We start from the raw sequence: 72,089 nt of genomic DNA, 5'->3' as shown, positions 1-72,089 counted from the left end.
GTTCCCATCACTATTACCCCCTTCATCCCCTGCGCTACTACCCCCCATCTCCTGCTGTTCCCATCACTATTACCCCCCTCATCCCCTGCGCTACTGCCCCCCATCTCCTGCTGTTCCCATCACTTACCCCCTTCATCCCCTGCGCTACTGCCCCCATCTCCCGCTGTTCCCATCACTACTGTCCCCATCATACCCCCCCTACAGCCCCCCATCTCCTGCTGTTCCCATTAGTACTGCCCCCACATGCTATGTGTTACTTCATACTGTGCCTGCCTCCTACATCCATCTCTCTCTCTCTCTCTCTCTCTCTCTCAATTCACCATTGTTGTGTAGCACAATGTGTATAAAGGTACTGCATGAACATGGTGAATGCTCTGCATTATATGGTGGTCTCTAAGGGGGTCATTCCGAGTTGATTACACGTAGCAACTTTGTGCTGCTTGTGCGATCAACTAGACGCCGCCTATGGGGGAGTGTATTTTAGCATAGCAGGGCTGCGATCGCTTGTGCAGACCTGCTATGCTAAAAAAGTTTTGTGCAGAAGTAGACTAGCCCTGCAGTTACTTACCCTGTGTGATGGATCCTGCGATGAAGGTCCTGGAACTGACGTCAGACATCCGCCCACCAAATGCCTTGATATACCTGCGTTCGGATCTCCACGCCCGGAAAACGGTGAGTAGACGCCCCGAAACGCCTCCCCACTATCAAACTTCTTCCGATCGCGCTAGCGATCACTTTCATCTTTCTTCTGGTTGCTGCCCAGCGACGGTCGTCACCAGGCAACGACGCGCGTGCGCAATGTGGCCACCGCACATGCGCAGTTCCGACCCGTTCGCACCGCATCGATGAACCGCTGCGTGCAAACGGGTCGGAATGACCCCCTAAGATGTTGTCTGTATTATACGTATTATACTAAACATTTAATCACACAAAGGTTGAAAATGAAGAATATTTTCAGAGAGTGCAATTTCAATGTACAAGGGGTAGAGCTTTCAAAGGCATAATTGTTCTTTGCCATAAACATTAAAGGTAATAAAAAAAATTGTTAGCTATCTCTAATAATAATATAATAATAATAATAATAATAAACACAAAAGTCTGTATAAAAGTTAATACTTGCATGGTGAAGTCTATTTAACTAGTATTGTAATGGCATTTGCACTGCCCAATTACTTGATATATAATCGCTATCTCAGGATGGCAATGACAATTTAAATTTGTTTTTGTTTTAATATATTTTTATATCTAAAGATTTTTTTGAGGTTTTTTTTATAATCTTAAAGATTTTTTTTACATTTTATTTGTATTTTTTAATAAAAAAATAAAACTGAGAGCCCAAACCAGCTCATGCATGAACATCTGCAATGCAGTAAGTTAAGGTGCACTGCATACACGCTGTGCGATAAAATAGACGATATTGCTACTTTTTACCTTTCTGAGCAATATAATTTGTGATATTGCACAGTGTGTATGCTGCATGCGCCGGTTGATGCGTGCTCCTGGGGGTTGTTAATGACCCTCGCTGTCGGCCGTGCATGCAGCTCAATTTGGACTTATCGTCCAAAGCTGCAAGCATGGCCCGGGCGCCACGGCATGATGTAACTGTGCAATATCGCACAGTGTGTATGCCCATGTCGGGTGGCCTGGGCGTGGAGGGAACATAATGTGCGATGTTGCTCATTGAGCGCATCGCACAGTTTGTACGGGGCTTTAAACCTTACCGCCCTGGTCCAGTATTGCCATTCCAGCTCTTTAATTTTCTAAAAAGACGGCAGCTAAGAAGGCAGTTAATTTATTAATTTAATACAGTGCTATAAATGTGGGATGAACACTTACATAAATATGGCAATAACAGTGAACAATTTTGGATTTTTTTTCTTTTTTTATTAATTTAAACTACTCTAGCACTCAATAAAAGTCAAACAATACAGATCGCCACTTTCACACAAAAAAAACACAACTTTTTTCTTGTTATAGCTCCACTATAAGGTAGTTGAAGGTGTGCACCATTTATGCCCTCCATAGCGATAGCCACACCCACAGCACAGGCAACACCCTCTGTAGACCACAGACCCACCGTACTGGTCACACCCCTACATCAGTCATTCTGCTGCAGCAATTGTCCCAGCCCCCACAGCGGCACACAATAGGCCCTTCATAAATCTCAGCTCCAGGCCCATGTGGACCTTAATCTGGCACTGCCTGTGAGTCTATATAATAGTTTTTGTAACATTGTTTGTTGTTGCTGTTCTGCCATACATATGCTACTCACTGGTATCCTTACAGCCTACATAATCCATATTTGCCCTGTGTAAGTATGTGACCTACAGTTTTTTTTTTCTACTTACTAGGCAGCTGTGGAGAATGTGGTGATCTTGATGGAGGGCTATCCAAAAGTTGGAGTGGTGGCCTTGATGACACATTGGAAATGTGCTAGTGAAACGTGTGGCCTGGTGTGCACATCCTGGCTGTGTTTCTTGTGGTGCATGTGTCTTGGCCTGGTCAAAACATCTGGACGCCGCTTTCTGGGAAGAGAGCGTTGTGTGGATGGTCCTAAACAAAAACAACCAATTAATATCATGCAAGACATTTGCTTACTTTAAAAAAACAAACAAGAAATAATTACCTGCTTCCCCATCATCCTCATCTTCTTGCTGAGTGGGGGCAGGCTGCACTATTGTGGCCTTTTTGGCCACTGGAAAATAATATGGGGCATGTGTTCAAAATCTCAAAGTTGCCATGGTATTATTTATGCATAATTTGTGTTCTTGTTTCAATACATACTGTACACACATTATTAAATTGAGGAAGAAAAAAACATTCCTTTGTTTAAGGGGTATTTTTTTGGACTTTATGAAAAACCAAAATGAAGAAAAATGCACACATAATTGAACAATGTGCTTAGTTTGTTGGACAAACCTCATAATAACAACCACAAAATTAAGCAACTACTCATTTGCTGAAACAACAATACACAACACTACAAATTACAATAATGAAGACAAATAATGGAGTGGCACACATTTTGATGGTTTCATGTAAGAAATAAGTATGAAAAACCAATTAAATTAATCACTACAGTATTTACTAGTGATGAACGGGTTCGGTTTCTCGGAAACCGAACCCCCCGAACTTCACCCATTTTACACGGGTCCGAGGCAGGTTCTAACCTTCCCGCCTTACTCGGCTAACCCGAGCGCGCCCGAACGTCATCATCCCGCTGTCGGATTCTCGCGAGATTCGGATTCTATATAAGCAGCCGCGCGTCGCCGCCATTTTCACTCGTGCATTGGAGATGATAGGGAGAGGACGTGGCTGGCGTCCTCTCCGTTTATTGTTGAACTTGATTGCTTTATTGCTTAATTGTGGGGAGGACTGGGGAGCAGCTGTTAGGAGGAGTACAGTGCAGAGTTTTGCTGATAAGTGACCACCAGTTTTATCCGTTCTCTGCCTGAAAAAAACGCTCCATACCATATCTGTGCTCAGTGTGCTGCATAATATATCTGTGCTCAGACTGCTTAATTGTGGGGACTGGGGAGCAGCTGTATTATATAGCAGGAGTACAGTGCAGAGTTTTGCTGACAGTGACCACCAGTATACGTTGTCTGCCTGAAAAACACTCCATATCTGTGCTCAGTGTGCTGCTTTATTGTGGGGACTGGGGACCACCAGTATAATTAATATTATATAGGAGGAGTACAGTGCAGAGTTTTGCTGACCAGTGACCACCAGTATACTATATATAGCAGTACGATACGGAAGGCCACTGCTGTGCCTACCTCTGTGTCGTCATTAAGTATACTATCCATCTACATTCTATACCTGTGGTGCATTTTAGTTTTGCAGTTTGCTGACACAGTGACCACCAGTATACTATATATAGCAGTACGGTACGGAAGGCCACTGCTGTACCTACCTCTGTGTCGTCATTCATTAAGTATACTATCCATCTACATTCTATACCTGTGGTGCATTTTAGTTTTGCAGTTTGCTGACACAGTGACCACCAGTATACTATATATAGCAGTACGGAAGGCCACTGCTGTACCTACCTCTGTGTCGTCATTCATTAAGTATACTATCCATCTACATTCTATACCTGTGGTGCATTTTAGTTTTGCAGTTTGCTGACACAGTGACCACCAGTATACTATATACAGCAGTACGGTACGGAAGGCCACTGCTGTACCTACGTCTGTGTCGTCATTCATTAAGTATACTATCCATCTACATTCTATACCTGTGGTGCATTTTAGTTTTGCAGTTTGCTGACACAGTGACCACCAGTATACTATATATAGCAGTACGGAAGGCCACTGCTGTACCTACCTCTGTGTCGTCATTAAGTATACTATCCATCTACTTTCTATACCTGTTTTGCGCCTCTTTTTTTCTTTGCATCATGTGCTGTTTGGGGACAATTTTTTTGAAGTGCCATCCTGTCTTGACACTGCAGTGCCACTCCTAGATGGGCCAGGTGTTTGTGTCGGCCACTTGTGTCGCTTAGCTTAGTCACACAGCGACCTTGGTGCGCCTCTTTTTTTCTTTGCATCATGTGCTATTTGGGGACAATTTTTTTGAAGTGCCATCCTGTCTTGACACTGCAGTGCCACTCCTAGATGGGCCAGGTGTTTGTGTCGGCCACTTGTGTCACTTAGCTTAGTCACACAGCGACCTTGGTGCGCCTCTTTTTTTCTTTGCATCATGTGCTGTTTGGGGACAATTTTTTTGAAGTGCCATCCTGTCTTGACACTGCAGTGCCACTCCTAGATGGGCCAGGTGTTTGTGTCGGCCACTTGTGTCGCTTAGCTTAGTCACACAGCGACCTTGGTGCGCCTCTTTTTTTCTTTGCATCATGTGCTGTTTGGGGACAATTTTTTTGAAGTGCCATCCTGCCTGACACTGCAGTGCCACTCCTAGATGGGCCAGGTGTTTGTGTCGGCCACTTGTGTCGCTTAGCTTAGCCATCCAGCGACCTCGGTGCAAATTGTAGGACTAAAAATAATATTGTGAGGTGTGAGGTGTTCAGAATAGACTGGAAATGAGTGGAAATTATGGTAATTGAGGTTAATAATACTATGGGATCAAAATGACCCCCAAATTCTATGATTTAAGCAGTTTTTTAGGTTTTTCTGAAAAAAAACACCCGAATCCAAAACACACCCGAATCCGCCAAAAAAATTTCGGTGAGGTTTTGCCAAAACGCGTTCGAACCCAAAACACGGCCGCGGAACCGAATCCAAAACCAAAACACAAAACCCGAAAAATGTCCGGTGCACATCACTACTATTTACCCAAGCAATATGATCCTACATCATATGCAGGATTTAATTAGTACTAAACAATACCATAATAAAATGGGCGCTACAAAAAAACAAACAGGAAAAGAGGTGGTGTGGTTGTTGAACTACAAACAAAGTGAAAAGACATTTGACATAAACAACAAGAAGTACATAGGTGAATATACTAACTTCTCAAAAACACCAAACAAAGCAAAATTTATTTCCAACACATCCATTGATCCAAAAATTAATTTAAAAACCAACAAGAGTAAGGCACTCAGGCTCATGACCCAGACAAATAAGTCTACAGTATTCCAATATATGCATTACACCACAATACATTACTGCACGAATGTGTAGACTTATTAAGGACTATTTTTTAAATCTTTAAAAAAAAAACTATTGTTTTACCAAAAAACCCACAACAATGAGACACATATACATAACGTGATTTGCAGCATTTGAAAAAAAAAATGGGGACATAAATACACACAAAAACACACATTAAACATTTTTAAACATTTAAAAAAAAAACCCCACTCATCATCCTGCCTGGGGCGATCTGAATCCTGGACGTAAGTAGCCCTCACAACTTCTGGAGGTATTAGGCTCCTCATGGGTTTCTCGTACTCCAGATATGTGGCCACGAATGGATGGCCACCACCTGCCTGTTGAGCAGACTATGCCTCCTTCGCCATTATAGCCTTGACACGCCGCTTGATGTAATAAAAGCACTTGCAGTACGTGTCCACTGTCCGCTTGACAATGCCCTTACCATTCATAGCTGCCACCACTTTGGTCCACAAGATGGTTTTCCTGCGGGATGTCACCTTCAATGACTCAGGCCCAAACAGCTGATGATGATATTTTATCAGCTCACGCACCAAAGCCACATTCTCAGCAAAATTAAACTTCACATTGCAGCCAGTCTTATTAGTCGTGTGAGCAGCATTACTGTCACTGTCACTAGAGGCTGTAGCAGCAACCTTACCCCCCTCCTCTACCTCACTAACCTCCTCCCTCTACCTCCCTAACTCCCTCTCACCCACCTCAGACTCTGACATGATTTACACAAACACTGAACACAGAAAAATAAAAGAACAAACATTACACTCCTCCACTACCTCTACACAGCACACACCAAAACACACACAAACAAACAAACAAACAAACAGTGACAAGAGACTTAAATTAAATCGGACAAGGACCAAAACTTAGACAAACTAATAAATTACTACACAACATGAATGACAAGGCTACTTTCAAACTGTCAGGTTTGGTTTTGTTTGTGTCCCCGGAGGGGGCGCTAGTGGGTCAGTGGAGGTAGGAGGGAAGAAGTGAGGAGGCTGGATTAAGTTTCTGCGCATGGGCGCAATGATGTTTTATTAACTGAAAGTTCACAAAGGCAGCAGAAATAAACAATAAGGAATGCAATGTAAAATGGTGCAGCGTGAAAGCTGAGAGTCTATGGCAATAGTAATATGACAACTGATGAATAATAACTGATGAATGATAACTGATGAAATGATAATCTGGTATGGGAACCAGAGTAGTTTTAAACGTGGAGCCAGCAGAGATGGTTGTATACAGCAAACCTGGTAGCAGAGGCAGGAGACTAGCAAAAGTTCACAGTGCAGGTGATGAGGCACAGGCAGCAAGCAAGCTGCATCACAGGTGAGGTGATGGAATGCACCTGGAGTGAGAGTCTCTACTGCTGAGGCTGAAGCACACTGTGTTGGAGATTAGTGTGAAGCCTGTAAACAAATGCTGGTGTTGCTGAAGCTTGTAGTTCCACGGAGCTGTAAGAAGATAACCAGGAACACAGAGTCACAGGTAGGTAACCAGGAACACGGAGGTACAGGTAGGTAACCAGGAACACGGAGGTACAGGTACCAGATCCAGACACATGGGTCGCAGGAGTGACACAAAGTTCAGGACAACCTCAAGCTCATCCTGCAGCTCCTGATATACCCCTTCATGTGCAGGCATTGGCTGGAGTAGCTTGAGGGGGTGCGGCCAAGCTCCGGATTGGCCGCCGTACTCAGACTGGGAAGGACTGTCATGGCGGCGCCCATGCCGCGGCCCGGCGGGAACGTGGCGTGCTTACACGCCCGCTGACAACATGAGCGCTCCCAGGCCCAGGATGACATCTGGCGACAGGGAGACGGGTGACAGCAGAACGTAGGGACCCCGGACGGAGTCCGCACCGACGGACAGATGTGACAGTGGTGAGTCGATTCCTGACAGTACCCCCTCCTTTATGGGTGGGCACCGAACACCCACGTGGTTTGGAAGGGTGAGTTCTGTGGAAGACACGGACCAACCTTGGAGCATGGACGTCAGCAGAATTTACCCAGCTCCTCTCCTCAGGACCGTACCGGCAACGAGAATCCAAAATCCTCTCAATTTCAAACTCTATGCCCCGCTGAGTTCGTATTCTGGGACCAACTGGAAGAGCTCTTTGGAAGCGATTTAGGACTAGAGGTCTGAGGAGAGAGATATGAAAAGCATTAGGAATTCGTAACAAGGAAGGCAATTTGAGCTTGTAAACCACAGGATTGATGACTCTTTCGATGGTGAAGGGACCGATGAAGCGTGGAGCAAACTTCATCGACGGAACCCTGAGCCGGAGGTTCCGAGTGGAAAGCCAAACCCTGTCACCAGGTTTCAGGCTAGGAACTGCACGTCTCTTACGGTCAGCAAAAAACTTGTATCGGTTGGAAGCTTTCTTGAGAGAAGCATGAATCTTCCTCCAGGTAGACGAGAACTGACCCAATACAGCAGTGGCGGCAGGAACATCGAGGTTAGGGAGATCTTGAAAATCAGGAACACAGGGATGTTGTCCATACACAGCGAAGAATGGGGTTGTCTCAGTAGCGGTGTGATAGCGGAAGTTGTGGGCAAATTCGGCCCATGGGAGCAGGTCAAACCAGTCATCTTGAGAAGATGAAACGTAAAGTCTTAAAAAGGTTTCCAATTCCTGGTTTACCCTCTCTGTCTGCCCATTCGTCTGAGGGTGGTAAGCTGATGAAAACTTCAGTTTAACTTGCATGGCAGAACAGAGGGCTCTCCAAAACCTCGCTACAAACTGAACACCTCGTTCGGATATTATTTCTGTGGGTAGTCCATGTAGACGGAAAATCTCCCGTAGGAAGATTTGGGCGAGTTTTGGGGCGGAAGGGAGACCCTGGAGAGGAACGAAATGGGCCATTTTGGCAAATCTGTCCACCACAACCCAGATGGTATTATACCCTTGAGAAGAGGGAAGGTCGGAGATGAAATCCATGGACAGGTGTGACCAGGGACGGCTGGGAACAGATAATGGTTGTAACTGACCTGCTGGAGACTGACGAGAAGTCTTGAGCTGCGCACATTTAGGACAGGATGCCACAAAGTCTTTGATGTCAACTTTCATCTTTGGCCACCAGTATGTCTCAGAGAGGAATTTGAAGGTCTTCAGGACACCAGGATGTCCAGTGAACTTGGACTGATGAGCCCAAGACAGCAACTTGGGACGGAGTTCTGGGGAAACAAAAGTCTTACCAGGAGGCGGAGCAGGAAAAACTTGAGACGAAGCGAATACCACTGGACTCAGGATGGAATGCGGAACTGAGTCAGACGTCTCCTCTTCGGACTCCATAGATCGGGACAAAGCGTCTGCTTTGATATTCTGAGAACCTGGGCGGAAATGAAGCTTAAAGTTAAAACGAGAAAAGAACATAGCCCACCGGGACTGGCGAGGATTAAGACACTGGGCTGCCTTTAAATAAAGCAGATTTTTATGATCCGTATAGATGTTGAACGGAAATTTGGCCCCTTCCAAGAGATACCTCCATTCCTCAAGGGCCAGCTTGATCGCCAGTAGTTCTTGATCTCCAATGGAATAGTTAGCTTCTGCAGGGAGGAATTTACGAGAATAAAATCCACAAGGGTGAATCTTCCCATCAGTTCCCTTCTGGGAGAGAACAGCTCCAACTCCTACTGTGAAGGCATCCACCTCCAACTCGAATGGCTTGTCTACATCTGGTTGAGACAAAACTGGAGCAGACATAAAGGCCAGCTTGATTTTCTGAAATGCCGCTAGAGCTTCTTCTGACCAGTTGGAATGATCTGCCCCTTTCCAAATTAAGCTGGTAATAGGAGCGATGAGAGTTGAAAATCCTCGGATAAACTTCCTATAATAATTGGCGAATCCCAGGAATCGCTGAATAGACTTGAGAGTATTCGGAATGGACCAATTGGCAATGGCTTCCAACTTTGTCGGGTCCATCTGGAGATCCGATCTGGAAATTATATACCCCAGGAAGGGTATGGAAGAAACTTCGAAGGTACACTTGGACAATTTGCCGTAGAGACGGTTCTCATGAAGACGTCGGAGGACCTCACGGACTTGTAGACGATGAGAAGAGAGATCTTGAGAGAAGATGAGGATATCGTCCAAGTAAACTACTAGATACTTGTACAGAGCATCACGGAAGATTTCATTGACGAAGTGCTGGAACACTGCTGGAGCATTGCTTAACCCGAATGGCATTACCAGGTACTCGTAGTGACCATCTCAAGTATTAAAAGCTGTCTTCCATTCATCACCACTACGGATCCTGATGAGATTATAGGCACCGCGGAGATCTAACTTAGTGAAGATGCGGGCTCCCTTGACGCGATCAAACAATTCAGTGATGAGAGGTAATGGATAGCTATTTTTGATGGTAATGTCATTAAGACCCCGGTAGTCAATGCATGGACGTAATCCTCCATCCTTTTTTTTAACAAAAAAAAACCCCGCACCTGCAGGTGAAGATGAGGGGTGGATGAATCCCTTATGTAAGTTCTCCTTGATGTATTCGCTCATCGCCTCAGTTTCAGGAACAGATAATGGATACATACGCCCTCTAGGCGTTTTTTTGCCGGGAATAAGGTCAATGGGGCAATCCCACTCTCTATGGGGCGGTAGAACATCAGCAGCCTTTTCACTGAAGACGTCAGAGAAATCTTGGTAGGCCACAGGAAGACTGGACTGGGTCTTGACTTCAGAAGACCTTATAGGACAGACTTGAGCTAAGCAGGACTGACGGCAATGTGAACCCCAGGAAGTAAGTTGTAATGTAGACCAATCAATCCGCGGATTATGTAATTGGAGCCAGGGCATACCCAACACGATCTCTTGGGTTGCCTGAGGAATAACTAGAAGTTTAATTAGTTCTGAATGCAGGAAGGAACCCAACTCCTAGTACCACTGGCCTAGTCTGGTGAGAGATATGGCCCTTGGAAATTCGACTTCCATCCACTGCAGTAATGTAAACTGGATATGAGAGTTCGCAGACAGGCAAACTAAACTTATCTACTGCAGCTTGGGTGATGAAGTTTCCCGCGGCTCCACAGTCTACTAACGCAGTTGCAGATTGGAGTCCAGCCGTAGTCTCTAGAGTCACAGGGAGAATAAGGTCTTGGGATGAAGGAGCTTGTCTGGAAGATCCCAACTTGACTCCTCCTTTGCAAGTCAGGATCTGGCGTTTCCCGAACGCACTGTACAAGAATTGATTTGGTGACCTGTAGCTGCACAATAAAGACACAGTCTCTCACGGAGTCTTCTTGACCGCTCCTCAGGGGTTAAGCGGGACCTATTAATTTGCATAGGTTCATCAGAAGGTGGAGGCTGAGATTGTACTGAAGGTACCATTCTTGGCTTGCGAAGTTCACTACGAACACGCTCACTGTTACGTTCGCGAATGCGAGAGTCCAACTTGATGCATAGAGAGATTAAATCAGATAATTACTCAGGAATGTCACGGGTTGCCAGTTCATCCTTAATCCGATCCGAAAGTCCATGCCAGAAGGCTGCTACCAGGGCTTGGTTATTCCACTGGATCTCTGCGGCTAACGTCTGAAACTGGATAACATATTGACCCATACTCCGGGTACCTTGATGAAGCTGAATGAGATCTGCAGAGGCTGATGTTGCACGACCTGGTTCGTCAAAGATGCGTCTGAAGGTAGACACGAATTCTGCGTAGTCGTTCATCAGAGGGTCAGCACGTTCCCACAGCGGAGACACCCAACTCAAGGCAGAACCAGAGAGCAACGAGATGATGTAGGCAACCTTGGACCTTGGCGTAGGAAAATTATGTGACAATAATTCAAACTGGATTTCACATTGGTTAAGGAACCCGCGACATAGCTTCGGACTGCCATCATATTTGCTGGGCACGGGCAGGTGCAAGCGTGACACTGGAGCTGATACAGCCGACATAGGAGAACTCACAGCACTTGCAGGTGCTGGGGAAACTGGAACAGAAGAAACAAGTAAACCCGGCAGGGTTTGTTGCAGTGTATCAATCCGGGAGGACATTCCTTGCAGGAACTGGAACATCTGCTGCTGCACAGCCTCTTGTCCATCCAAGCGGGAGACCAGATCTTGTAAGGCCCCTGACCCCACACTCTGACCACCGTCCGAGTCCATCGGTCCTGAACTTACTGTCAGGTTTGGTTTTATTTGTGTCCCCGGAGGGGGCGCTAGTGGGTCAGTGGAGGTAGGAGGGAAGAAGTGAGGAGGCTGGATTAAGTTTCTGCGCATGGGCGCAATGATGTTTTATTAACTGAAAGTTCACAAAGGCAGCAGAAATAAACAATAAGGAATGCAATGTAAAATGGTGCAGCGTGAAAGCTGAGAGTCTATGGCAATAGTAATATGACAACTGATGAATAATAACTGATGAATGATAACTGATGAAATGATAATCTGGTATGGGAACCAGAGTAGTTTTAAACGTGGAGCCAGCAGAGATGGTTGTATACAGCAAACCTGGTAGCAGAGGCAGGAGACTAGCAAAAGTTCACAGTGCAGGTGATGAGGCACAGGCAGCAAGCAAGCTGCATCACAGGTGAGGTGATGGAATGCACCTGGAGTGAGAGTCTCTACTGCTGAGGCTGAAGCACACTGTGTTGGAGATTAGTGTGAAGCCTGTAAACAAATGCAGGTGTTGCTGAAGCTTGTAGTTCCACGGAGCTGTAAGAAGATAACCAGGAACACGGAGTCACAGGTAGGTAACCAGGAACACGGAGGTACAGGTAGGTAACCAGGAACACGGAGGTACAGGTACCAGATCCAGACACATGGGTCGCAGGAGTGACACAAAGTTCAGGACAACCTCAAGCTCATCCTGCAGCTCCTGATATACCCCTTCATGTGCAGGCATTGGCTGGAGTAGCTTGAGGGGGTGCGGCCAAGCTCCGGATTGGCCGCCGTACTCAGACTGGGAAGGACTGTCATGGCGGCGCCCATGCCGCGGCCCAGCGGGAACGCAGCGTGCTTACACGCCCGCTGACAACATGAGCGCTCCCAGGCCCAGGATGACATCTGGCGACAGGGAGACGGGTGACAGCAGAACGTAGGGACCCCGGACGGAGTCCGCACCGACGGACAGATGTGACAGTGGTGAGTCGATTCCTGACACAAACATAATACAGCACTCAGAAATTGCCAAAAACCACAAATCCACCAACCTACTCACCAACTCCACAGAACACAACCTCTCACCTCTCCACTAACTAAATCCATGAGGTTCGAACGGTTTGGGCCGTATTTATATAGTTACGCTAAGACACTCCTACCTCTGAAACTCAACCAATCATCACCGAGTGACAAAAATGAAAGTACAAGTGGAAATGCGGCCACGATCAAAAATAAACACTTCCGCAATGGAAAAATTACGAATCTGAAGGAAGAACCACCCATGTCTGGCCGAGAAATGCACTTAAAAATACTGATACCATCGACACTGGAAAATATGAAAACCATAAATGTGGTAGCTTAATAAATTACCAATTATGACCTCAAAAAGTTGCAGCAAAACACGAATGATCAAAATCGAATTAAAACTCTAACCAATTCGTCAGAAACATGATTCTTAGTATATATACCCCTATGTTTTTGTTTACTAATGATGGTGAGCCTACAAATGTATCTATCTATCTATCTATCTATCTATCTATCTATCTATCTATCTATCTATCTACTATTACTGTGCAAAAGTTTTAGGCAGGTGTGGAAAAAGTGCTGCAAAGTAAGAATGCATTCAAGAATAAAAGTGTTAATAGTTTATTTGTATCAATTAAAAAAATGCAAAGTGAATGAACAGAAAAGAAATCGGAATTAAATCAATATTTGTTGTGACCGCTCTTTGCCTCTCTTCTAGGTACACTTGCACACAGTTTTTGAAGGAATTCAGAAGGAAGGTTGTTCCAGACATCTTGGAGAAATAACCACAGATCTTCTGTGGATGTAGGCTTGCTCAAATCCTTTTGTCTCTTCATGTAATCCCAGACAGACTCAATGGGGTACATTTACTAAGATTCGTATTTTCCAAATTCATGTCCAAGTTCAATCACGAATGACATCGACAGTGTAAAATTGCAACTTTTTGAATTGATTACGATGGATTTACTAAGCTGTCGTATTCGGGTTTTTCTTTTCTTCCGATGTCGATGTCATTCGTGGTTTTTTACCTATTTTTACGGCAGTGATTAGCAAAACACTGCCGACTTTTTTTACAATCAATCTCGGCCGGATCTGTGTGATCCGTGCTGGGGTTTTTTTTTTTTTTTAATTAAACACTGTAAAATAATAAAAAAAAATGCGTGGGGTCCCCCCTCCTAAGCATAACCAGCCTCGGGCTCTTTGAGCCGATCCTGGTTGCAAAAATATGGTGAAAAAAATGACAGGGGTTCCCCCATATTTAAGCAACCAGCATCGGGCTCTGCGCCTGGTCCTGGTCCCAAAAATACGGGGGACAAAAAGAGTAGGGGTCCCCCGTATTTTTAAAACCAGCACCGGGCTCCACTAGCTGGACAGATAATGCCACAGCCGGGGGTCACTTTTATATAGTGCCCTGCGGCCGTGGCATCAAAAATCCAACTAGTCACTCCTGGCCGGGGTACCCTGGGGGAGTGGGGACCCCTTCAATCAAGGGGTCCCCCCCCCAGCCACCCAAGGGCCAGGGGTGAAGCCCGAGGCTGTCCCCCCCCATCCAATGGGCTGCGGATGGGGAGGCTGATAGCCTTTGTTGTAAAAGAAAAGATATTGTTTTTAGTAGCAGTACTACAAGGTTCAGCAAGCCTCCCCCGCATGCTGGTACTTGGAGACCCACAAGTACCAGCATGCGACGGAAAAACGGGCCCGCTGGTACCTGTAGTACTACTACTAAAAAAATACCCAAAAAAAGACAAGACACACACACCGTGAAAGTATAATTTTATTACATACATACACACATACATACATACTTACCTTAAGTTCCCACGCAGGTCGGTCCTCTTCTCCAGTAGAATCCAAGGGGTACCTGTTGAAGAAATTATACTCACGAGATCCAGGGGTCCAGGCTCCTCGGGAAATCCAGGGGTAATCCACGTACTTGACAAAAAAAACAAAACGGTGTCCCGACCACGAACTGAAAGGGGACCCATGTTTGCACATGGGTCACCTTTCCACGAATGCCAGAAAGCCACTCTGACTTCTGTCTAAGTGGGTTTCTTCAGCCAATCAGGGAGCGCCACGTTGTAGCACTCTCCTGATCAGCTGTGTGGTCCTGTCCTCACTGACAGGCAGCACACGGCAGTGTTACAATGTAGCGCCTATGCGCTCCATTGTAACCAATGATGGGAACTTTCTGCTCAGCGGTGACGTCACTTTAGGTCAACCGCAGGGCAGAAAGTTCCCATCATTGGTTACAATGTAGCGCATAGGCGCTACATTGTAACACTGCCGTGTGCTGCCTGTCAGTGAGGACAGGACCACACAGCTGATCAGGAGAGTGCTACAACGTGGCGCTCCCTGATTGGCTGAAGAAACCCACTTAGACAGAAGTCAGAGTGGCTTTCTGGCATTCGTGGAAAGGTGACCCATGTGCAAACATGGGTCCCCTTTCAGTTCGTGGTCGGGACACCGTTTTTTTTTTTTTTGTCAAGTACGTGGATTACCCCTGGATTTCCCGAGGAGCCTGGACCCCTGGATCTCGTGAGTATAATTTCTTCAACAGGTACCCCTTGGATTCTACTGGAGAAGAGGACCGACCTGCGTGGGAACTTAAGGTAAGTATGTATGTATGTGTGTATGTATGTAATAAAATTATACTTTCACGGTGTGTGTGTCTTGTCTTTTTTTGGGTATTTTTTTAGTAGTAGTACTACAGGTACCAGCGGGCCCGTTTTTCCGTCGCATGCTGGTACTTGTGGTTCTCCAAGTACCAGCATGCGGGGGAGGCTTGCTGGGCCTTGTAGTACTGCTACTAAAAACAATATCTTTTCTTTTACAACAAAGGCTATCAGCCTCCCCATCCGCAGCCCATTGGATGGGGGGGGACAGCCTCGGGCTTCACTCCTGGCCCTTGGGTGGCTGGGGGGGGGGGACCCCTTGATTGAAGGGGTCCCCACTCCCCCAGGGTACCCCGGCCAGGAGTGACTAGTTGGATTTTTGATGCCACGGCCGCAGGGCACTATATAAAAGTGACCCCCGGCTGTGGCATTATCTGTCCAGCTAGTGGAGCCCGGTGCTGGTTTTAAAAATACGGGGGACCCCTACTCCTTTTGTCCCCCGTATTTTTGGGACCAGGACCAGGCGCAGAGCCCGATGCTGGTTGCTTAAATATGGGGGAACCCCTGTCATTTTTTTTCCCATATTTCTGCAACCAGGATCGGCTCAAAGAGCCCGAGGCTGGTTATGCTTAGGAGGGGGGACCCCACGCAATTTTTTTTGAAAAAATAAGCACTTTCCCACCCCTTCCCACTGATATACATGCACGGATCTCATGGATCCGTGCATGCCTATCCAATCACGAATAAAAAAAAAAGGTCTGTTTTTTTTTAGCACTTTTTTACGAGTTGTAATTTTTCACGGCAGTGTTTGTTCTTTTTTTGCTTTGCACTTCTTAGTAAATGACCGAGATTCATACTTAAACAGCCGCGTTTTGACCGATGGTGTATTCATTCGTAATTTTTTACCTGAACTTGCAAAAAATTACGAATGCCCTCATCACTGCCGTGATTAGTGCTTAGTAAATTACCGAGATGACACTTTGATGAAAAAACGGCATCTCGGTCAAAATCGGGAGCTTAGTAAATTTCCCCCAATGATGTCGAAATCAGGGCTCTGTGGGGGCCATATCATCACTTCCAGGACTCCTTGTTCTTCTTTATGCCGAAGATAGTTCTTAATGCCATTGACTATATGTTTTAGGTCATTGTAAAACTGCAGAATAAATTTGGAGCCAATCAGATGCCTCCCTGATTTTATTGCATGATAAGATACTGTAATTACATGCCTGTATTTCTCTGCAATTAAGGACACCATTAATTTTGACAATACCCCAACCCCATTTGCTGAAATGCAGCCTCAAACTTGGAAGGAACCCCCACCATGCTTCACTGTTGCCTGCAGACACTCACTATTGTACTGCTCTCCAGTCATTCAGGAAACAAACTGCCTTCTGTTATAGCCAAGTACTTCAAATTTTGACTCATCAGTCCAGAGTACCTGCTATCATTTCCTGCACCCCAGTTTCTATGTTTTCATGCACAGTTGAGTCACTTGGCCTTGTTTACATGTCCAAGGTATTGCTTTTTGGGGGTAATTCTTCTATGAGACCACTCCTGGCCAGACATCTCTGAACAGTAGATAGGTGAACCTGGGTCCCACTGGTTTCTGCCAGTTATGATCTAACAGCACTGCTAGACATCTTCCAGTTTCGAAGGGAAGTAAACAAGATGTATCTTTCATCTGATGCACTAAGTTTCTTTGACTGAGTCTACGGTCCTTAATGTTGCCCAATTCTTTGTGCTTCAGTGCTGAAAAATACAGGCAGGTGCTTATCCATCATGTAATACCAACATGAAGGGGTCTGATTTGCTCCAAATTTATTGTGTAGCAGGGCAACAACCCCAGACATACAGAAAATGTCATTAAGAGCTTCAGTGTAAAGAAGACCAAGGAAGTGGAAGTGATAATATGACCCTCACAGAGCCCTGATCACAACATCATCGAGTCTGTCTGGGATTACATGAAGAGCAAGCCTACAGTACATCCTACGTGTACAAGTGCACCTAGAATAATTGATGCTGTTTTAAAGGCAAAGGATGGTCACACCAAATATTAATTTGATTTATATTTCCCTTTCGATCATTCACTTTGCATTTTGTTAATTGATAATAATAAACTATTAACCCTTCTATTTTGAAAGCATTCTTACTTTGCAGCATTTATTCCACACCTGCCTAATACTTTTGCACAGTACTTTATATATAAATGTATATTGTAGATTTCATTTAGCCAAGAAGACTGAATGAGGTTATTTCTTATGCTACTTTGTTGTAATAACTTTGATGGTTTTGGAAATCTGAATAAGAATATTTATTTATTTTCATTAAATCCTTGTATATCTATTAACAAAGCCCTTTTCTCAATTGCTCTCTTTAAAGGCATGCTGTGGATAATACTAGTGCTAATACGTCACTCTTTTTGCATTAACATTGTTTCCAGAGTTATGAATACGAGGCTGTTATATTGATACGATCATTTCTAGGAAGCTAAATTGTAGCAATCATCTACAATGCTCGGTTTTTGTATTTACAACAATGTGTGACTTTTAAACTGTGCTGTCTCAATGGGGATATGCATCAATAGTGCTGTCAGCATAATGATATCATCCCTGTATGCCGCCGTATGGGTGAGCAGTTCCACCCCTGGAGATGGCTTTCACGTGGTATCATAAAGGTACATTTCTGGATTGTTTTTTAACCTGACCTAATGGAATTAATGGAGCGATTGCCAACTGCGAATAGTCACAGCCCAGCGTGCCATGCAGCAAAGATGAACATGGCTACATCTATCTATCTATCTATCTATCTATCTATCTATCTATCTATCTATCTATCTATCTATCTATCTATCTATCTAAAGCAGTCCAAGTCAGCCGGCACTCCTTACTACAACAAGCAGCTGGTTCTGGGGTATGTATAATAATACAGTCATCCAATTTAGAAAACAGCACTCACAGGGCATGTTCTATCAGCATAATAAGGTGTATTTAATCAACATTTCAAGGCTTACACCCCTTCATCAGGACACACCAACTGTTGATGTGTCCAGATGAAGAGGCAGAAGCCTTGAAACGTTTATTAAATACACCTTATTATGCTGATCGAACGTGTCCCGTGAGTGTCGTTTTCTATATTGGATGGATATATAGATATACTGTGTGTATGTATATATATATATATATATATATATATATATGTGTGTGACTAAAGCACTGGTAAGATTGCAAACAGGAGATATAGTTATACCAGGTTTCTGACCTTTATGATTTAAAACCCCAGGAAAATGTCTGAGATTGCAAATCAGACTGGTTAAATAATTTGGGGCTTGTGGATGGACAGAGAGGGCAGGTTCCATCCACTAGGCCCATTTCAGGTCTTTATGCATTATGCCTCAGATCAGGCTAATTACTGCTTGCACCTGTGGAGGCCAAGAAAGCTCTGTCAAGGTTTTAATCAGGGTCTTATTTCCAGGGAAAAAGGGAATGCAGCAGGCTTGTTTAAAGACACTGTGATGTACTGACTGCTAGTGGTGGGGGTATTAGGTCCCGAGAAGGAATCTGTGTGTTGGTTAATGCCCAGAAGATATAGGATTTATTTTACATTTTGTTTATGTTTACTGCACAATAAATCTAGCTACGGCTAGATTGCATGAAAATGCTGGACTGGTATGCTGTTTTCCTGGCTGCTGTGTGTTTGGAGGTACCTATTAACCCCTGGAGAGGGCACCCCTACCTTGATTTCCTTACAATATTCTTAAGCTATATGTATTTCCTGCTCAAGCAGCCCTATAGATATATATATATATATATGTATATTTCTTAGGATATTCAATATAGACAGCTACAATTTATGTTAGTTTACAGGAATTATTAGCACCCATCTGTATGTTTATCTAATCCATTTTACACTAATGATCCTTTTTAACATTTTTTTTAAAATATATTTTTTATATATTTATACAAATGGGTTAAATTGTTCCTCTCTGCTTACTTCAAGGGTGCAAGGGTTGTAATTGCGGTTAGTTATTAGGTGACACTGCCACGGCTCCACAACATGCTTATACAATTAGTAACAACTTGTTTAAGGGCTGAATCTAGGAAACTTCTCTGGTCTCCATGGCTACTTCACAGAAATCATTGCAGGAGGTAGGTGCACAGCTATGACGTGACACTAGAGATGTGCACCGGAAATTTTTCGGGTTTTGTGTTTTGGTTTTGGGTTCGGTTCCGTGGCCGTGTTTTGGGTTCGAACGCGTTTTGGCAAAACCTCACAGAATTTTTTTTGTCGGATTCGGGTGTGTTTTGGATTCGGGTGTTTTTTTTTCAAAAAACCCTAAAAAAACAGCTTAAATCATAGAATTTGGGGGTCATTTTGATCCCAAAGTATTATTAACCTCAATAACCATAATTTCCACTCATTTTCAGTCTATTCTGAACACCTCACACCTCACAATATTATTTTTAGTCCTAAAATTTGCACCGAGGTCGCTGGATGACTAAACTCAGCGACCCAAGAGGCCGACACAAACACCTGGCCCATCTAGGAGTGGCACTGCAGTGTCACGCAGGATGGCCCTTCCAATAAACACTCCCCAAACAGCACATGACGCAAAGAAAAATGAAATAAAAAAGAGGTGCAAGATGGAATTGTCCTTGGGCCCTCCCACCCACCCTTATGTTGTATAAACAGGACATGCACACTTTAACCAACCCATCATTTCAGTGACAGGGTCTGCCACACGACTGTGACTGAAATGACGGGTTGGTTTGGACCCCCACCAAAAAAGAAGCAATTAATCTCTCCTTGCACAAACTGGCTCTACAGAGGCAAGATGTCCACCTCATCATCATCCTCCGATTCATCACCGTGTACATCCCCCTCCTCACAGATTATCAATTCGTCCCCACTGGAATCCACCATCACAGCTCCCTGTGTACTTTGTGGAGGCAATTGCTGCTGGTGAATGTCTCCATGGAGGAATTGATTATAATTAATTTTAATGAACATCATCTTCTCCACATTTTCTGGAAGTAACCTCGTACGCCGATTGCTGACAAGGTGAGCGGCGGCACTAAACACTCTTTCGGAGTACACACTTGTGGGAGGGCAACTTAGGTAGAATAAAGCCAGTTTGTGCAAGGGCCTCCAAATTGCCTCTTTTTCCTGCCAGTATACGTACGGACTGTCTGACGTGCCTACTTGGATGCGGTCACTCATATAATCCTCCACCATTCTTTCAATGGAGAGAGAATCATATGCAGTGCCAGTAGACGACATGTTCGTAATCGTTGGCAGGTCCTTCAGTCCGTACCAGATGTCAGCATCAGCAGTTGCTCCAGACTGCCCTGCATCACCGCCAGCGGGTGGGCTCGGAATTCTTAGCCTTTTCCTCGCACCCCCAGTTGCGGGAGAATGTGAAGGAGGAGATGTTGACAGGTCGCGTTCCGCTTGACTTGACAATTTTCTCACCAGCAGTTCTTTGAACCCCTGCAGACTTGTGTCTGCCGGAAAGAGAGATCCAAGGTAGGTTTTAAATCTAGGATCGAGCACGGTGGCCAAAATGTAGTGCTCTGATTTCAACAGATTGACCACCCGTGAATCCTTGTTAAGCGAATTAAGGGCTCCATCCACAAGTCCTACATGCCTAGCGGAATCGCTCAGTGTTAGCTCCTCCTTCAATGTCTCCAGCTTCTTCTGCAAAAGCCTGATGAGGGGAATGACCTGACTCAGGCTGGCAGTGTCTGAACTGACTTCACGTGTGGGCAGTTCAAAAGGTTGCAGAACCTTGCACAACGTTGAAATCATTCTCCACTGCGCTTGAGACAGGTGCATTCCACCTCCTATATCGTGGTCAGTTGTATAGGCTTGAATGGCCTTTTGCTGCTCCTCCAACCTCTGAAGTATATAGAGGGTTGAATTCCACCTCGTTACCACTTCTTGCTTCAGATGATGGCAGGGCAGGTTCAGGCGTTTTTGGTGTTGCTCCAGTCTTCTGTACGTGGTGCCTGTACGCCGAAAGTATCCCGCAATTCTTCTGGCCACCGACAGCATCTCTTGCACGCCCCTGTCGTTTTTTAAATAATTCTGCACCACCAAATTCAAGGTATGTGCAAAACATGGGACGTGCTGGAATTTGCCTAGATTTAATGCACACACAATATTGCTGGCGTTGTCCGATGCCACAAATCCACAGGAGAGTCCAATTGGGGTAAGCCATTCTGCGATGATCTTCCTCAGTTGCCGTAAGAGGTTTTCAGCTGTGTGTGTATTCTGGAAAGCGGTGATACAAAGCGTAGCCTGCCTAGGAAAGAGTTGGCGTTTGCGAGATGCTGCTACTGGTGCCGCCGCTGCTGTTCTTGCGGCGGGAGTCAATACATCTACCCAGTGGGCTGTCACAGTCATATAGTCCTGAGTCTGCCCTGCTCCACTTGTCCACATGTCCGTGGTTAAGTGGACATTGGGTACAACTGCATTTTTTAGGACACTGGTGAGTCTTTTTCTGAGGTCTGTGTACATTTTCGGTATCGCCTGCCTAGAGAAATGGAACCTAGAGGGTATTTGGTACCGGGGACACAGTACCTCAAACAAGTCTATAGTTGGCTCTGCAGTAATGATGGATACCGGAACCACGTTTCTCACCGCCCAGGATGCCAAGGCCTCAGTTATCCGCTTTGCAGCAGGATGACTGCTGTGATATTTCATCTTCCTCGCAAAGGACTGTTGGACAGTCAATTGCTTGGTGGAAGTAGTAAAAGTCGTCTTACGACTTCCCCTCTGGGATGACCATCGTCTCCCAGCAGCAACAACAGCAGTGCCAGCTGCAGTAGGCGTTACACGCAAGGATGCATCGGAGGAATCCCAGGCAGGAGAGGACTCGTCAGAATTGCCAGTGACATGGCCTGCAGGACTATTGGCATTCCTGGGGAAGGAGGAAATTGACACTGAGGGAGTTGGTGGGGTGGTTTGCATGAGCTTGGTTACAAGAGGAAGGGATTTACTGGTCAGTGGACTGCTTCCGCTGTCGCCCAAAGTTTTTGAACTTGTCACTGACATGATGAATGCGCTGCAGGTGACGTATAAGGGAGGATGTTCCGAGGTGGTTAACGTCCTTACCCCTACTTATTACAGCTTGACAAAGGCAACACACGGCTTGACACCTGTTGTCCGCATTTCTGTTGAAATACTTCCACACCGAAGAGCTGATTTTTTTGGTATTTTCACCAGGCATGTCAATGGCCATATTCCTCCCACGGACAACAGGTGTCTCCCCGGGTGCCTGACTTAAACAAACCACCTCACCATCAGAATCCTCCTTGTCAATTTCCTCCCCAGCGCCAGCAACACCCATATCCTCCTCATCCTGGTGTACTTCAACACTGACATCTTCAATCTGACTATCAGGAACTGGACTGCGGGTGCTCCTTCCAGCCCCGTGCAAATGGTGGAAGGCGCATGCTCTTCACGTCCAGTGTTGGGAAGGTCAGGCATCGCAACCGACACAATTGGACTCTCCTTGTGGATTTGTGATTTCGAAGAACGCACAGTTCTTTGCTGTGCTTTTGCCAGCTTAAGTCTTTTCATTTTTCTAGCGAGAGGCTGAGTGCTTCCATCCTCATGTGAAGCTGAACCACTAGCCATGAACATAGGCCAGGGCCTCAGCCGTTCCTTGCCACTCCGTGTGGTAAATGGCATATTGGCAAGTTTACGCTTCTCCTCCGACGATTTTATTTTAGATTTTTGAGTCCTTTTTTTACTGATATTTTGTGTTTTGGATTTTACATGCTCTGTACTATGACATTGGGCATCGGCCTTGGCAGACGACGTTGATGGAATTTCATCGTCTCGGCCATGACTAGTGGCAGCAGCTTCAGCACGAGGTGGAAGTGGATCTTGATCTTTGGAAATAAATGAGAGCGCAATTGCAATTAAAAATATAGTAAATACTTTAATACATGCACAACATATATTAGACAAAATTAAAAACAAAGTTATTCTAAAAGGTTATTCTAAAAAGTCAAATAAATTATTGGTGCTTGACACACCCCCAGAGGGTTCCACAACCTGTAACTGATCCGGTAATTGTCTGTAAATCAATCACTGTCTCAAATGTTGGTAGCTTTTTCTACTATGTTTGAATAAAGTTCCACAGAATGATGGTTTTTTAGAAGTAAATCTGATGCTCACCGCTGCTGGAGTTCAATAGCAATAAACTTCCCATTATCTGATGCAGCGGAGGGAGAAGGAGCATACACCTCTCTGGATCCAAATGCCGTATGAAGAGAGGAAGGAGTGGCTGTCAGCAGCGCCGCTCACAGTGTCCCTGTCAGCCCGTGCTCCGTACTCCACAATTAGGGGCGAGCTTGATGAGATGTTTCTCAGGGTACACGTGGAAAGGAGCGCGGCTGTAGACTGGCAGTGGAACAGTGGAGACAGAGCCCGGCAGTGTTGTGGTCCTCACGGGGGTAGCCTTTACGCGTTTCTCCGCTGTCAACGTATAGCGGTTTCCTCAGAAGGTATAATTAGGTGTCAAGCTGATCCGATATTTATTGTGCAGTTGGCCAATCCACAGAGGCCATTTAACAACAAACAGGTGTACTTAATAGTCTAAAACAAGTGTTCAATATTAGTAGAGTTAATCTCTAACTCCACTTTTTAAAAATAATATCATAAAACATCAACAATATTTATTAATATATACACAGGCTTTCAATATTTTTATATATATAAAACGTTTTTTTACAAAAACAATTGATGTTTTGTTTGTTATAAGAAGGCATCACCGCAATTCATGTTCCAAGGAATAGATTTCAACTAATAGAAAACAACCAATATAAATACCAAAAAGGTCAGTGGCACAGCAGACTAATGCAGGAGTCACGTATGCCACTAGACCTGTGTTCGATTCCCATCCAAACCCAAATCGTATCACCAATCTATATTTTTTATTATTATTTATTTATTATTAGTATTATTATTGTTATAACAAATAACAATAATAATACTAATAATAAATAAATAATAATAAAAAATATAGATTGGTGATACGATTTGGGTTTGGATGGGAATCGAACACAGGTCTAGTGGCATACGTGACTCCTGCATTAGTCTGCTGTGCCACTGACCTTTTTGGTATTTATATTGGTTGTTTTCTATTAGTTGAAATCTATTCCTTGGAACATGAATTGCGGTGATGCCTTCTTATAACAAACAAAACATCAATTGTTTTTGTAAAAAAACGTTTTATATATATAAAAATATTGAAAGCCTGTGTATATATTAATAAATATTGTTGATGTTTTATGATATTATTTTTAAAAAGTGGAGTTAGAGATTAACTCTACTAATATTGAACACTTGTTTTAGACTATTAAGTACACCTGTTTGTTGTTAAATGGCCTCTGTGGATTGGCCAACTGCACAATAAATATCGGATCAGCTTGACACCTAATTATACCTTCTGAGGAAACCGCTATACGTTGACAGCGGAGAAACGCGTAAAGGCTACCCCCGTGAGGACCACAACACTGCCGGGCTCTGTCTCCACTGTTCCACTGCCAGTCTACAGCCGCGCTCCTTTCCACGTGTACCCTGAGAAACATCTCATCAAGCTCGCCCCTAATTGTGGAGTACGGAGCACGGGCTGACAGGGACACTGTGAGCGGCGCTGCTGACAGCCACTCCTTCCTCTCTTCATACGGCATTTGGATCCAGAGAGGTGTATGCTCCTTCTCCCTCCGCTGCATCAGATAATGGGAAGTTTATTGCTATTGAACTCCAGCAGCGGTGAGCATCAGATTTACTTCTAAAAAACCATCATTCTGTGGAACTTTATTCAAACATAGTAGAAAAAGCTACCAACATTTGAGACAGTGATTGATTTACAGACAATTACCGGATCAGTTACAGGTTGTGGAACCCTCTGGGGGTGTGTCAAGCACCAATAATTTATTTGACTTTTTAGAATAACCTTTTAGAATAACTTTGTTTTTAATTTTGTCTAATATATGTTGTGCATGTATTAAAGTATTTACTATATTTTTAATTGCAATTGCGCTCTCATTTATTTCCAAATATTGTCTTTAATTAGGTGATAATCCAAATCACCTGTTGGGAGCAGCAACTACAATTATTTATTTACAAGTGTTCAATTAGACTTAAGGGAAACTTGCGCCTGATAAACAAGTGTTATTGTTTATTATTGTTTTTTATCTTGATCTTTCCCTATTTTTGGAACCTCAACATTTTTGTTCTCCATATTTTAATAGGCACAACTAAAAGGCACCTCAGGTAAACAATGGAGATGGATGGATACTAGTATACTTATGGATGATGAGTGACTGACGACACAGAGGTAGCTACAGCCGTGGACTACCGTACTGCGTCTGCTAGTATAGAGATGATAATGATATAAAAAATATATATATATCACTACTGCAGGTATATATAATATAATGACGGACCTGCTGGACACTGTCAGCAGACTCCTAAACTACTAGTATGAAGAAGATAGAAAAAAAAAACCCACCACAGGTAGGTATACAATTATGGACGAGCACTGACGACACAGAGGTAGCTACAGCCGTGGACTACCGTACTGCGTCTGCTAGTATAGAGATGATAATGATATAAAAAATATATATATATCACTACTGCAGGTATATATAATATAATGACGGACCTGCTGGACACTGTCAGCAGACTCCTAAACTACTAGTATGAAGAAGATAGAAAAATAAACTCCACCACAGGTAGGTATACAATTATGGACGAGCACTGACGACATAGAGGTAGCTACAGCCATGGACTACCATACTGCGTCTGCTAGTATAGAGATGATAATGATATAAAAAATATATATATATATCACTACTGCAGGTATATATAATATAATGACGGACCTGCTGGACACTGTCAGCAGACTCCTACACTACTAGTATGAAGAAGATAGAAAAAAAAAACCCCACCACAGGTAGGTATACAATTATGGACGAGCACTGACGACACAGAGGTAGCTACAGCCGTGGACTACCGTACTGCGTCTGCTAGTATAGAGATGATAATGATATAAAAAAAATATATATATCACTACTGCAGGTATATATAATATAATGACGGACCTGCTGGACACTGTCAGCAGACTCCTAAACTACTAGTATGAAGAAGATAGAAAAATAAACCCCACCACAGGTAGGTATACAATTATGGACGAGCACTGACGACACAGAGGTAGCTACAGCCGTGGACTACCGTACTGCGTCTGCTAGTATAGAGATGATAATGATATAAAAAATATATATATATCACTACTGCAGGTATATATAATATAATGACGGACCTGCTGGACACTGTCAGCAGACTCCTAAACTACTAGTATGAAGAAGATAGAAAACAAAAACCCACCACAGGTAGGTATACAATTATGGACGAGCACTGACGACACAGAGGTAGCTACAGCCGTGGACTACCGTACTGCGTCTGCTAGTATAGAGATGATAATGATATAAAAAATATATATATATTACTACTGCAGGTATATATAATATAATGACGGACCTGCTGGACACTGTCAGCAGACTCCTAAACTACTAGTATGAAGAAGATAGAAAAATAAACCCCACCACAGGTAGGTATACAATTATGGACGAGCACTGACGACACAGAGGTAGCTACAGCCGTGGACTACCGTACTGCGTCTGCTAGTATAGAGATGATAATGATATAAAAAATATATATATATCACTACTGCAGGTATATATAATATAATGACTGACCTGCTGGACACTGTCAGCAGACTCCTAAACTACTAGTATGAAGAAGATAGAAAAATAAACCCCACCACAGGTAGGTATACAATTATGGACGAGCACTGACGACACAGAGGTAGCTACTAGAGATGAGCGGGTTCGGTTTCTCTGAAACCGAACCCGCACGAACTTCATGTTTTTTTCACGGGTCCGAGCAGACTCGGATCCTCCCGCCTTGCTCGGTTAACCCGAGCGCGCCCGAACGTCATCATGACGCTGTCGGATTCTCGCGAGACTCGGATTCTATATAAGGAGCCGCGCGTCGCCGCCATTTTCACACGTGCATTGAGATTGATAGGGAGAGGACGTGGCTGGCGTCCTCTCCATTAGAAATTAGATTAGAAGAGAGAGAGAGATTGTGCAGAGTCAGACAGAGTTTACCACAGTGACCAGTGCAGTTGTTGTTAGTTAACTTTTATTTATTTTAATATAATATATCCGTTCTCTGCTATATCCGTTCTCTGCCTGAAAAAAAACGATACACAGCAGCAGCCAGTCACACAGTGTGACTCAGTCTGTGTGCACTCAGCTCAGCCCAGTGTGCTGCACATCAATGTATAAAAGGCAAAGCTTATAATAATTGTGGGGGAGACTGGGGAGCACTGCAGGTTGTTATAGCAGGAGCCCCCAGGAGTACATAATATTATATTAATTTAAAATTAAACAGTGCACACTTTTGCTGCAGGAGTGCCACTGCCAGTGTGACTAGTGGTGACCAGTGCCTGACCACCAGTATAGTAGTATATTGTTGTATGTATTGTATACTATCTCTTTATCAACCAGTCTATATTAGCAGCAGACACAGTACAGTGCGGTAGTTCACGGCTGTGGCTACCTCTGTGTCGGCAGTCGGAACTCGGCAGGCAGTCCGTCCATCCATAATTGTATTACAATATATACCACCTAACCGTGGTATTTTTTTTTCTTTCTTTATACCGTCGTCATAGTGTCATACTAGTTGTTACGAGTATACTACTATCTCTTTATCAACCAGTGTACAGTGCGGTAGTTCACGGCTGTGGCTACCTCTGTGTCGGCAGTCGGCAGGCAGTCCGTCCATCCATAATTGTATTATTATTATAATATATACCACCTAACCGTGGTTTTTTTTTCATTCTTTATACCGTCATAGTGTCATACTAGTTGTTACGAGTATACTACTATCTCTTTATCAACCAGTGTACAGTGCGGTAGTTCACGGCTGTGGCTACCTCTGTGTCGGCAGTCGGCAGGCAGTCCGTCCATCCATAATTGTATTATTATTATAATATATACCACCTAACTGTGGTATTTTTTTTTCTTTCTTTATACCGTCGTCATAGTGTCATACTAGTTGTTACGAGTATACTACTATCTCTTTATCAACCAGTGTACAGTGCGGTAGTTCACGGCTGTGGCTACCTCTGTGTCGGCAGTCGGCAGGCAGTCCGTCCATCCATAATTGTATTATTATTATAATATATACCACCTAACCGTGGTTTTTTTTTCATTCTTTATACCGTCGTCATAGTGTCATACTAGTTGTTACGAGTATACTACTATCTCTTTATCAACCAGTGTACAGTGCGGTAGTTCACGGCTGTGGCTACCTCTGTGTCGGAACTCGGCAGGCAGTCCGTCCATCCATAATTGTATTATTATTATAATATATACCACCTAACCGTGGTTTTTTTTTCATTCTTTATACCGTCGTCATAGTGTCATACTAGTTGTTACGAGTATACTACTATCTCTTTATCAACCAGTGTACAGTGCGGTAGTTCACGGCTGTGGCTACCTCTGTGTCGGCAGTCGGCAGGCAGTCCGTCCATCCATAATTGTATTATTATTATAATATATACCACCTAACCGTGGTTTTTTTTTCATTCTTTATACCGTCGTCATAGTGTCATACTAGTTGTTACGAGTATACTACTATCTCTTTATCAACCAGTGTACAGTGCGGTAGTTCACGGCTGTGGCTACCTCTGTGTCGGCAGTCGGCAGGCAGTCCGTCCATCCATAATTGTATTATTATTATAATATATACCACCTAACCGTGGTTTTTTTTTCATTCTTTATACCGTCGTCATAGTGTCATACTAGTTGTTACGAGTATACTACTATCTCTTTATCAACCAGTGTACAGTGCGGTAGTTCACGGCTGTGGCTACCTCTGTGTCGGCAGTCGGCAGGCAGTCCGTCCATCCATAATTGTATTATTATTATAATATATACCACCTAACCGTGGTTTTTTTTTCATTCTTTATACCGTCGTCATAGTGTCATACTAGTTGTTACGAGTATACTACTATCTCTTTATCAACCAGTGTACAGTGCGGTAGTTCACGGCTGTGGCTACCTCTGTGTCGGCAGTCGGCAGGCAGTCCGTCCATCCATAATTGTATTATTATTATAATATATACCACCTAACCGTGGTTTTTTTTTCATTCTTTATACCGTCGTCATAGTGTCATACTAGTTGTTACGAGTATACTACTATCTCTTTATCAACCAGTGTACAGTGCGGTAGTTCACGGCTGTGGCTACCTCTGTGTCGGAACTCGGCAGGCAGTCCGTCCATCCATAATTGTATTATATACCACCTAACCGTGGTTTTTTTATACCACCTAACCGTGGCAGTCCGTCCATAATTGTATACTAGTATCCAATCCATCCATCTCCATTGTTTACCTGAGGTGCCTTTTAGTTCTGCCTATAAAATATGGAGAACAAAAAAGTTGAGGTTCCAAAATTAGGGAAAGATCAAGATCCACTTCCACCTCGTGCTGAAGCTGCTGCCACTAGTCATGGCCGAGACGATGAAATGCCAGCAACGTCGTCTGCCAAGGCCGATGCCCAATGTCATAGTACAGAGCATGTCAAATCCAAAACACCAAATATCAGAAAAAAAAGGACTCCAAAACCTAAAATAAAATTGTCGGAGGAGAAGCGTAAACTTGCCAATATGCCATTTACCACACGGAGTGGCAAGGAACGGCTGAGGCCCTGGCCTATGTTCATGGCTAGTGGTTCAGCTTCACATGAGGATGGAAGCACTCAGCCTCTCGCTAGAAAAATGAAAAGACTCAAGCTGGCAAAAGCAGCACAGCAAAGAACTGTGCATTCTTCGAAATCCCAAATCCGAATTCCGAGCCCACCCGCTGGCGGTGATGCAGGGCAGTCTGGAGCGACTGCTGATGCTGACATCTGGTCCGGACTGAAGGACCTGACAACCATTACGGACATGTCGTCTACTGTCACTGCATATGATTCTCTCACCATTGATAGAATGGTGGAGGATTATATGAGTGACCGCATCCAAGTAGGCACGTCACACAGTCCGTACTTATACTGGCAGGAAAAAGAGGCAATTTGGAGGCCCTTGCACAAACTGGCTTTATTCTACCTAAGTTGCCCTCCCACAAGTGTGTACTCCGAAAGAGTGTTTAGTGCCGCCGCTCACCTTGTCAGCAATCGGCGTACGAGGTTACATCCAGAAAATGTGGAGAAGATGATGTTCATTAAAATGAATTATAATCAATTCCTCCGCGGAGACATTGACCAGCAGCAATTGCCTCCACAAAGTACACAGGGAGCTGACATGGTGGATTCCAGTGGGGACGAATTGATAATCTGTGAGGAGGGGGATGTACACGGTGATATATCGGAGGATGATGATGAGGTGGACATCTTGCCTCTGTAGAGCCAGTTTGTGCAAGGAGAGATTAATTGCTTCTTTTTTGGTGGGGGTCCAAACCAACCCGTCATTTCAGTCACAGTCGTGTGGCAGACCCTGTCACTGAAATGATGGGTTGGTTAAAGTGTGCATGTCCTGTTTTGTTTATACAACATAAGGGTGGGTGGGAAGGGCCCAAGGACAATTCCATCTTGCACCTCTTTTTTCTTTTATTTTTCTTTGCGTCATGTGCTGTTTGGGGAGGGTTTTTTGGAAGGGACATCCTGCGTGACACTGCAGTGCCACTCCTAGATGGGCCCGGTGTTTGTGTCGGCCACTAGGGTCGCTTATCTTTCTCACACAGTCAGCTACCTCATTGCGCCTCTTTTTTTCTTTGCGTCATGTGCTGTTTGGGGAGGGTTTTTTGGAAGGGACATCCTGCGTGACACTGCAGTGCCACTCCTAGATGGGCCCGGTGTTTGTGTCGGCCACTAGGGTCGCTTATCTTTCTCACACAGTCAGCTACCTCATTGCGCCTCTTTTTTTCTTTGCGTCATGTGCTGTTTGGGGAGGGTTTTTTGGAAGGGACATCCTGCGTGACACTGCAGTGCCACTCCTAGATGGGCCAGGTGTTTGTGTCGGCCACTAGGGTCGCTAATCTTACTCACACAGCTACCTCATTGCGCCTCTTTTTTTCTTTGCGTCATGTGCTGTTTGGGGAGGGTTTTTTGGAAGGGACATCCTGCGTGACACTGCAGTGCCACTCCTAGATGGGCCCGGTGTTTGTGTCGGCCACTAGGGTCGCTAATCTTACTCACACAGCTACCTCATTGCGCCTCTTTTTTTCTTTGCGTCATGTGCTGTTTGGGGAGGGTTTTTTGGAAGGGACATCCTGCGTGACACTGCAGTGCCACTCCTAGATGGGCCCGGTGTTTGTGTCGGCCACTAGGGTCGCTGAGCTTAGTCATCCAGCGACCTCGGTGCAAATTTTAGGACTAAAAATAATATTGTGAGGTGTAAGGTGTTCAGAATAGACTGAAAATGAGTGTTAATTATGGTTATTGAGGTTAATAATACTATGGGATCAAAATGACCCCCAAATTCAATGTTTTAAGATGTTTTTTAGGGTTTTTTGAAAAAACCACCCGAATCCAAAACACACCCGAATCCGACAAAAAAAATTCGGTGAGGTTTTGCCAAAACGCGGTCGAACCCAAAACACGGCCGCGGAACCGAACCCAAAACCAAAACACAAAACCCGAAAAATTTCAGGCGCTCATCTCTAGTAGCTACAGCTGTGGACTACCATACTGCGTCTGCTAGTATAGAGATGATAATGATATAAAAAATATATATATATCACTACTGCAGGTATATATAATATAATGACGGACCTGCTGGACACTGTCAGCAGACTCCTAAACTACTAGTATGAAGAAGATAGAAAAAAAAAAACCCACCACAGGTAGGTATACAATTATGGACGAGCACTGACGACACAGAGGTAGCTACAGCCGTGGACTACCGTACTGCGTCTGCTAGTATAGAGATGATAATGATATAAAAAATATATATATATCACTACTGCAGGTATATATAATATAATGACGGACCTGCTGGACACTGTCAGCAGACTCCTAAACTACTAGTATGAAGAAGATAGAAAAATAAACCCCACCACAGGTAGGTATACAATTATGGACGAGCACTGACGACACAGAGGTAGCCACAGCCGTGGACTACCGTACTGCGTCTGCTAATATAGAGATGATAAAGATGATAGAGATGAACAAAAAAAATATAACACTACTGCAGGTAAATATTTATATAATATAATGAATGACGGACCTGCTGGACACTGTCAGCAGAATGCGTTTATAGAATAAAAAAAAAAACACCACAGGAGTGTTTAACTTTTTCAGGCAGACAATATACTGGTGGTCACTGGTCAGTCACACTGGCAGCAAAAGTGTGCACTGTACTCCTGCTATAACTGCACCCCAGTCTCCCCCACAATTCAGCTGTGTGAGCAGTGAGCACTCAGCACAGTCAGATATACATAGATGATATTATCATGCAGCACACTGAGGCTGAGCACAGATATGGTATGTGACTGTGTATCATTTTTTTTCAGGCAGAGAACGGATTATATTAAATAATAAATAAAACTGGTGGTGGTCACTAGTAACTATCAGCAAAACTCTGCACTCTGAGTACTCCTAATGCTCCCCAAAATTACTAAGTTAGTAGTAAATCAACTCAAGTGTCTCTATCTATTCTAACGGAGAGGACGCCAGCCACGTCCTCTCCCTATCAATCTCAATGCACGTGTGAAAATGGCGGCGACGCGCGGCTCCTTATATAGAATCCGAGTCTCGCGATAGAATACGAGCCTCGCGAGAATCCGACAGCGGGATGATGACGTTCGGGCGCGCTCGGGTTAACCGAGCAAGGCGGGAAGATCCGAGTCTGCCTCGGACCCGTGTAAAAAGGCTGAAGTTCGGGGGGGTTCGGATTCCGAGGAACCGAACCCGCTCATCTCTACGTGACACACCACAATACCCTGGCAGCAAAACCAATGGTTTTGTTGCCTTACACAAGGGTTTACATTGGCTATACACTCTTATTTACGGTAATCACTTGCTTATTACTTGTTTACACTACCTGATGAAAAGACCACCCCAGTCTTGAAACGCTGGTGGTATGGAATAAATAGTGTTTTTGATTTTCATTAAGACTGATGAGTGCCAACTTATCCTTGATTATGGGATACTGCATAATTACTAATTTGTAAGGAAGCATCCCGGCAGCTAGCATAAGTGTTTCAGAGTGCATATATGTACTATGATGACAGCACATATTTAAGATGCTCTGTTCTATTGTTTATTGATGTTGTTCTATTTTTCTGTTCTTTGAGTTACTGACAATAAGCAGTAAAATATGGGCTTTTTTTTAATCAATGCTATTTAGACATTTTTTCCCCGGTAGCAGTTGTGATCACTGCAATTATACATGTATAAATCCAATTGAGCAGTACGGTATGTTGAAATGATGCATTTTGTTGAAATTATTTACCATGTTTTTGACTTCTAATTAATTCAATAAATGCCCAAGTACACAGAAGAGATAGATAAATGAGTTACAAATTACTGTTATTACTGTTTTGCATCTCTCATTAGCCATTTCGTAACATTTCTCAAGGAAAGGCACATAGACAGAACAATGTTTGAGAGAACAAACCATTTGTGAATTTTCAAATGTCACCCAGATATTAATGTGGTCACTAAGCTATAAAGTGAAACACAAATTGATGAAGATACAATTGGCTAGATGTAGCAGAAACATATGTAAGTAAACAAAGTGGTTTTGAATAGGAGTCAGCAGGAGTAGCACCAATAAAATGTTGTCAAACATATTTTATTCTGTAAAGGAGAGTACACACTAGGCGACGTGCTCTATGAGCGACGTCGCCTAGTGTTTTCCCCTCCAAGCTGTCGGCAGTAGGGCCTACACACTGAGCGATATTACGACCATAACACTCAGTGACATCACACAGCGGATGGGCTGTGCAGGCAGCTCTTGGACGAAAGTCCAAATTGAGCTGCTTGCATGGCATACAGCGAGGGTCGTTAACAACCCACGGGTCAGCGCACCGCTTGTGATCGTCGGCATATACACTTGCCAAGAAAGTCGCTCAGGAAGGTTGAAAATAAGCGATGTCGCTCATTTTCTCAACAAGTGTGTATGCACCTTTAGATTTATTGTTTACTCTTTTGCATTAAAAAAATCAGGACGTTTCAAAATGTAATATTTAAAACTATCAGATGTCATACACGTAGCAAGGAATGCACATAAAAATGTGCCCTGTAAATGCATTTCAGGTCAGTGGCAAACGCAGGATTTCTAGAGGAGGGTTTCCAAATGCAGTCTACAGCTCCCGCTCTGCGGAACATTGGAGCAAGTACAGGAGTCTGGGGTAGCGGTAGAATAACCTAGTAATGACCCTTGACATTAGTGTAAACATTGGTCTTTTTATATACTGGAATACAGTACTAATATTTAACACTATAGATGGTCTTTAGAATAGACTGTATCAAACATTTAAATAATATAGTGGTCAGGAAAAGGTTAAACATACCATAATAAATAAATACACAAACAAACATAATAAATCCAATACTACACTGAAACATTTTCCCACCTCATGGTAATGCTCCTGTCTCTTTTTCCTGGCAGCTACTCTCTGGTCCAGTGTACTGATTGAGGACTCAAATACACACACAGCAAACTTGGTAGAAGTAGCTGCTACCATTGGGCATGTGAAGTTCTGTCCTTTACACTGCATGATGTGGCGGCAGTTCTCATATTATATAACATTGCTATTGTCCTAATTTGAGCCACTTGCCGGGAATAGGGGTTTCTGGGCTGCGTTTGCCTATGCAGGTGGAAGCTTTCTAAGCACTGACTTGGGTGTTGCACCCCTACCATGGTGAAGGGTGAAGAGCTCACGGGGACTCTGCAGATACTAAGGGGTGTAATTACTAACAGTTTTTTAGGGGATTTTTAGTCAATTTGCAGTCAATTTTGTAAATCGGGTATTTCCATACTAAAGGCAAAACAGAATGTAAATCGATCTTAAATCCCACTTTAGAACATCGACCTAAACATTGATGTTTTAAAAGTGTGAAACTCAGAAAACGAGTATTTACTAATGGTCTGTTTTTAAAATACAGTCAAAAACCCCAAGCCAAAGTTGCCCAAACAATACCTGTGGCATTCCTGTTTGGGAGACGCACTGAACAGATCAATATGATCTATACAGGTATCTTTAATGTAAAAATAGTAAAAAAATAAACAATCAGAAAAAAATGGCGTGGGTTCCCCCCAAAGAATAATTAGGATCAAGCTCTTGAGGTGGTTCTGGAATTCAGGGGAAGAAATGCATTGGGGTCCCTTGTACTTCCATCAAGCAGCACCAGGCTTGATGAGCCAAGGTGTAATGCCACAGCAGGAGGACACACTTGACAAGGATCCCCCTGTCAAAGCATTCTAATGCACAAACTGGCCACCCCAGTCTTGGGAATTCCCAGAAAGCGGGGATCCCCCAATAAAGGGATACCCCCTTCTGAAGCTAGACTATCCCCTGCACCCCTGTGCCAGTATGTGCATGGTTGATTGTGTACAAAAATAGAAAGAATATTGTCCCTTATAGTGGGACTACATGTCCCAGCCTGGCAACCCTAGCATGCCGGTACTTGGAGAACCACAAGGACAGTAAGGGTCCACTGACACATATAGTCCTCCTGTAAAGGAAGTTGAAACCTGAAGGATGATAAAGCAGTTGATTTATCAGTTGGTTTTAGATTGATTATAAATTGATCTAACACCGACCTTTAGCCTGTGTAAGCTTACTCAGGTTGGCCACCGCATCCCTGGACCCACGAAGACCCTGGACCCATCACGCATTCAAAATGGGGATGCCCCCCCTGCCCCGCTTTGAAGAACGATGCCAGGTGCCATTCTGTTCCCCGAAAGGCCACAACATGCCAATCATGCTGCAGCTGATAGGGTGCTGCAGTTGACATCGCAAGATCCGTTATGCACATGTGCAGAAGGGGTCTTGCACCTGCACAGATACCCAAACATTGTGTTTTTATGCAAACCACTGTGTTTGTATACAAATATAAATAAGGCCCATAGTCGTTGCATACCTACACTTCCAGGCTGTTAGGGAAAGATTTCAGATACCCATTAGCAATTTGCCACCTGCTTCGTGACAACCACGCTGTCCACTGCATGGACTCCACTCTATAATGTGCAGGTTTTTCTAACTTACAGAGGTCCTTATGTGTCAATCTACAGTGGTGAAATCCAATGAGTTGTTGGCAGAGCCAGATTAAGGCTTTGGGGGGCCCGGGGCATTTAAGACAGAGGAGCCCTAAAGTCTTCCCCACAAACTAAACATACACACGTGCAAACACACATAATAATTGAATCACTGTGTCATGACTCTGGGAATGAAGTGGGATAGAGGTCAGACAGAGAATGGAGGATGGACAGAGGAAGGGGTGGTGGAAGCGGTGCCGTTTCTACTGGTGGGCGAGCCGTGCGATCACACGGAGTGCCCTCTGTGACATCTGCTGGCTGCTTTTACCTGCTCTCCCTCCACCCACCCATAGTACACAGCAGGTGGAGTTTCGTGAAATGATGCAGTTGCATTGTGACATCACGACGCAACCACTTCATTTTGAGAAACTCCTCCCAGTGGAGTACTATGGGCAGGAGGAGGGAGAGCAGGTAATAGCAGTTCTGGTGCCAATGAGCATTACACACCTGGCACAGAGCATTACACACCCCTGGCAACAAGCACCCTGGCAAAGAGCATTACACACCTCTGGCAACAAGCATGACTCCCAGACCATGAAACCCCTGGCAATGAGCATTACAACCCTGGCAACAAGCACGACACTGAGAGCATATAAAACCCTGTCAGCGAGCATTACACACCCCTGGCAATGAGCATGACACAGAGAGCATGAAATCCCTGGCAACGAGCCTTACACCCCTGGCAACGAGCATGACACCCCCGGGCATGAAACCCCTAGCAACAAGCATTACACCCCAAGCAATGAGTATGACACTCAGAGCATGAAATCCCTGGCAACGAGCATGTAACTTAGTGCATGAAACCCCTTGCAACAAGCATGGAACTCAGAGCATGAAACCGCTGACAACTAACAACTTAGTACTGCAAACATGGTGGGTGCAGTGTCTTTTAATATCATTTAGAGTGCAGTCTCCGTTTGCAAGTTGTCTTATTACTATGAAAGGCACGGGGGCATTTATGTGAAACATCTGAGTGCCGGGGTTCCACACATGTTGCATGTATAAATACATATATACACATATCTATATATATCTATATCTATATATATATATATATATATAGCACTAGTCCAATCGCGGTATAAACGGCACTCACAGGGTTGTATATGAAAAGGCGCTGGTAAGTTTTATTGTAACGTTTCGGAGCTACAGCTCCTTCCTCCAGACAACACTAGACAAGACCGAGTCTGGAGGAAGGAGCTGTAGCTCCGAAACGTTACAATAAAACCTACCAGCATTGGAGTGCTATGCTGAAAGGATTCAAGCACCGGGGGAAGCTGCGTCTTTAGGATCTGAGTGCCGATGGAATTGGAGGATTATATATATATATATATATATAGTATATAGTATATGCACACACACACACACACACACACACACACACACACACACACATATAAAGTACACACACACACACATATAAAGTACACACACACACACACACACACACACACACATATATATATTTGGGCTGGGCAAGTTAACTAATTAACGCCGACAATTCTTTTAACGCTTGCCGGCCATCAGGGAAGACATGCAGCTCCTCTCCATCTCCCTGCAGTGACATTGAAGTCCCGCCCACTCCCCTTCTTTCAGTGGCAGTAACGCTCATGTAATTGCCTCCACAACACGGAGCACACTGATCGGTAGCCTTGCCCTCTCTACAAGCCCCACCCATCACCAAAATTTTCTCCATTAGCCAGCTCAGCAGCCACATGCAATAATGACAGTGGCCTGGACAGCAGCAGGAACCAGTGCAGCAGTGGGAGGATCGGGAGACTGTCCTTGCTCCACCTTCATCCAAATCTGTCACCAGGAAGACGCGAATCTCCACCCCCTCCTCTGTCACTGCCAATTAGAAGGCAGCAGTGCTCCCAGGGGTAGGACAGTAATAATCACAGACAACCGATGTGGGCATTGTTGTGTACAGCAGCAGCAGTATTATTATTATTAAATAGGTTCTAACATTGCACAAAGCGGCGTCTCCGCGATCTAACACAGTGTTAGTCCTCTGGCAGCAGCTCTGTGTCACAGGTGTGTCTGCTGCACCGCCGTGCCAAGGCCATCACATGCTCTGTCCTGGCAGCTCCTCCATGCTCCAGTCATATACACTGTCTGTATATATCCTGTGCTCCCCAGCCATGCACTACACAGCCAGTGCTTCCCAGCCATGCAGTTCTCAACCTGTGCTCCCTATTCATGCACTACATGGCCTGTGCTTCCTATTCATGCACTACACAGCCTGTGCTCCCTATTCATGCACTACACAGCCTGTGCTCCCCAGCCATGCACCATACACAGTCTGTGCTCCCTATTCATGCACTATACACACAGACTGTGTTACCCTATTCATGCACTTCGCACAGCCTGTGCTCCCAGCCATGCGCTACACAGCCTGTGCTCCCCTATTCATGCACTACACAGCATGTGCTCCCCTATTCATGCACTACACAGCCTGTGCTCCCCTATTCATGCACCATACACAGCCTGTGCTCCCTATTCATGCACTATACACACAGACTGTGCTCCCCAGTAATGCACCATACACAGTCTGTGCTCCCTATTCATGCACTATACACACAGACTGTGCTACCCTATTCATGCACTTCACACAGCCTGTGCTCCCAGCCATGCACTACACAGCCTGTGCTCCCAGCTATGCACTACACAGCCTGATCCAGTTTTGCACAATAGAATACTTACATGCTGTATGTATGTATGCATGTATGTATGTATGTATGTATGTATGTATGTATGTACTGTATGTGTACTGTATGTGTATCTCTCTCTCTCTCTTTTTTTCTCTCTCTCTCTAAATGTGCGCAATACACTACTCATTATTGAATCTTGCGCATAACAATGTGATTAATCGCGATTAATCTGAGAAAATCATGCGATTAATCGCGATTAGAAATTGTAATCGTTGCTCACCACTAATATATATATAGAGATGTGCACCGGAAATTTTTCGGGTTTTGTGTTTTGGTTTTGGATTCGGTTCCGCGGCCGTGTTTTGGATTCGGACGTGTTTTGCCAAAACCTCCCTGAAAATTTTTTGTCGGATTCGGGTGTGTTTTGGATTCGGGTGTTTTTTTACAAAAAACCAACAAAAACAGCTTAAATCATAGAATTTGGAGGTCATTTTGATCACATAGTATTAATAACCTCAATAACCATAATTTACACTCATTTTCAGTGTAAAATATGCACCGAGGTCGCTGGATGGCTAAGCTAAGCGACACAAGTGGCCGACACAAACACCTGGCCCATCTAGGAGTGGCACTGCAGTGTCAGGCAGGATGGCACTTCAAAAAAATAGTCCCCAAACAGCACATGATGCAAAGAAAAAAGAGGCGCACCAAGGTCGCTGTGTGACTAAGCTAAGCGACACAAGTGGCCGACACAAACACCTGGCCCATCTAGGAGTGGCACTGCAGTGTCAGACAGGATGGCACTTCAAAAAAATTGTCCCCAAACAGCACATGATGCAAAGAAAAAAAGAGGCGCACCAAGGTCGCTGCGTGACTAAGCTAAGCGACACAAGTGGCCGACACAAACACCTGGCCCATCTAGGAGTGGCACTGCAGTGTCAGACAGGATGGCACTTCAAAAAAATTGTCCCCAAACAGCACATGATGCAAAGAAAAAAAGAGGCGCTCCAAGGTCGCTGTGTGACTAAGCTAAGCGACACAAGTGGCCGACACAAACACCTGGCCCATCTAGAAGTGGCACTGCAGTGTCAGACAGTATGGCACTTAAAAAATTAGTCCCCAAACAGCACATGATGCAAAGAAAAATGAAAGAAAAAAGAGGTGCAAGATGGAATTGTCCTTGGGCCCTCCCACCCACCCTTATGTTGTATAAACAGGACATGCACACTTCAACGAACCCATCATTTCAGCGACAGGGTCTGCCACACAACAGTGACTGAAATGACTGGTTGGTTTGGGCCCCCACCAAAAAAGAAGCAATCAATCTCTCCTTGCACAAACTGGCTCTACAGAGGCAAGATGAACACCTCATCATCATCCTCCGATTCTTCACCCCTTTCACTGTGTACATCCCCCTCCTCACAGATTATTAATTCGTCCCCACTGGAATCCACCATCTCAGATCCCTGTGTACTTTCTGGAGGCAATTGCTGGTGAATGTCTCCACGGAGGAATTGATTATAATTCATTTTGATGAACATCATCTTCTCCACATTTTCTGGAAGTAACCTTGTACGCCGATTGCTGACAAGGTGAGCGGCTGCACTAAACACTCTTTCGGAGTACACACTGGAGGGAGGGCAACTTAGGTAGAATAAAGCCAGTTTGTGCAAGGGCCTCCAAATTGCCTCTTTTTCCTGCCAGTATACGTACGGACTGTCTGACGTGCCTACTTGGATGCGGTCACTCATATAATCCTCCACCATTCTTTCAATGGTGACAGAAACATATGCAGTGACAGTAGACGACATGTCAGTAATCGTTGGCAGGTCCTTCAGTCCGGACCAGATGTCAGCACTCGCTCCAGACTGCTCTGCATCACCGCCAGCGGGTGGGCTCGGAATTCTTAGCCTTTTCCTCGCACCCCCAGTTGCGGGAGAATGTGAAGGAGGATCTGTTGACGGGTCACGTTCCGCTTGACTTGACAATTTTCTCACCAGCAGGTCTTTGAACCTCTGCAGACTTGTGTCTGCTGGAAAGAGAGATACAACGTAGGTTTTAAATCTAGGATCGAGCACGGTAGCCAAAATGTAGTGCTCTGATTTCAACAGATTGACCACCCGTGAATCCTGGTTAAGCGAATTAAGGGCTCCATCCACAAGTCCCACATGCCTAGCGGAATCGCTCTGTTTTAGCTCCTCCTTCAATGTCTCCAGCTTCTTCTGCAAAAGCCTGATGAGGGGAATGACCTGACTCAGGCTGGCAGTGTCTGAACTGACTTCACGTGTGGCAAGTTCAAAGGGTTGCAGAACCTTGCACAACGTTGAAATCATTCTCCACTGCGCTTGAGTCAGGTGCATTCACCCTCCTTTGCCTATATCGTGGGCAGATGTATAGGCTTGAATGGCCTTTTGCTGCTCCTCCATCCTCTGAAGCATATAGAGGGTTGAATTCCACCTCGTTACCACCTCTTGCTTCAGATGATGGCAGGGCAGGTTCAGGACTGTTTGCTGGTGCTCCAGTCTTCGGCACGCGTTGGCTGAATGCCGAAAGTGGCCCACAATTCTTCAGGCCACCGACAGCATCTCTTGCACGCCCCTCTCGTTTTTTAAATAATTCTGCACCACCAAATTCAATGTATGTGCAAAACATGGGACGTGCTGGAATTTGCCCAGATGTAATGCACGCACAATATTGGTGGCGTTGTCCAATGTCACAAATCCCCAGGAGAGTCCAATTGGGGTAAGCCATTCTGCGATGATGTTCCTCAGTTTCCGTAAGAGGTTGTCAGCTGTGTGCCTCTTCTGGAAAGCGGTGATACAAAGCGTAGCCTGCCTAGGAACGAGTTGGCGTTTGCGAGATGCTGCTACTGGTGCCGCCACTGCTGTTCTTGCTGCGGGAGGCAATACATCTACCCAGTGGGCTGTCACAGTCATATAGTCCTGAGTCTGCCCTGCTCCACTTGTCCACATGTCCGTGGTTAAGTGGACATTGGGTACAACTGCATTTTTTAGGACACTGGTGACTCTTTTTCTGACGTCTGTGTACATTTTCGGTATCGCCTGCCTAGAGAAATGGAACCTAGATGGTATTTGGTACCGGGGACACAGTACCTCAGTCAAGTCTCTAGTTGCCTGTGAATTAACGGTGGATACCGGACACACGTTTCTCACCCCCCAGGCTGACAAGACCTGAGTTATCCGCTTTGCAGCAGGATGACTGCTGTGATATTTCATCTTCCTCGCAAAGGACTGTTGGACAGTCAATTGCTTACTGGAAGTAGTACAAGTGGTCTTCCGACTTCCTCTCTGGGATGACGATCGACTCCCAGCAGCAACAACAGCAGCGCCAGCAGCAGTAGGCGTTACACTCAAGGATGCATCGGAGGAATCCCAGGCAGGAGAGGACTCGTCAGACTTGCCAGTGACATGGCCTGCAGGATTATTGGCTTTCCTGTGTAAGGTGGAAATTGACACTGAGGGAGTTGGTGGTGTGGTTTGCAGGAGCTTGGTTACAAGAGGAAGGGATTTAGTGGTTAGTGGACTGCTTCCGCTGTCATCCAAATTTTTTGAACTTGTCACTGACTTCTGATGAATGCGGTCCAGGTGACGTATAAGGGAGGATGTTCCTAGGTGGTTAACGTCCTTACCCCTACTTATTACAGCTTGACAAAGGCAACACACGGCTTGACACCTGTTGTACGTATTTGTGTTGAAATAATTCCACACCGAAGAGGTGATTTTTTTTGTATTTTGACCAGGCATGTCAATGGCCATATTCGTCCCACGGACAACAGGTGTCTCCCCGGGTGCCTGACTTAAATAAACCACCTCACCATCAGAATCCTCCTTGTCAATTTCCTCCCCAGCCCCAGCAACACCCATATCCTCATCCTGGTGTACTTCAACAGTGACATCTTCAATTTGACTATCAGGAACTGGACTGCGGGTGCTCCTTCCAGCACTTGCAGGGGGCGTGCAAATGGTGGAAGGCGCAAGCTCTTCCCGCCCAGTGTTGGGAAGGTCAGGCATCGCAACCGACACAATTGGACTCTCCTTGGGGATTTGTGATTTAGAAGAATGCACAGTTCTTTGCTGTGCTTTTGCCAGCTTAAGTCTTTTCATTTTTCTAGCGAGAGGATGAGTGCTTCCATCCTCATGTGAATCTGAACCACTAGCCATGAACATAGGCCAGGGCCTCAGCCGTTCCTTGCCACTCCGTGTCGTAATTGGCATATTGGCAAGTTTACGCTTCTCATCAGACGCTTTCAATTTTGATTTTTGGGTCATTTTACTGAACTTTTGTTTTTTGGATTTTACATGCTCTCTACTATGACATTGGGCATCGGCCTTGGCAGACGACGTTGATGGCATTTCATCATCTTGGCCATGACTAGTGGCAGCAGCTTCAGCACGAGGTGGAAGTGGATCTTGATCTTTCCCTATTTTAACCTCCACATTTTTGTTCTCCATTTTTTAATGTGTGGAATTATATGCCAGTATCAATAGCAATGGCCTACTACTATATATACTGTGCACAACTGAAATGCACCACAGGTATGGATGGATAGTATACTTGATGACACAGAGGTAGGTAGAGCAGTGGCCTTCCGTACCGTACTGCTATATATACTGGTGGTCACTGTCAGCAAACTGCAAAACTAAAATGCACCACAGGTACAGAATCTAGATGGATAGTATACTTGACGACACAGAGGTAGGTAGAGCAGTGGCCTTCCGTACCGTACTGCTATATATACTGGTGGTCACTGTCAGCAAAACTCTGCACTGTACTCCTCCTATATAATACTGCTGGTCCCCAGTCCCCACAATAAAGCAGTGTGAGCACAGATATATGCAGCACACTGAGCACATATATTAAGCGTTTTTCAGGCAGACAACGTATAATACTGGTGGTCACTGGTCAGCAAAACTCTGCACTGTACTCCTCCTATATAATACTGCTGGTCCCCAGTCCCCACAATAAAGCAGTGTGAGCACAGATATATGCAGCACACTGAGCACAGATATGGAGCGTTTTTCAGGCAGACAACGTATAATACTGGTGGTCACTGATCAGCAAAACTCTGCACTGTACTCCTCCTATATAATACAGCTGCTCCCCAGTCCCCACAATTAAGCAATTAGCACAAATATTTGCAGCAACATTAATAAACGGAGAGGACGCCAGCCACGTCCTCTCCCTAACATTTCCAATGCACGAGTGAAAATGGCGGCGACGCGCGGCTCCTTATATAGAATCTGAATCTCGCGAGAATCAGACAGCAGGATGATGACGTTCGGTCGCGCTCGGATTAACCGAGCCATACGGGAGAATCCGAGTATGCCTCGGACCCGTGTAAAATGGGTGAAGTTCGGGGGGGTTCAGTTTCCGAGGAACCGAACCCGCTCATCACTAATACACACACACACACACACACACACACACACACACACACACACACACACACACACTCTCACACATATACATACTGTGTATATACATAATTTATAACAAAAAAACAACTACAGTACACTGCTTTACTTTTCTAGGTTGAGGTGACTGCAGCATACTGCTCCGACATATGCCGGCTCGATGAGTGGCTCAGCTGCCCACCATCTCCTTTCTCTCTCCCCCCGCACCCCGGCTGGCTCCTCCCTGCAAGCCGCGCAGCCAGTCAGTTACACTGAGAGCCGGCACAGGCTTTCAATCTGGGTGGTCGCTGGAAGCACAGCACATAGCAGTGTGACGGCTGCTAGTGCCTGCTATTTAAGATCCGATCTGTGGTGGGCGGCGGGGGGGCCCTTTTAGATGGGGCGGCCCAGGGTACTTGCCCCCTGTGACCCCCTTCCCCCTTAATCCGGCTCTGGTTGTTGGACTACTCAATAAGTAATGTGGGTCTGACAACAGACTTTGGAGTCAAGCCCATCTGAGATTTACAGCCAAGCAGGTTCTTATTGTGGGATTACCACAGGGAGATAGATTATGAGCTTCACTCGGACAGGGGCCAATGTGAATGATTACGTATTCTCAGAAAAGTGCTGTGCAATATGTTGGCACTATATAAAAAACAACACTAATAAACAATATTTTTCTTTACTTTTGTATGTGTACTGGTCATATTCTCATATTAAGCGCTCCAGTATGGTATTCGCTACAGTACAGATGTGTCCCCAACTCCACATATACCTTTTCTGTTTTGCTCAATTTGGCATGCCATGCATAGGACGGCTAAACTCTTTTCTACGAGTAGCAAGTGAATACTTTTTAAAAATTTTGTTTACCATAATAAAGTATGTATAAACTAAAGTAGCAAATTAAGAAAAATCGCAAAGCATGGCTAAATCTCGGAGTCTATGGCATGCCAAGGCGTGTCATACATGGCAGGATAAATAGGAAAGGTATATGTGGACACATCTGTACATAACAGAGCCCCAGCTTTTGCAACATCCCTTGTAAAAGTATAATAAGTACACCCTTTTAGTAATTAAAACTGCGCTACCACCAATAGAATGTTGTTACTTACAGTACATGCCACTCTCCATAGCTTTAGCCTTGTCAGCTGCTACAAGCAGTCTTATAGACAGGTCTATGCTGATTCTGAACTAACAATGAATGGCACTTTCCCATTTAAATATTTTGGAAGAACTGTATGAGGGGGAGGAGAAATCACATAGCACGATCTCTTGACAATGTGTGGCTGTACATGTGACTTAAATAAATAGTAGTATAAAGTGCTGAATACAATGTGAGGTCACATAGGGGGTCATTCCGAGTTGATCGCTCGCTGACATTTTTCGCAGCATAGCTATCTGGCTAAAAATCGGCTGTTCTGCACATGTGTATGGGCCGCAGGGCGCACATGCCAAGTAATTTCACACGAAACTATGCAATTTTACACAGGGGCGAGCGGCGCTTTTCAGTCGCTCTGCTGATCGATGAGTGATTGACAGGAAGTGGGTGTTTCTGGGCGGAAACTGACCGTTTTCCGGGAGTGTGCTAAAAAATGCAGGCGTGTCAGGCTAAAACGCAGGAGTGGCTGGAGAAACAGGGGAGTGGCTAGCTGAATGCAGGACGTGTTTGTGACGTCAAACCAGGATCTAAACAGTCTGCAGTGAACGCAATCTAGGAGTAGGTCTGAAGCTACTCAGAAACTGCAGGAAAAGATTTTCTAGCAGTTCTGCTAATCTTTCGTTTGCACTTCTGCTAAGCTAAGATACACTCCCAGAGGGTGGCGGCTTAGCGTTTGCACTGCTGCTAAACGCAGCTAGCGAGCGATCAACTCGGAATGAGGGCCCTAGATCATTAACCATTTTCTGCAATTGTTTTAAAAAGACATATTTCACATACTTCTCATATGAAATATATTCGGTTTTATTAAACTGTTAAAATTGAACATTACTGTTTATTTAAATTATCAACTGAAAAGAATAGCAAAGCTGCTCATTGGTCATTTAGATTAATATGTTTCAGCTATAATACGTAAATCAAACTACCCTTTTATAATAGATGCCTTTGACACCTGCTGTTCAATTTGCTAATACTATAGCAATACTCTTGGATAATTTAGGGGCCTATTTACCACAATCCACATTTTAATACAGTTGTGATGAGAAAACAACTGATTCAATTCTCATTCAATTTAGCAATTTTCTCTTGCCGGGACATGAGCTCTATTAAAAGCCCATCCCAGTAAAGACTTCAAAGCAAAGATATCTCCCGCTATCACTTTGATTTGGGGTTTATCTAAAGCTCATGTGTGCCGTTGGGCTGTGCATGTGTCATTAAGGGTCAACAGGGAGGGATCCAAAAGATCCCACTCCAGTAAAAAACAGCCCATAAGCAGCAGTGCAAGTGGGCGGGTACGGGTGGGTACGGCGTACCCTTAAGAATTTAGCCGTGGGTACACCGTACCCACCGCCGCAGGGCTGCCGCTCCTTCACCGTGCCACTGCTGCATGAGGGGAGGAGAGTGCAGCGTGCGCCTTTCCTGCACGTCAGTGTCTACCTTCAATTCGGCGCCAGCCCGTGAGCCAATCAGAGCTCACGGACCGGCAGCCAAGGCTCCAGATTGACTGCCGGACCGCGAGCTTTGATTGGCTCACAGATCAGCGCCTAATTGAAGGTAGAGTGACACCGCCAGAGACTGATGGTCAGGAGAAGATCACGCTGCGCTCTCCTCTCCTCACACACAGGAACAGGACGAAAGCAGCAGCGCGGTAAGCAGTGGGGAAAGTGTGGGGGGGATGTGTACCTGGCGCTGGGGGCATATCTGCCATTGCGGGGGCATCTCTGGCACTGGCGGCATATCTGGCACTGTGGGGGCATTTCTGTATCTGGCACTTGGGGCATTTTGGTATCTGGCACTGGGGGCATATCTGGCACTGGGGCCATCTCTGTATCTGGCACTGAGGGCATATCTGGCACTGTGGGGGCATTTCTGTATCTGTCACTGGGGGCATCTCTGTATATGGCACTGGGGGCATATCTGGCACTGTGGGGGCATTTCTGTATCTGGCACTGGGGGCATATCTGGCACTGGGGGCATATATGTATCTGGCACTGTGGGGGCATTTCTGTATCTGGCACTGGGGGGCAATGTATATCTGACACAGTGGGGGCATTTGTGTATCTGGCACTGTGGGGCAATGTGTATCTGACACTGGGGGGCAATGTATATCTGGCATTGTGGAGCAATGTATATCTGGCACTGTGGAGCAATGTATATCTGGCACTGTGGAGCAATGTATATCTGGCACTGTGGAGCAATGTATATCTGGCACTGTGGAGCAACGTGTACCTGGCACTATTGGGGTCATATGTGTGTCTGCCCCCCCTATATGTGTATCACGCCGCCATTTTCATTGGCCACACCCAATGTGGCATTTGGCCACACCCATTTTTTTGGGCGCACGCACCTTCGGCGCGCGCATACAGTACCTGTAACACATTTTTTCTACTTGCACCACTGCCTATAAGCTACTATGGGCTAATGCCATCTGAAGAATGCTTCATAGCTTGGTAAACCTGACAATTTATCAGCACCCATACTGTAGAAGCCTATGGGGTATGCATATGCAATTGAAAATGGAGAAACCCCTTCATACATCATAGGGATTTTTTAGTTTTGCAGCTTTCGGGGCAAACCTTGCAAAATTTCTTTCATAAATATTATGCCCCTTAATTCTTGATTTCGGGAACGATTTTTCAGAGAGAAATCTCATAATTTTACATCTGCGCAAATGAAGCAAGCAGACATTTCTTGTTTAATGTGTTCTACAGAGTAGGCAACTTAAGTTATCACCTTATGGTATGAGTATTGTATATTTGATGCATTCACAGGTAATGAAAAGAGATGACCCTCCATCCTCCTCCTACATAGCTCCTTTTTAGCTGTTGCCAGGCTGCAAGCAGCGTGGGAGACAGATAAAGCATAGAACTCACATAGAGAGCTAGATATCTGTTATAAGATTGTCTTTATTCAGTAATGTGTCTACACAGAAGCACTGTTTATTCTGGATAAATAATAAAAATCATTTTTCTATTATACACTTAAAACAACCTTCTCATACCTATATATTTTTTGCAGGTTTTATAATAATACACTAGGAGTATTAGGCATAGACAAAAGCGGTTATAATAATTACCATGTCTCATGGATTGCTTCATTTACAGGTGAAATAATAAAGGTTCATATACAGGTGAAATAATTACTATCTGAAACAGTATATTTAATATGTGTGCGCCTGTGAGGAGAATCATAAATCTCTCCTTGGCACATCATGTCAGGAAGGAACTTATAGTCCAGGAGCCATGGAAATAAATCACAGGATTTGAACAAACATTTCTGTAATGTAAATGTGTTCTAAAATTCCTTGTAAATATTTCAATGGAAATTCAATGAAAGTTAAAGTTAGGCTAAACACACAAAAAAAAATCAATTGGCATCTAATGGGAATGAATATATGTCTATCCACAGTACACAGGAGATCGTGGAAAACAATTATTGTTGGTTTGCTGTTTTTATGCACCACACCTTAACTAATATATATACATATATATACAGTATATATATGTACACACACACACACACACACACACACACACACACACACACACACATACACACGCACACACACACACACACACACACACACACACACACACACACACACACACACACACACACACACACACCAGTGACGTGCGGTGAGGTCAATGGCTGGGGAGGCACTGGCTTGTCCAGTACATCTCCAGTACATGGGATGATGTGCCTGGTGCGGGGCAGCACACACACTGGCGTCTATACAGCCACTATGTTTTAGTAGTACTCAGGAGTAACGTATCGTCTGCTTGGAGCTCAACATTGTATTCCGGCTGCCAGTCCCCATTCCCCGAGTACCTCTGCCTTATAGGCACTCTAGATGTGATGGTATGTGACCCCTTATGTGTCTGTATGGGCCATACACTTATGGGTGACTCCAGGGTACTGTCACTGTGCGTACTGTGCAGCGCCTTGTGACAGGCGGGCGCTGCTGAGGATGCTACCTGAAAGGAGAAGGAGGAGGAGAGCACCGGGCTGCACAGAGCACTTCCAGCTTACCTCCGCCACTGCCTCCAGTTCTGGCGCCGCTGATTATCTGCACCTTGCTCTCCGGCCTTCCCGGCGCTGCCAGCTGAGGGGTAACGGAGAGCACCGGGCCCCAGGGGTGTATCTATTGGCCTGTGCGCCCCTGGCAAAGTAAGGAACTGGTGCCCCCCATGTTACAAATAGGGACAGCGCACAGAGAAAAAGGGGCATGGTCTTGTGGGGAAGAGATATGGCCACACAATAGTACCCCCAATTAAAATTACGCCACACAGTAGTTCCCCTTATTCACATTACAGCACACAGTAGTCCCCTTATTCACATTACACCACACAGTAGCCCCCTTATTTACATTACAGCACACAGTAGTCCCCTTATTCACATTACACCACACAGTAGTCCCCTTATTCACATTACACCACACACTATAGCCCCTTATTCACATTACACCACACAGTAGTACCCCTTATACATGTTACGCCACACACAGGAATAAATCCCCCACGAGGGAGCAGCAGTCAGCATCGTCTGCAGCTAATATTTGGCATCATTGATCCCTATTTAAAATGGATCTTCGAATGTACATGGGCTCATAAGACCAGAAGCATAAAATAATTAGAAGAACTGCCTTGACTCATTCTTTCTCTAAAATCATATTTACACTTAAAACCAGTTTTACATAGGTATGAACATTAACAAAATTCTCACTGCTCCGCTAGTGCGTTGCAGGTAAAAAATGATCGGGACCACCACCTACTGAAGATGCAATCTAGAACATCTAATAAAGTAGCAAACTGACATGTCATTCTACAGTGCCCACAGGCAAGGGCGTAGCTACCGTAGGTGCAGGGACTGCAGTTGCTATCGGGCCCAAAGCTGAAAGAAGCCTGCTTTTCCTGTCACAGTTACATATGTTATATTCATTTTACCCCATTGGGTGATACATAGGGGCACTTACATCCTTACAAACTTTTGCCTTGGGTCCTAGAAAAAACTAGTTACGCCCCTGGACCTGCTCATTGTAATGTGGTATCATATGAACTGGGTAAACTAAATGTTGTAATGTGAATTGGGGGTACTATACTGTAACAACAATTCATGACATACACAGTTCTGTCCCATTCACCAATATATATTCCCTTCTCCCTCCCCTCCCCATCTGTGCCACGCTTGATCGATTATACCCCTTTTCCACTAGCTCAAAAAACACGGGTAAATGCACAGGGGGCGCGTATTTACCCGTGTTTTTTGCTAGCGGAAAAGGGTCCCCCCCCCCCCAAAGCCCGGATCAAGTGACCCGTGAATCCTACCTGGGTAGGACATGGGAATGATCCGGATAGGGTTGTAGTGTAAACGTAAGTCGTGTCGATGCGACACGGCTCCCGTTTACACTGTATGGAAGGGCGGCGCTGGTCGCGTCACTAGCAGCGTCACCAACCCGGCAATATGCTGGGTTGGTGAGCGCAGTGGGAAAGAGGCTGAGCACGGGCCGCAGCCAGGTAGCACCCGTGTCAGGCTCCCGGCTGCGACCCGTGCTCATATGTGGAAAGGGGTGTATTAATATTAATTTCAGTATACAGTCTGCAGTGTCTTCTTGTTTTATTTTAAGCCCCGTTATACTGTCTCATCATGCCCCATGGCCGGTACCTGGAAGCTGCCTTTGCTGCCATGCTTCTAAGGCGGCCCCAGCACTGTCCTACTCCTCCTGCAGTCTCCCCCTTATGATGAGCGAAGCCAGAGAAGCCCCCTCAGCCATCCCCCTGCGAACTGAGTAACAAAAATCGGACAGCAGCCAGATGCAGCTCCCGGAGGCCTCTGGGAAATGTAGTTCTCTAATCACCGTTCTGTGGCCTCCGGCACCTAGCTGAGCACCCGGGTCAGACTACAGCTCCCATGACGCCCCCGCTTCATGGTTGATAGAAGAGCAGAAATTAGTTCTCAATTGGAACTACAGTACTGTTCTCCTATGATATTCTACCTTATCCGCGGGTGGTGCAGCCGGGCCGCCCGCTCCTCCCTCTGTCAGCGCCCCTGACAAGTGCCGCTGCAAAAATCACTCCGTCTACCAGCTTACCTCCGCCACTGGTCCGGCGCCGCTAATTATCGGTAGCTTGCTCTCCGGCCTCCCCGGCGCTGCCAGCTGCGAGGTAACGGAGAGCATCGGGTGTCAGGAAGGCTCACATCACCCCCAGCAGGACAGGAGTCAGGGGGAATGAATAGAGGGGATCCTTGTTTTTGTCCTCGTATCTGTGATTGGACCAGCGGATCCAGCCCTGGATCCGCTGTCCAATCACATGTGCCTCGCTGGCAGGGGAAGCCCGTCCCTGTCAAGGAGGCACATGTAGAAGTGCCGCTTTCACTACTGTTTTCAATGGGCTTTTAGAGCCCAGTGCTCAACCCCGCCCACCCGCTCTATCCCGTTTCCGTTATCAAAGGGAGGCACTTGCTATCAGTGCCTCCCAAGCTTATTTTATGACTTAAAATGATTTGACTACTATAAAGAAGACACTTATGACACAGAATATGTGTCATAATTATCTTCTTTTTATCACTGTAATCATTAATGACAGGGGGGGCACTGCCTCCCCTGCCTCTCCTGACTGCACGTCCCTGACACACACAGTATAAATGTTGTTAACACCACTAGGTGCGGTGGATCGAAATAAAAACCCTGATAATTAGTGGGTTAACGGATGCTGCATCCCTGTTAACACACAAATCTTTAATGGGCGTTAACAAGGCTACAGGGAGGTAGCCATGGGCATTAAGGCCTAAGGCTACCTCCCCGTTTCCCATGTTTTCACGAAAGCTTTTATTCTCTAGTGAGCACAGAGTAATAATGGGGCAGATGTATTAACCTGGAGAAGGCATAAGGAAGTGATAAACCAGTGATATGTGCAATGTGATAAACGCACCAGCCAATCAGTTCCAATATGTAAATTAACAGTTAGGATCTGATTGGCTGGTTCCTTTATCACCTTGCACATATCACTGGTTTATCACTTCCTTATGCCTTCTCCAGGTTAATACTTCTGCCCCATTAACTCTAATGTATACTAACATCTTTCAGAAATGGTGTATTGTAACAAGAGCTAGCAATTGAGGTAAATTTAGTCATAATTTATAACCTTACTGTATGCTTTAAATATTTGGAATGTTTCCAAATAATTATGGTTGGTGATATTTGAGGTAGGTATGATGATGGTAGATGAATTCTGTTACCCCTGTATTGGTAATAAGTGTGTTAGTGAGCACTTGGGATGGTGCTATTGTGATACAATTAACTTTTTGCTCCTTTGGTGTTATTATTCTAACAATGTGTATACAGTGTGTCACACATCCATGTCTTAGTCTCTGGTACCAGGTCTGGTGTTGTCATTTCATGGCCATACATGTCCCTCTTATATGCGTGTGACATTCATGATGGTGATGTCTACTCCCCTGTACATGTGATTAGTGTTTTCCTCATTGATGTTCTCACATTGTGAGGCATGAGTGCCACCATATTAGTTCTGCTCACATGACTGACTGGACCAACCACATTCCAACTACAGTATCACAGTCACATGCCTGTTCAACCTATCGGCCCTTGGAGCACCCTATTTAAACGCTTACTTGTACCATGCCTGCTGCCAGAACAACTTCTCTCCATGAGATCTGCTTCCTTGCTCCTGGCTCAGTTTGCTTGTGCAGCTGCTCCAGTGGGTGTGATATGATATACCGGCATTCAGGATGCCGGCGGTCTGAAGACTGACCATGGCATACCAATGGAGACAATCCCAACAAGGCTAGATAAGTACACTTACCCTCCCCCAATACCCGCCTAACCCTAACCCTCCCTTCCCACAGCCTAACCCTCCCCCCACAGCCTAACCCTCCCCAGTGGTGCCTAAACCTAACTCATGCTCCCCGCAGCCCAAACTTAACCCTCCCTTACCCACAGCCTAACCCTAACAATCCCTAGAGTGCCTAACCCTAAATTCCCCACCCCACAGTGAAATCCTAATCCTCACTTCCCTGCAGCCTAACTCTAACCATCCCTGGGTGTGCCTAAACCTAACCTTCCACTGCAAGCTAACGCTGGCAGTCCCTGCATACTTACGATCGGGATGCTGGAGGTTGGGATTCTGGTCTCTGCATTTTGTCTGGTTTTGGAGTTCCAGCATCGGCATTATGTCTGACAATTGGCATCCTGAACACATACCGTTCCAGTGTCTGTCTGTGTGCTATGCTCAGCAAGGACTGGTCATCTGTTTCCAGCTTTGCACAATATTCAGTTAAGACTTTGCTGTGCAGTAGACTCAGGGGTACATTTACTAAGCAGTGATAATAGCGGAGAAGTGAGCCAGTGGAGAATTTTCCACATCAACCAATCAGCAGCTCTGTATCATTTTATAGTATGCAAATTATAGATGTTACTTCAGTGCTGATTGGTTGCCATGGGCAGCTTCTCCACTGGCTCACTTCTCCGCTCTTATCACTGCTTAGTAAATGTACCCCTCAGTCTCCGTCAAGTGCTTCCAGCATTAATCATTCAGATTTGGTCTCCATAAAGTGCTTACAGCATTAACTATTCAGACTTAGTCTCTGTCAAGTATTCCAACATAACCATTCATTTTCTGTCTCTGCCAGTGCTTTCAGCTTTCAGTGCCTGTCCAAAACCTCCATCACGTCCACCTGGTTCTCTCAGCTATCAAAAGCCTGACCAAATTCCCAGCTCGATTATCCCTGGGCTGCTAGTCGGCTATCCAGCCTGCTCTGCTTCCAGTTCATCATCCATCCCTCACTAGTCAGTTTTCATGACCCCTCGAGGAAAGACATTAGTTATTGAAAATCTGCTCCTGGTTTGCCAGTCATACCATAATTAGCAAAACCCAAGGGTTGATATTACAAAGCTACTAGTAGCCCACTCTCTCCAAAGATGACGTCATGAACTGGGCAGGAGTGTACACATGCCCACCCAGTACAGCTGTCAATCACCGCCGGCTGCCGCAGCATGTGTACGGGCGGTCGGCCGACCCCCGTACACATACAGCGATGCGCCAATATATCGGTAGATATATTGGTCGTCGGCTGTGCTGCGGGGCAGACGCGATATGTCTGTGAACAACGGAGTTCACAGACATATCGCCCGTACACACTGGCCGAAGGACCAGCGATATATTGGCAGTTCAATAGAAAGGCCGATATATCGGCCAGTGTGTACAGGCCTTAAGACGGGTTCACTACGGCTGGCCGGCGGTCGGGCTCCCGGCGACCAGCATCCCGGCGCCGGGAGCCCGACCGCCGGCTTACCGACAGCTTGGCGAGCGCAAATGAGCCCCTTGCGGGCTCGCTGCGCTCGCCACGCTACGGGCACGGTGGCGCGCTACGCGCGCCACACTATTTTATTCTCCCTCTATGGGGGTCGTGGACCCCCACGAGGGAAAATAATTGTCGGTATTCCGGCTGTCGGGCTCCCGGCGCCGGTATACTGAGCGCCGGGAGCCCGACCGCCGGCAAACAGAAGACCACCCCTTAAGACATACTGTATGCATTACAGCATTAAACACATATAACGTTGAACACTGATGCTGTTATCTATTCACAAAATGTTTCTATAGGCATCCTCATGCAGTACATGTGTGTCCACTGTAAATGCAGAGACAGTGAGACAATCTATAAACTACACAACATAGATAACACAGATTCTATTCACTAACACTGCTAAATGGACACAAATCTCGCTAATATTTTCTTATGATCCATTAAATCCTTATCTTAGTCCATCAGCCATATGGATGAAGAGAACTCCAAACAACTGAGAAATGTGAGCACGCTATTTTATGGCTCTATATTTGTGGGCCCTGGGCAAGATGTGGTCTTAGGGCCTGATTCTGAGTTGGGAATAAAGTAAGAAAGTAAGTAAGTGTGTGCATGGACAAACCATGTTGTAATGCAAGAGGAGAAATTACTGTACATATATTTATTTGCATGCAGGGAAAATACTGGCTGATATTGCATGTAGCCCACATATACTGGTCAACTACTTTTCTGCTGTAATTTAGATTTCAGTTTGAATACGCCCCTATCAAACCTAAATCTCTGCATATTTTAAATCTGCTCCACCTGCAGTACACCATGGTTTTACCCAGGTACACAGGTGCTTGCTCACTTTTACTTTATTCCCAAGTAAGAATCAGGCACATACAGTAGTCTTGGTCTATATATGTGTAAGGGGGCATTCTCATTTCTCCACAATGTATATGAGCAGTAGGATACAATAGTATATTTAAAAATTAGTGTGATTGCATTATTATTATTATTATTATTATTATTCTTTACTTATATGGCACCACAAGGGATCCGCAGCGCCCATTACACAGTACATAATCAAATGAGCAAACAAGAATACAGCACTTACAGTTCAAGACAATATAGGACAGGTATAGAAAACCCGGGGTTAGGTGCCAGTAAAGGGAGTATAGAGTATAAGATAGTGTAAGTAAGAAAAGGAAAGGCACATGAGGAAAGAAGTCCCTGCTCTTGCGAGCTTACAATCTAAATGAGAGTAAAGCACTGCATGGTGTTTACATGAGACAATACAACACTACTGTATATGGTCTTATAGTCTCTTTAGGGGTTCAAATCGGGATCCCATGAGTTGGGATACTGGCTGTCAAAATACAGACAGATGCATCCCAATGTTTAAAATACCGATATAAACTAGTAAACTAAGTAAGCTAACCCTGATCCCTAACCCTAACCCACCTTACCCACAGCCTAAACCAATCCCCACACACAAACAACCTAACCCTAACCCTCCTTGGGGGTGCATAACCCTAACCTCCTCCCTTCCATGCAGCTTCAACCTAACTCTCCCTCCACTGCAGCTTAACTCCAACCTTCCACTGAGGGGGGGGGATGGGTGGGGGTGGATGGTGGACAGCTATCCCTGAATCCCTGAGCCTTCCTCCCCACAGCCTAACCATCGCCCTTCCCCCCCCGCAGCCTAACCCTCTCCCCGCAGCCTAAACCTAACCTCCCTCCCCCCACGGCTAACCTCTCTGGCGGCCCGTGTAATTATTGTTCGGGATCTCCTGGCGGTCTGGATCACGGCACCGGGATAGTGATTAATGTTGGGACATAGCTGCGTTTTTTTATTCACACTATTTTCAGTCTTTTCACATTCTTTGATATTTTAACCAATATTTCGATGCTGAGTTTTTGCCCCTAGTATCTGGAATAAATCTGGAATTTTCATGTAGAATAATAAAAGCTATATTATAATGATTGTGTTTTCCCTGTGCGCCAAATTCAGACACTTTTCTTTCTTTTGTTGTCATATTGTGTATATTGGTCTGAGGCAGCACTCCCTGTACTTCATCTTATTGATAACATAATTATACTATAGGGGTATACTTATTACTGAAGTAAATAAGTCCTGGTGCTATAGAAAATCCCCTTCTCTTTCTGGAATCCCGGCGCCCGCATTCCGAGTAGTGCTGGGATTCCGGCATCGGTATTTCGATTGCTGAGATACCGACCAACCGGGATCCTAACCGGATCCCCAATTTAGTATTCTCTAATACTCATTATTGTTTTGATACAGACATTATTGAGAGGAGAAAGTAATGCATATAATAATTTGTGTAATTGTCCAATAGTAAAAGACCTCATGGTGTTTACAAAAAAAAAAAATGACACTACATTACTTCATAGCCACAGTAATAAAGTGGTTGTCTTAATAACAGAGATAAACAGCCCAACCAGATGAAATAACAGTTACACGCTAAACATAACTTTAGACACCTGTTTGATACAGAGGATAGAACTAAGAAATAACGTATCCAAGCTGTGGATATATTATATATATATATATATATATATATATATATATATAGATAGATAGATAGATAGATAGATAGATAGATAGATAGATAGATATCTGTATGAAAAGATGAACAGATACAGATCCATAAATCCTGGTGGGTTCAGGGAGAAAACAGGAGCAGCGGATTGTAATTAAAGATCATTCGTGTTGGATTTAAATTATTAGACAAAAGACTGTCTGCGGAGTTCAAAGAACTGTGTTTCTGTGTCCAGCACACAACAGGTGTTGGTTGTTAAAAGATTAAGCGCATGGTGTCTTTTACTTTTTGTTATATATATATATATATATATATATCTCTCGCTGCCTAGGTGTCATACTTGACTCTGAACTGTCCTTTGTTCCCCACATTCAATCTGTCTCAAGATCATGTTACATGCATCTAAAAAACATATCCAAAATAAGACCATACCTTACACAAGACACTGCAAAAACTCTAATCCATGCTCTCATTATCTCCTGCATTGATTATTGCAATAGTCTTCTTACTGGCCTTACCAAAAAGAGACTCGCACCACTACAATCCATTCTGAATGCAGTTGCGAGGCAAATCTTCCTTGCTAGACATTCATCATCTGCAGGTCCACTCTGTCAGTCCCTCCATTGGTTACTTGTATTCTACTGTATTCAATATAAAATACTTTTACTCACACATAAGGCCATTAACCATACTACACCAATGTACATCTCTTTGCTCATCTCAAAATATCTCCCAACCCGACCTCTCCGATCTTCACAAGATCAGCATCTCTCATCCACACTCATTACTTGCTCCCATGCACGACTGCAGGACTTCCTTCAAACGTTCCCTGAAAACGCACCTCTTCAGGCAAGCAGCTAGCTTATCACATTCCAGAACCGCTCACTCAACCTTCATAAGCTTTCCTATCCGATTATATCCCCACTGTGCAGTCCGCACATATCCTCCACATATTTTCTCTTTCTTCACTTGCCCTTCTTTCTGACCAGGGTTCATCATTGCTGTGACGTGATATCATGCAACCCACCTAGAACCTTTACAATCCGATGGACAAATATGCAATAGATAATGCCTTTCCTTATGTATCAATGCCTATTTCCCTATAGAGTGTAAGCTTGCAAGCAGGGCCTTCCTACCTCTGACTGTTTGTTTATTACTTAGTTTTGTTGTATCATTGTGTCCAAGCGCAATGGAATTTGCTGCGCTATAAAAGAAACTGCTAATATATATATATATATATATATATATATATAGTGGAACAAACGAGGCGGCACTCAGAGGCTGTCACTCCAAAAATATAATTGGTGGAAACAGTGCAAAAAAGGTCACATCAACGTTTCGGGGACCTAGTCCCCTTCTTCAGGATAACAACAGTGCAAAACAGAAGTGTTTAAATAAGGCAGGAAACACTTACCCCCCTGACCCCATCCAATCACATGCTGCAGCGCTGCCCGCCGGCCGCCCGTACATGACTTCCGCCTGGCTCACTGGCGTCCCAGCAACCACGGAGATGACGTCACAGAAAGCGACCCCGTCGCCATGGAGACCACTCTCGGCATATACACAGCCTGAGCGTCTCCTTGCGGCCGCAAGTGACGTGTCAGTTGGAACCTCTCGGAGTCTCGCGGGATCCGGAGCCCTCTCACGGAAGTCAGCTGCGTTACCATGGCAACGCTGTGAGCTGTGAAAAAACGAACAAATGTGGACATATATAAATCACAGTGATGAAACATTAGGATGACCTCACTGGGTCAATATGGCAGTGATTATTAAAATAAAGTGCAAGTGCGAGCTGCAAAACAGTTATATACAGTGAGCCGGAGCAGCCACACTTTCTATATATATATATATATATATATTAGAGATGAGCGGGTTCGGTTTGTCGAGATCCGAACCCCCCGAACTTCACGTGGTTTACACGGGTCTGAGGAAGCCTCGGTTCTTACCGCCTAACACGCAAAACCCGAACGGGGGAAAACGTCATCATCCCGCTGTCGGATTCTCGTGAGATTCGGATTCCATATAAAGAGCCACGCGTCACCACCATTTTCACTCGTGCATTGTCGATTGAGCGGAGAGGACATGGCTACATTCTCTGCCTTAAAAGCTCAATATCTGTGCTCAGTGTGCTGCATTGTGATGACCACCAGTATATAGTAGTACAGTACAGTAGGCCATTGCTGTATCTTGCAGCTCCGTGTCAGACTCAGTTCTATTCTCCTGATCAGTGCTCAATATCTGTGCTGCATTCTGGTGATCAGTATATAGTAGTACAGTGCTGCATTGTGGTGACCACCAGTATATAGTAGTAAAGTACAGTAGTCCATTGCTGTATCTTGCATCTCTGTGTCAGACTCAGTTCTATTCTCCTGATCAGTGCTCAATATCTGTGCTGCATTGTGGTGACCAGTATATAGTAGTACAGTGCTGCATTGTGGTGACCACCAGTATATAGTAGTACAGTATAGTAGTCCATTGCTGTATCTTGCAGCTCCGTGTCAGACTCAGTTCTATTCTCCTGATCAGTGCTCAATATTTGTGCTGCATTGTGGTGACCAGTATAGTAGTACAGTGCTGCATTGTGGTGACCACCAATATATAGTAGTACAGTACAGTAGTCCATTGCTGTATCTTGCAGCTCCGTGTCATACTCAGTTCTAATTTCCTGATCAGTGCTCAATATCTGTGCTGCATTGTGGTGACCAGTATATAGTAGTACAGTGCTGCATTGTGGTAACCACCAGTATATAGTAGTACAGTACAGTAGTCCATTGCTGTATCTTGCAGCTCTGTGTCACTTCTAGTATCCTGAACAGTGCTTAATATCTGTGCTCAGTGTCAGTGCTGCATTGTGGTGACTAAAAGTCCAGTGTATTGTGCTGCATCTTGCTGCTGTAGGGTGCTGTGGTAATGTCCTGTCACTGTGCATAGGTCATCATCATTCCAGTCACAGTGGTATCTGGTATCTATCTAGTGGTATCTAATTCCAGACATTACTGCCGTCTAATTCCAGATATATTACTGGCATATAATTCCACACATTAAAAAATGGAGAACAAAAATGTGGAGGGTAAAATAGGGACAGATCAAGATCTACTTCCACTTAGTGCTGAAGCTGCTGCCACTAGTCATGGCAGAGACAATGAAATGCCATCAACGTTGTCTGCCAAGGCCGATGCCCAATGTCATAGTAGAGGGCATGTAAAATCCAAAAAACAAAAGTTCAGTAAAATGACCCAAAAAATCTAAATGAAAAGCGTCTGAGGAGAAGCATAAACTTGCCAATATGCCATTTACGACATGGAGTGGCACGGAACGGCTAAGGCCCTCTCCTATGTTCCTCATGACTAGTGGTTCAGCTTCACATGAGGATGGAAGCACTCATCCTCCCACTAGAAAAATGAAAACAGTTAAACTGGCAAAAGCACAGCAAAGAACTGTGCGTTCTTCTAAATCACAAATCCCCAATGAGAGTCCAATTGTGTCAGTTGCGATGCCTGACCTTCCCAACACTGGATGGGAAGAGGTGGCTGCTTCATTTTCTTCCGCCACTGAAGCTGCCAGGAAAAGAATAAAATTTCCAAACCCAACTGCTGGCGGTGATGCAGGGCAGTCAGGAGCGATAGCCGACATCTGGTCCGGACTGAAGGACCTGCCAACGATTACTGACATGTCATCTACTGTCACTGCATATGATTCTGTCACCATTGAAAGAATGGTGGAGGATTATATGAGGGACAGCATCACTGTAGGCATGTCAGACAGTCCGTACGTATACTGGAAGGAAAAAGAGGCAATTTGGAGGCCCTTGCACAAACTGGCTTTATCTTACCTCTGTTGCTCCCCCTCCAGTGTGTACTCCGAAAGAGTGTTTAGTGCAGCCGGTAACCTTGTCAGTGATCGGCGTAGGAGGTTACTTCCACAAAATGTGGAGAAGATGATGTTCATCATAATGAATTATAATCAATTCCTCCATGGAGACATTTACCAGCAATTGCCTCCAGAAAGTACACAGGGACCTGTGATGGTGGATTCCAGTGGGGACGAATTAATACTCTTTGAGGAGGGGGATGTACACAGTGAAAGGGGTGAGGAATCGGACGATGAGGAGGAGGTGGACATCTTGCCTCTGTAGAGCCAGTTTGTGCAAGGAGAGATTGATTGCTTCTTTTTTGGTGGGGGCCCAAACCAACCCGTCATTTCAGCCACAGTCGTGTGGCAGACCCTGTCGCTGAAATGATGGGTCTGTTAAAGTGTGCATGTCCTGTTTATACAACATAAGGGTGGGTGGGAGGGTCCAAGGACAATTCCATCTTGCACCTCTTTTTTTTATTTATCTTTGCATCATGTGATGTTTGGGGCCAATTTTTTTAAGTGCCATCCTGTCTGACACTGCAGTACCACTCCTAGATGGGCCAGGTGTTTGTGCCGGCCACTTGGGTCGCTTAGCTTAGTTATGATTTAAGCTGTTTTTTGGGGGGTTTTTGAAAAAAACCACCCGAATCCAAAACACACCCGAATCCGACAAAAAAAAGGGAGGTTTTGCCAAAACGTGTCCGAATCCAAAACACGGCCGCATAACCGAATCCAAAACCAAAACACAAAACCCGAAAAATGTCCGGTGCACATCACTAATATATATATATATATATATATATATAGTTTACACACAAGCTGTAGATACTTTTATGATACACTCACTCCGTGGGGTAAAATCCATTTAGGTGCAAATTTTCTCAGGTTAGCCAATTTCACTGCACATTCACACTGCAAATTTCACTTGCAATCAAATTCCACACTGATAATCCATTCTCTCTGCAAATTCACATTTATTTATGTGAACTCCCTGAGCAGGAAAAATGTGGAGGTGTTTTGTTGGAGCTGTTTAATGATGTGGGAAATTTAAGTAAAGGTGTTGTATTGATGAGAAAGTGTTTTCTGAACTTGCAGATGAGAATAACAAGTGTTTTCTCAAACATTTCACAAACTTGCATAAAAACACTGAACAATCAATTTACAGATATTTACTCCAAAATACTGTACAGACTTCTATTTGCTGATAAATACTTGCTGGTTCCATGTTTCCACCATTAATAAGAATCAGCTATTTACACCTTTTGTGAGCCTCCAATACTTTACATATGGTCCTAATATCTCAGCTGCCACTTTTTTAGTATTCATAATGATATTTCCATTATTTCATGCCCTTTTGACAGGTTGCATTTTGTACAAGTCATATGACCTGGCTGGATTCAAAATGATATTTCCATTATTTCATGCCCTTTTGACAGGTTGCATTTTGTACAAGTCATATGACCTGGCTGCAAGTTCCGCAAATTGGCTTTTCTAATTGGATCTGGCATTTTTTGTGTGCGTGCACTCGTGGTATACGTGAGTTTCATGATGCAAGTACACTTTCACAAACTGGCAACCAATTGGATTGACCCCTGTGGGAGAAATTACAAGTGAGGCTACTCAGCTTGTCTGATAAACTGCTACTTTAGCTACACTGTAAGCTACAAATATGCACAGCTGCACATGCCAGACTTTTACAGTAATAATTTGGATGGAAAAAGGTACTGCTAATGGGATGTAGTTATATGACCGGTGGTCGGAAGACTGCTGGTCACTATGCCAATGCCGGTACTCCGACCGATTAACAGCCCAACAGTCGGCATGCCAACTGACAGGGACTATTCCACGACACCCATAGAATGGGCATAGGACCTGTGGCGAGTGCAGTGAGCCACCGAGCGCGCAAGGGGCTTCATTGCGCTCACACCCCCACCCCTCGCTGGCAATCTAATGCTCGGATCCCGGCGTCGCTATGGTGGCTGGCGGGATCCCAAATGCTGGTCACCTGAACCCAACCCATGCTAATATATGACTGCAGCCCAAACTGTAACATTGCAATAACTGAACCAAGACAATAAATAAATCATTTACAGTAAATTAGAATTTTAGGTACAGAGAATTTTTAACACAGAGATTTTCTTATTTATATGCTCTTCTTTGTATTGAGGCCTATCTTCCATTTTTATATGCTGATATTTCTTAATATATGCCATTAAACTTTATTTTGTCATGATAATGATATGCACTCCATCCCAGGGCCCATTGTTCCTTTTCTCTTTTATATAAGTTCAATAGTTAATTAGGACAAGGAAGAGCACCCTCACAAGGGGTGTCGTATGGAATCCCGACCGCAGGCATACTGACAGCTGGGCGAGCCAAATGAGCCCCTAGTGGGCTCACTGCGCTCGGCATGCTGTGGGCACGGTGGTGCGCTACACACACCACTCTATGCACGCCATGCTATCTATTCTCCCTCCGGGGGGGGGGGGGGGGTCGTTGACCCCCAAGAGGGAGAAAAGTAGTCGGTATGCCGGGTGTCGGGATTCCGGCATGGTCTACTGTGCGCCGGGATCCCAACAATCGGCAAACTAACACCCAACACCCCTCACAAGTGATAGGTATATGACAATTCTGATGAATCAATGAACCTCTCTATGATAATACCAATATTAAGTGTTCTCTCCTGTCTTCCTGTCCTAAATGTAAGTGATTTTATTGTGTACTCGCTCTATGAGGCACTCAGTGGTTCAAGACTGCAAAAAATACATATCCCAATGGGAGCTAGCAACTGGAGGTGTATGAGTACACTGGTGCAGAGGGAGAAAGAGAATGAGTGACTATCCACAAAGCAAGCATGTCATTACTTATGCCAAGTGATCAGTAGCAGATCTTGCCACGGGCAAGCAGGACTTTTGCCCGGGGCGCCGCCTTCCGGAGGGCGCCGGCGCCATCCAGAGGGCGCCGCACCATGGCAAGATCCGTTGCTGCTGTGGTGCCCCCCGCTGCCGCGGCCCGTTGTCCCGCTGTCCGCTGTGAAGGGAAACTAGACGCTACGCGTCTAGTTTCCCTTCGTGGGCTGCCCGCTGTGAAGGGAAACTAGACGCTACGCGTCTAGTTTCCCTTCCTGGAGAGGACCTTCACTGTAATGATGTGCGGTGCGCGTTGACGTCATCGCGCACCACACAGCAAAGGTCCTCTCCACGAAGGGAACTAGACGCTTAGCGTCTAGTTTACCTTCGTGGAGAGGACCTTTGCTGTGCGGTGAGCGATAACGTCATCGCGCACCGCACATCCTACAACAGTACAGGGGGCGTAACTGACCACGCCCTGTATGAAGCCACGCCCCCTAATGCCGCCCGGGGCGCCAGAAGCCCCGGAACCGGCCCTGCAAGTGATGCTTCTGCAACATTAATAAGTGAAAAGTGGTGGTAGTAAAGCTTAAAGATATGTAGCTGCAAATAAACTACGCTACCTGTAAATGAGATAACCTGCGGCCACAATGTTTGATCACTGGCAAATGGACATTGGTACACATACTGCATCTATTTAATTGTTACTGAAGGGCAAGTGCAGAGATACCTGTTGGTTAATGTGTGATTCCCAGGTGACAGACCGATGTATGAAAGTCTGAGCCAGACTGGTTGTTAAGGATATTATGTTAAAACCCCCATTATAAATAATATAAAAGTTTTGTTAATTTGTTCTTTGATCATTTCCTTCTATGTATGTAATCTTCACATTAAACACTTCAAGGTCCATACAGCTGCTACCAAAAATGTTACATTGTTACATCTAGCGAAGCCAATTACTTGCTTTCAGTTTGCCACTTCAATGATTTCTGCATCAAGGATCAATGATCCTTTTAGAAAATTTCCAATTATACACATAGGAATTAGTCTAATTGACAGTAATTATGATGCTCAGACAGGTAGCTCCACAAAAAGTGACCTATTTGAAGCAGGTTTGAAAAACTCTATACAACTAGAACACGGTTTTTATGCTATTATCAAGTAGTTACTAGGGTACTTAAGGTTTCATTTCCATTCTAGACACGTCATGTGTATTTTCTTAACACTGCATGATTTAATATATATAATTAGTAAGACACAGTACTCCTAGCTTGTATGTTTACAAACACATATTAAAACATAATATACATACTATTTGTAAAACATTTATACAACTTCTTCACCTGTCACCACAATTATGGCAATAATTCTAGGCTTGCTATTGGGCTTATCCTATATCCACATGCCCAGTTTATGTTAGTATAAGTCATTTGAAATCAACTTAAAGCGCTGAGTTTAGTTTTATATAAGCCCTTTGAAATCAACTTAAAAAGTGGCAGAGTGGTGGTATCTGACATCACAATCTTCCTACACAATTTTCACAGAAGCTTCAGGTACTATCAAACTCTAATACCCCTGTTAGACATGTTACCCGGGAATTTGCCAAGTCTAGCAAGCTTGCAAGTTCCCAGGTCTCAGCCTCATACCTCCCAACTTGTTTAGTTGAACAATCGGGACCTGAAAAGGGGTGTGACCTTGGGAGAAGGGGCATGTCCTTGGGAAAAGGGGGCGGACCTCATCTCACGACCCCCATTTTCATCATTTGGGGTATGCCCAGCACTCCCTGAGCTGCTGAGCATGCCCCCACCTCACCTCCCTGTATTGATTAGATGCCATGTGCATGTACACAACATCTATTCAGTGATCACCGGCTGCCTTGCAAAGCAGAGCAGTGGTGAGCACTATCTCTCCCAACCTGCCCCCTGCCCGCGGGACACTGCAGCCCATGGGTGGGACAGCGGGACAGTTTCCGAACAGCGAGACTGTCCCGCTGGAATCAGGACAGTTGGTAGGTATGCAGCCTGACCCTGGTAATAAGCAGGGTCAGAAACCTGGGACAAGCCCTGGCTAGTTTGCTTTCAGACATACAAAAATCCCACATTCACATGCACAAACCCGGGATTTTGATGCATGTCTGAATGGCTATCAGTCTTTGACTATCCACTTGACTACATTCTCATCCTTACATCAGTTCCAGATTTCCCACTAGGCACATGAGGAATGTGCCTATGGGAGGCACCTGCTGGGGGCGGCACAGCAGTTCCCCCCCCCCCCCCTAAACCAGAGGAGCAGCACAGCAGTTCTCGCGCTGCTCATGGCGGTTCTAAGTGCGACGGGGCTAGCAGGGCGGGTAGTAACCTCACCAGTGCTATTTCCACTGCCCGCATCCCCGCCCCATCCTCCCGCTGCTCGCATCCATCCATACGCTTCCCACTGGCCGCACCCCCCTGCAGCTACTCACTTGTCATTTGAAGAGCCGGGAGCAGAGGGACAGGAGCCGGCGTGGATGGTGGTGAGTGACACGCATACACTCACTCACTCTCTCTTTCTCACCCCGCATCAAAGCAGTGGTGCAGCATGGCATTCCCCCCTGCATCAGACCAGCAGCGGATAATAATAAATAATAATAATAATTTTATTTATATAGCACTCAAGGAGCTTAACAGATACATAGCATAATATAGTACAGAAAATAATGAAGTACAGAAAAGCTTTTCATAAAATAAAGAAGCATGTAGATACTAAATGGACATTATGGGAATGCTTGAGTAAACAGGAAAGTCTTGAGTCTACTTTTGAAGGATTCTGTAGTTGGGGCCTCTTGCACTGTGCGGGGAAGTGAGTTCCATAGAGTCGGAGCTGCATGACTAAAAGCTCGACCCCCAGATGAATTATGGGAGATTATATGTACTGCTAAAGTCCTTCATCTACAGATCGCAGTAATCGAGTGGGGCAGTATGGGGTCAGAAGCTGTACCTTGGGCCTTGGTCATGTAATGCTTTGAAACTCAGTAAGCCAATCTTGAAGATGATTTGCCATCTTACAGGCAGCCAGTGAAGGGAGTAGAGTATGGGTGTTATGTGGCTAGAACGGGGCTGGTCGGTTAATAGCCTGGCAGCTGTGTTTTGCACCAGCTGTAAGCGGTGCAATTCTTTTGCTGGGAGACCAAGGTAGAGGGCCTTACAGTAGTCTAATCGAGATGATACAATTGCATGGATGACTTTTGGCAGATCATCTGAGGGAATTAAGTGCTTGATTCTGGCTATGTTCCTCGGGTAAAAGAATGAGGATTTGATTGTGGCTGATATCTGATGTTTAAGTGTCAAGCCACTATCCAGGACAATGTCAAGATTCTGCACACGATCAGTGGTTATAATTCTGAATCCCCGAGTGTAAGTCCAGTTAGTTGGCTATGCTGCAGTCATGCCCTTTGATGTTGCAGTCGTATCATAAGGACCTCTGTTTTATCCGGGTTCAGTCACAGCCAACTGGCACTCATGCATTCCTGGAGTTCAGCTAGACAGCCATTTAGGGTTGCTATTGGGTTATCAGTTCCCGGAGCAAAGGACAAGTACAGTTGTGTATCATCTGCATAGCAGTGGCAGACCAGCCCATGGCGCCTGATTATTTCACCCAGAGGGAGCATGTATACTGCAAAAAGCATGGGGGATAGTATAGAACCTTGTAGGACACCACATAGCAATGGCACTGATGGTGATGAGTCTACTCCAGATGATACTCTCTGTGACCTGCCTGTGAGAAATTATTTGAACCAGCTTAGGACTGTGCCATCCAGTCCACAAAAATGTATCAGTCGCTCAATCAAAAGTCCATGGTCCACGGTATCAAATGCTGCAGAGAGATCCAGAAGGATTAATATTGAACAGTCACCTCTGTCTCTTGCCATCAGAAGATCATTTAACACACACACACACCAGGGCTGTTTCAGTGCTATGTCTTCTCCTGAATCCTGATTGGAATGGACCATAGATATCATTGGTTGTCAGGCGGGTTTCCAGTTGATTTGCAACCACTTTCTCAATAACCTTTCCTATAAAAGGAAGGTTTGATACCGGTCTGTAGTTGGTCATGCAGTCGGGATCTAAATTAGGTTTTTTAAGAAGAGGTCTAACAATTACTTCCTTTAGGGGTCCAGGAAAAATGCCTGTCTGCAAAGAGCATTGAACAATTTTTGCAAAGTCAGGAACAATTATATCCATACAACCAATTAGAACAATTAGAAGCTTGGCTGAGGCAGGGTCCAGATCACAGGTGATGGGACGCAAAATCCGAACAATTTCAGCAATGTCCTTTACATCCACTGGGCTAAAGTTGGTCCATGAAGGCAGGTGTCTTATATCGGCAGGCTTTGTAGTTTGGCACTCATTTGATGGCACTGAGGAGATTCCAGCCCAGATGGGCTGATTTTTCCAGTCTCTGCAGTCTGTGCGTAGCCCGGGATGCTGCAGAACAGGATACAGTCAGTGACACAGGGGATTTCAATGGAACATTATAATGTAGGTGTTCACATTGAAATCCTGCCGTCCTGTCATCCGGCCCAACCGCAGCATGCTGAGAGTGGGGCCGGCGGTGGAGGGACTTTCGCACATGTGTGGGCGCCTGCATAGTAGGGATGTTTTGTGTTTTGGATCTGGATCCCCGCTCGTGTTTTGGATCTGGATTGGTTTTGCCAAAACCACCCTTTCGGGTTTTGGTTTTGGACCTGGATGATTTAAAAAAAAAAACTAAAACAGCTAAAATCACAGAATTTGGTGGTAATTTTGATCCTACGGTATTATTAACCTCAATAATATTCATGTCCACTCATTTCCAGTTTATTCTGAACACCTCACACCTCACAATATAGTTTTTAGGCCAAAAGGTTGCACCGAGGTCGCTGGATGACTAAGCTAAACGACACAAGTGGGCGGGCACAAACAGCTGGCCCATCTAGAAGTGGCACTGCAGTGGCAGACAGGATGGCACTTTTAAAAACTAGGCCCCAAAGAGCACATAATGCAAAGAAAAAAAAAGGTGCACCGAGGTCGCTGGGTGATTAAGCTAAGTGACACAAGTGTGCGGCACAAACACTTGGCCCATCTAGAAGTGGCACTGCAGTGGCATACATGACGTCAGTTTGAAAAACTAGGCCACAAAGAGTACATAATGCAAAGAAAAGAAAAAAAGATGCAAGACAGAATTGTCCCGGGCCCTCCCACCCACCCTTATGATGTATAAACAGGACACGCACACTTTAACAAACCAATCATTTCAGTGCCAGGGTCTTCCACATGACTGTGGCTGAAATGATTGGTTCATTTGTGTCCGCACAAAACTAGCTGGCAATTAATCTGTCCCTGAATAAACTGCTTCTACAGAGGCAAGATGTCGTCCTCATTGAATGATTCCTCCCCCCCTTCAGTGTTGTGTACATCCTCAGAGTATTAATTCGTCCCCACTGGAATCCACCACCACAGGTCCCCTTGTACTTTCTGGAGGCTGGTCTTCCCGGAAGAATTGATAATTTATTTTGATGAACATTATCTTCTCCACATTGTGTAGAAGTAACCTCCTACGCTTATTGCTGACAAGGTTACCGGCTGCACTAAAATCTCTTTCGGAGTACAGACTGGAGGAGGCGGCAACTTAAGTAAAATAGAGCCAGGTTGTACAGGGGTCTCCAAATTGCCTCTTTTTCCTGCCCGTACAGGTATGGACTGTCTGACATGTCTACTTGGATGATGTCACCGATGTAATCCTCCACCATTCTTTCAATGGTGACAGCATCATATGCAGTGACAGTAGACATGTCAGAAATTGTTACCAGGTCCTTCAGTCCGGACCAGATGTCCAAAGTTAGTCCTGCCTGCCCTGCATCACCGCCAGCGGTTGGTTAGGAATAGGATATCTAAGTTGTTCCTGGCAGCCCCAGTTGCGGAAGAAAATGAGGAAGAGCTGTTGCTGTGTCACGTTCTGCTTCAGCTGACAATGTTTTCACCAGCAGATCTTTGCACCTCTGCAGGCATGAGTCCGCCAGACATGAGAGAGAGACACCACATAGGCATTAAACCTAGGCTCGAGCACGGTGGCCAAAATGTAGTGCTCCGATTTCAACAGATTCACCACCCTCGGATCCTGGCAAAGCGAATGAAGGGCTTCATCCACAAGTCCCACCTACCGAGCAGAATCCCTGTATCTTAGCTCCTCCTTCACTTTCTCCAGCTGTTTCTGCAAAAGCCTGATGAGGGGAATGACCTGACTCAAGATGGCAGTGTCTGAACTGACTTCACGTGTGGCAAGTTCGAAGGGTCGGAGACCCTTGTTGGAGAACCACACGGAAATCAATCTCCACTGCGCTTGAGTCAGGTACATACCCCCTCCTTTGTCTATGTCATAGGTGGATGTATAGCAGGGGTGGCCAGACTTTTGGAGTCGGTGATCTACTTTGAAAGCTGAAAAGCTTTTGTGATCTACTCACAAAAAGGGGTGTGGTATAACACAAAAGGGGCATGGTATAAAAGGGGCGTATCCTTGCTGCACTGGGTGTTATGACTGTCTCGCACAAAATCACTCATTGGCCCCCCACAGGTAAAAACCTCAAACACATATGCCCCCACAGTGCCAGATACACATATGCCCCCACAGTACCAGATAAAAAGGGGTGTGGTATAACACAAAAGGGGCATGGTATAAAAGGGGCGTATCCTTGCTGCACTGGGTGTTATGACTGTCTCGCACAAAATCACTCATTGGCCCCCCACAGGTAAAAACCTCAAACACATATGCCCCCACAGTGCCAGATACACATATGCCCCCACAGTACCAGATATGCCCCCACCATGCCAGATACACATATGCCCCCACAGTGCCAGATATGTCCCCACAGTGCCATGTGCCCACAGTGCCAGATATGCCCCCAGTGCCATATATTCCCCCACAGTGCCACATATGCCCCCACAGTGCCACATACCCCCACAGTGCCACATATGCCCCTACAGTGCCATGTGCCCACAGTGCCAGATATGACCCCACAGTGCCACATATGCCCCCACAGTGCCACATATGCCCACAGTACCACATATGACCCCACAGTGCCATATGTGCCCCAACAGTGCCATGTGCCAACAGTGTCACATATGCCCCTACAGTGCCAGGTACACATATGCCCCCAGTGCCAGATATGCCTCCAGTGCCACATATGCTCCCACAGTGCCAGATATGCTCCCACAGTGCCATGTGCCCACAGTGCCACATATGCCCCCACAGTGCCACATATGCCCACAGTACCACATATGACCCCACAGTGCCATGTGCCCACAGTGCCACATATCTCTTCACAGTGTTAGATATACCCCCACAGTGCCACATATGCCCACAGTACCACATATGACCCCACAGTGCCATGTGCCCACAGTGCCACATATGCCCCCACAGTGCCACATATGCCCCCACAGTGCTGTGTGCCCACAGTGCCACATATGCCCACAGTGCCAGATATACTTACTTTAGCTGGCTGGATCCCCACTGGCTGCTCGCTGTCTCCCCGCTGGCTGGATCCTGCTCCCGTGCCTGCTCCCG

The sequence above is a fragment of the Pseudophryne corroboree genome, chromosome 5, assembly GCF_028390025.1.
Source record: "Pseudophryne corroboree isolate aPseCor3 chromosome 5, aPseCor3.hap2, whole genome shotgun sequence".
Taxonomy (NCBI): domain Eukaryota; kingdom Metazoa; phylum Chordata; class Amphibia; order Anura; family Myobatrachidae; genus Pseudophryne; species Pseudophryne corroboree.
The sequence above is the reverse complement of the archived record's forward strand: the minus strand, read 5'-3'. Positions refer to the sequence as shown.